Source organism: Chiroxiphia lanceolata, chromosome 17 (assembly GCF_009829145.1).
Source record: "Chiroxiphia lanceolata isolate bChiLan1 chromosome 17, bChiLan1.pri, whole genome shotgun sequence".
Lineage (NCBI taxonomy): Eukaryota > Metazoa > Chordata > Aves > Passeriformes > Pipridae > Chiroxiphia > Chiroxiphia lanceolata.
The window spans coordinates 12,225,503-12,293,566 of NC_045653.1; the positions used below are offsets into that span (position 1 = coordinate 12,225,503).

The 68,064-nt window shown below is 53.3% G+C and overlaps 3 protein-coding genes and 1 long non-coding RNA gene across 6 annotated transcripts; 2 read left to right on the forward strand and 2 right to left on the reverse strand.

Moving 5' to 3' along the window:
• Positions 1–10,043: 10,043 nt before the first annotated feature.
• COMMD7 (COMM domain containing 7) lies at positions 10,044–15,841 on the reverse strand. The gene is made up of 9 exons (XM_032705275.1): positions 15,711–15,841; positions 14,278–14,331; positions 14,095–14,197; positions 12,477–12,533; positions 12,360–12,397; positions 11,710–11,800; positions 11,537–11,586; positions 11,005–11,053; positions 10,044–10,435 (listed from the first exon to the last, which is right to left on the reverse strand). Exons 1-9 carry the CDS (start codon positions 15,792–15,794, stop codon positions 10,359–10,361), a joined length of 603 nt encoding a protein of 200 aa, XP_032561166.1. The 5' UTR covers positions 15,795–15,841; the 3' UTR covers positions 10,044–10,358.
• Positions 15,842–23,906: 8,065 nt separating this feature from the next.
• Positions 23,907–42,361, forward strand: DNMT3B (DNA methyltransferase 3 beta). 2 transcript variants are annotated; one of them, XM_032704847.1, is made up of 19 exons: positions 23,907–24,011; positions 27,556–27,694; positions 28,389–28,495; positions 29,631–29,711; positions 30,170–30,358; positions 31,562–31,720; positions 32,511–32,618; positions 33,317–33,458; positions 33,850–33,978; positions 34,429–34,473; positions 34,828–34,907; positions 35,168–35,280; positions 35,652–35,835; positions 36,088–36,172; positions 36,582–36,823; positions 36,982–37,072; positions 37,307–37,455; positions 38,101–38,186; positions 39,362–42,361. In XM_032704847.1, exons 1-19 carry the CDS (start codon positions 23,907–23,909, stop codon positions 39,501–39,503), a joined length of 2,376 nt encoding a protein of 791 aa, XP_032560738.1. In that variant the 3' UTR covers positions 39,504–42,361. The 2 variants fall into 2 exon arrangements, with proteins under 2 accessions (XP_032560738.1, XP_032560739.1); XM_032704848.1 differs by lacking the exon at positions 29,631–29,711.
• Positions 42,362–43,618: 1,257 nt separating this feature from the next.
• MAPRE1 (microtubule associated protein RP/EB family member 1) lies at positions 43,619–54,038 on the forward strand. 2 transcript variants are annotated; one of them, XM_032704849.1, is made up of 7 exons: positions 43,619–43,737; positions 44,424–44,547; positions 47,149–47,294; positions 48,867–49,071; positions 49,438–49,547; positions 50,235–50,387; positions 50,765–54,038. In XM_032704849.1, the coding sequence occupies exons 2-7, from the start codon at positions 44,427–44,429 to the stop codon at positions 50,819–50,821; spliced, it is 792 nt and encodes a 263-aa protein (XP_032560740.1). In that variant the 5' UTR covers positions 43,619–43,737; positions 44,424–44,426; the 3' UTR covers positions 50,822–54,038. The 2 variants fall into 2 exon arrangements, with proteins under 2 accessions (XP_032560740.1, XP_032560742.1); XM_032704851.1 differs by lacking the exon at positions 43,619–43,737 and adding an exon at positions 44,190–44,211.
• Positions 54,039–63,832: 9,794 nt separating this feature from the next.
• LOC116795563 lies at positions 63,833–64,285 on the reverse strand. Its single transcript, XR_004360080.1, has 2 exons — positions 64,131–64,285; positions 63,833–64,017 (listed from the first exon to the last, which is right to left on the reverse strand). It is a non-coding gene; the product is annotated as an uncharacterized LOC116795563 (long non-coding RNA).
• Positions 64,286–68,064: the final 3,779 nt, after the last annotated feature.

Below are 68,064 nucleotides of genomic sequence, written 5' to 3' on the forward strand. Positions count from 1 at the left end.
TGTGCTGGGACAGCAGCCGCTGTGTGCGGAGGGGCCGCGGTCCCAACACACATCGCGGTCCTGCTCCACACGCTGGCAGTCCTCTGCTGCCGCAGGAAAAGCCTTTTCCTTGGTGGTTTCGGAATTCACGGGCTTTAATGGTGCTGCCCTGGGACCAGGTCCGGTCCCTCTCGGCTCGCAGGAGTCCCGGAGGCGGCCGGGCTGCAGCCGCCTGCGCAAACCTGCTCATTTCTATTTTGTCACTAGAATTTCCAGCATGTCCCTCCTCTCGTGTATAATTTAGTCGCATGAAAAGGAGCCGCGCGAGGAGGGGAAGAGGATGGGGAAACTTGCAAAGTCAGCCATGGAGAGGGAATCTGTGTCAGGAAGCATCACAAAGGGAGCCGGGGGATTGGCTCCAGTCGCTTCCAGCGGCTGTGTGTGTGCCAGCCCCTCAGGAATCGCCCGGCGGCTCCTTCCCTCCCTGCGTCCCTCTCGCCTTCACTGCGCTGCGGCCGGGCTGGGACAGCCCATCGCCGTTGCCATGGCTGCGGTGTGCGGAGCGGGGGGGCTCGGCCGGGTCCCCCCGCCGGAGCATCCCGCGCCTTCCTCCCGCGTCCTCCCCTCCGGCCCCATCGGATCCGCTCCGGCCCCTCCACGGCCAAAGCCGCAGCGTGGATTTGACACCCGTGGGATTAGACAGGGCTGTGCCCGCGGGAGGAGGAGGAGGAGGAGGAGGAGGAGTAGAGGAGGAGAGAGCAGGGCAGCTCCGAGCTGGGCGGCCTCCAGCCGCCCCGGGGAGGGCCGGGAGGGCGGCGGGCAGGTAGGGCGGGCAGGGCGGGCGGTGCGGGGGGGCCGGGGCCGCTCCCCAGGGAGCGGGGGGGCCCCGGCGGGGCGGCGCGGGGCACAGCTGATCCCCGGCCGCAGCTGATCCCCGCCGCCCCCCGCCAGCTGCCGCAGCGTGGGCGCAGCCCCGGTCCCGCGTGTCCCCCCCCCGCCAGCACGTGCACCCCGGCCCGGCCGAGCGGGGAGCGGCCGGTCCCGGTGCCCCCGCGCTGTGCGGGACCGGCGGGGCGGCCCCGGGAGCAGCCGCTCGGTCCTGCCCGCGGCCGGGGCAGGGGACGGGAGCGGGGGCTGCCCCCTCCCCGCAGCCCGGACCGCTCAGTGGGGAGCGGCGGCAGCGGCTCCTGCCCGGCGGGGGAGCCCGCGGGCAGCGGTGAGGGGGGGCCCCGCGCTGCGGGCAGCTGCCTCCAGCCCCGCCAGCTGCGGCCCTGGGACCGGCCCTGCCCGGCTGTGCCCTCCCCGAGCTCTCCTTGGGGCGGGACCTGCGGCCCGCAAACCGGCCTTGCTCCGGGGGGGCTCGAAGAGCGGCCGTGGACCGAATATCTCCCGACCCGGGACGCAGCGAGCGAGGACAGCAGCAGCAGCAGCACAGCGAGCCCGCGACTACGGGGGTTGGTCCACCCAGCCCTGGGTGGGAGATATCGCCGCCGCACACCCACGGCTGCGGGAGACGGGCTGCGGTGTGCCCCAGTGGGGCTGCACCGAGCCACGGTGCCCTCCCTGCTACGGGGACGCTGTGCCCCCCCCCCCCCCGGTTCCTCCGCTGCGCCTGCACCCGGGGATAAGCAAACAGCGATCCCGGCCGGGGGCAGGAGGCGGGAGCTCCCGCTCGCCTGGGGCGAGCTGGATCGCTGCGCTGGTGGGGTCAGGGCGCAGTGGGACCATCTCTCCTGCAGTGCGGGAGAGGGTGTCATGGCCTCTGCGGTGCCACCAGGCCCCCGGTGCGCCCTGCTGTGCAGGCAGGATGCAGGCAGGGTGCCTCTGTGCTCCCGATTACCATCTTGTTTGGAGCCGAGGCAGCGGCTGTAATTTGATGCTCTCAAAGTTGGTGTTTACAAGGGACATGGCAGCCATCAGAGGCTCTTCTTGTTCTCCTGGTGAAAGCATATTCCTGTCTCCACGGTGTGTGGCTGCTCCGTGTGCCAAGCACTACCCGGGTCACTCTGAGCATCCCGCAGAAACACCTTAGAGGGTCAGAGCCTCCAGAGCTGTTGTGCTGGCCAGGTGGTGGGGTCAGAGCCCCCACACTGGGTATTTGATGGGAGAGTGGGTGCAGTCCCTCTGGTGCAGTTGGCACTCGGGGACAGCGTGCTTTTGATGACTGTGTGGTGTCAGGAGCCCACCTGCAGGGCAGGGGGTGCTGGGAAGAGGGTGAGTTGGCTGCCTGCGGGACTCATCAGCTCCCTGTTGACAAATCCTTTCACTCCTGAGCAAGCGGAGCGGGACAGAGCCCGGCACGAGGCTTCCCAGTGCCACTCCAGCCCTGCAACTACTGTGTCCTTGCTGGGACTCCACAGGGCACACCCATCTCCCCCACTGGTGGGTGGTCTGGTGAGCTGCCCCCCACCTGAGCCCTGGCACCCCCCCTGCCAGGCTGCCCCACAGCCCCACCCGACAGGGCTCATCTCCAGAGCTGGGGAACGCCTCTGGCATCCGTGCCCTCATCTTTTCACCGGGGCTGCAAATCGCATCGGTCGCGGCACTCAGAGCCCGGTTCCAGTGCGGGTGCTCCAGCAGGGTCCGGGAGCTTTGGCATGGCTCCCGCAGCACAGCGTGACACGGGGCTGTGCCTGACGAACAGATGGCACCAGTGCAGCCTCAGCCAGGTTTGGTGGCAGAGGAGAGCCTGCTGCCCTGCGGCCGGGCTGCTGCGGCTGGGACTGGGGAGCTGTGCCTTGACCCTTCCAAGGGCCTTGGGGAGTCTGCAGAGCACCAGCTCCAAGGGCAACCTCTGCTCCAGGCGGGTCTGAGGGAGCCGCACAGGATCAGCAGCAATAACAGCTCCGTGAGCCCTTTGTGCTGCACTGTGTTTGGGCAGCGCTGTCTGTCACAGGGCAGCAGAGCCCCCATTTGGGGGGATTTGTGTCCTCAGCCCATGGGAATCCTGCTGGGAAGAGAACACAGGTCAAAGCCAAACCAGATGCAATGGGGGAAGCATTGATGGGAGCCTGTGGGTGGGTGGTGAATGGGAGGGAGGGAGGGAGGGAGTGGGGACTGCGGGCACCTGGGCTGAGGCAGGAGGTTATAAGGCAGGTTGGAAACCAGGGCACGTCATGGCAGGGAACAGCCTTGAGAGAGGATGAGGCTGGAGCTGGAGCACACAGCAGGCTCGGAGGCCGTGGTGAGTGAGCTGCAGTTATTCACAGCACCATGATTACAGCCACCCATTTCCAACACCCTCGGCAAGGCGTGAGTGCAATGTGCTCCGAGGAAATGTGATTGTGGGTCCTGCCCCTTGGCCCGGTGCTCGCCGCACTGTGCAGATGGAGCTGGCAGCGTCTCGGCTCCACTGCCTGGAGGGAGAGCGAGATGGCGGAGGGGAGGCAGGACTCGTCCTCGCGGGCACAGGCAGAGCTCTGTGGGAGGGGAACAGAGCTGATGCCATGGGGGATGGAGATGGTGACAGGGAGAGGCGAGGCAGCCCCTGGACTGGCTGCAGTGGCCATTGTCCCTGATGATCCCTGTCCTAGCCAGGAGAGCTTCTTCCTCCTTGCTTCCACACTTGAAGGAGTGATGGCCATGTCACCTGCGTGGGATGGATGTGCCACCTGCGAGCTGCTCTGGTTGGTGGTGCCGCGCTTGCATCCCTGTGTCCCACAACCCTCCAGCCCAGTGCGGGGTCCAGGGCTGGCCTGGCTTTTCCCTCCGGTCTCTCTGCTCCTGGCTCAGAGGTTGGTTTCTAGGCAGAGCCTTAAAACCCACATGCATACAAGTACTAAAAAAAGAATAATTTTATTCGATAACTGCATTGTGTGCTCAGAATTCGGTATATGTGAGATGGAGCAAGCAGAAAAGCTGATGGAAAGGCGGGTGCTCCCCCTCTCCTTCACCTGCTCCAGCAGTGCTCTGCCAAACTGCTCTGTACCTGCAGCCTGCCATGGGGGGGATCCAGCTCCGTCCCCACCCCCCGGGCCTCGTGTCCCACCCCACGCAGCCAGGCCAGCCCGTGGGGTTCTGCCTGAGCTTGGGGTTCCCCCTCTCTGCATTGAGGGGGCTCCGGAGTGTCCTGTGTCCTGTGGGCATCTGTCCACCCTCAACCCACACTCCTGATGCCTCCTCCCCCAGGACCTGGCCCTGCAGAGGCCACCCACAGCTGAGAACAGGCATCCACCAGTGCCCCACATAGAGAGAGGTGGGGGGGTAATGTATATGCACATATATATACATAAATGTAAGTAATTCCTCAGTAGCGGAAGCTGAATGTCGCAGCCTGCCTGGCTGGGGGGTGGCCCCCAGAGAGGCAAGGGGTCTTCTCATTATTATTATGATTATTTTTAGTCTGCTCTTATCAAAGCCAGCCCGACTGACAAACTGCCTCACCTGGCACATTGCAGGTGTGTGGAGTGGGAGGGGGGCTCACTCTGGCACTGGCCCCATGGAACAACAGGGAACCGGGACACTTGGGTTTCAGTTTTATTGCATTTTGAATAAATTCGGAACTTCTGCCCCCAGCTGGGAGCTGAACTGGTGCGGGGGGCTCTGCTGGGGGCAGTAGGGGCTGGTGCTCGGAGCTGGGGCTGCTGCAGGGGCAGTCCGGGGGGGCCGGGGTGGGATGGCTCAGCTGGGCGTCGTCTGGGGTCGACACTCGGTTTTGGGGTGGGGAGGGAAAAGTGTGGCTCCGGGGTTCCCGGCTGGGAAAGCGCTTGTGGGAATTGCGGGGGAGATGGTGCTGCTGGAGGCAGGAGGCGTGGGGGTCGAGGTGGGGGGGGCCGCCTGCTGGGAGCGGGGAGGGAGGGTCGGTGGGGCCAGGAGGCGGATTGGGGCTGAGGAGGGCCGGAGGGGGAGGGATGCTCGGAGGGCAGAGGAGGTGGGAGGGAGGGATGCCCGGGGATGGAGGATGCAGGGAGATATCCTGGGGGAGGGATGCTCGGAGGGCAGAGGAGGTGGGAGGGAGGAATGCCCGGGGATGGAGGATGCAGGGAGATATCCTGGGGGAGGGAGGGAAAGAGGGGGTCGGGAGCGGTGGATGCGGGAGCGATGCCCGGAGGATGGAGGGCGCGGGGAGGAGTGTCCGGAGGGTGGAAGATGGGTGGATGCGGGGAGAAGGGATGCGGGGTGCAGGGGATGGGAGCTGGGTGGGTGCGGGGAGGGATGGGGGGTGTCCGCAGGGTGGGAACTGGGTGGGTGCGGAGAGGAGGGACGGGGGACGCGGGGGGGTTGCGGGGCCGCTGCGCGGTGCTCTGGCTCCCTCTGCTGCCCCGCACCGCGCACCGCAGCGGGGGCGGGGCAGGGCGGGGGGGCAGAGCCCTGCGGTGCCGTGAGTTTGTCGGGACTCAGCAGCAGTGGCGGTGCCAAGCAGGGGGGCACTGCCTGGGGACCGCCACCCCAGGCCCCGCCCCACGGGCGAACAGGGCTGCCCGGGTTGCAGCGTGGCACCGTTATGCCTTGGGCACCGGCTGCCAGGGCTAATGTGGCCTCGGGGCTTGGTGCTGATCTCAGGGGTGTGGGGCTGCTCCGAGGGGAGGGATGCTGCGGTGCAGGGGCCGGCATGCGAATGGCAAGAGGGTCCTTGCTGTTGTTTCACAGCCATCCATTGCCACTGGGACTTAAGAGCTCGCTTCCAGGCAAAGCTGTTCCCCAGTGCTGTGGGATGTGTCAGCAGCACAAGGGTTAACCCCGCTTTCCCTCTCTGTCGGTGCCTGGTCTGGGATAACCTCGTTAGCGGTGGCAGTGATGCCCCTGGGACAGAGCAGCCCTATAAACTGGAGCTGAGCGCTGGGAAATGGGCTGAGCTGCCTCAGTGGGCTGCCCCCACCGTGCACCAGCCCACGGCCACTCAGGGTGTCACACAGGGGAGAAGCTGGAGCAGGCACTTGAGGACAGGACACGTTTGTCACCACAAGGCCTGACACTGTTTGTGAAGCTGTGCAAGGGGACAAAATCCCTAGATAGGACTCCCTGAGGGCACTGGGTGCTGAGAGGGGCCAGCCCAGCCTCCATCCCGCAGCTTGGGGGTCTCCCCTCTGTCCCCCAGGACTCAGCTCTTCTTCCTGGGCTGCCTGCAGTGTGGGTGAATGCAGGGACCTTGGAACCCCTGCTGTGCCAACCATGCCAGTCCCAGCCCTGTGTGGGGACTGGGGATACCCAGTCACCCCCTCCCGCTTGGCTTTTCCTCGGATGGGCTGGCATGGGTGCCCGGGCATTGTTTCTGCCTGTGCTGTTGTGCCACAGGCCAGTTACTGGTGGCCACCTCCCCGTGCTGTGGGAGAAGATGGGTTCCGTATGGTGGAGCATTCATTCCCTCTGCTGATCGACAGCCTGCGGTCTGGCTGAGCAACCCCAATTGTTCCCAGTGTGCCTGGACAAAGAACTGCCTAGAGAGATGGCAAGGCTTAGGAGCAGAGGACATGCTAGGAATATTTCCACTGCCTTGGACACCACCAGTTTTTTCCCCCACCTACTGCAAGAATGGGAGGCAGCAGCTTGGTTTTGCATGAAGGGTGGGATGCTTTCTCCCTGTCCCGAGCAGGGTGGATGCAGAATCTTGTCCCAAGGCAGTCTGAGAGCTCATTCCTGGGAGCATATCCTCAGCTGTGGCACGGTACTGTGCTGAGTGCTGCACTCACCTGAGTGGTCTGGTAAGGGAATCTGGAGCCTCTTCCCAGGGCAAGGGCCGTGGGAGCCATAGGGAGTCCCACACAGCCCCTGTAGGTCCCTGTCCCCAGGGACTCACGTGGCACAGCAGGGTGGTGGTGTAGCCCTGGGGCCTCTGATGTGCTCAGGGCTGCCGTTCCCAGGCAGACAAAGCAGTCTGGGGAGCTGCAGTTCACACCTGATGTTTTTGCTGGGTGCAAAAACCAAAAAATCCCAAAACCTGGAGGAACTGAGGAGGAGGACAGCATGGGGTGAAGAGGGGCAGGACTGGCTTCATTAGCCACGCTGTGCTCTGTGGGATTAACACCACCATGGAGACAGTGCCTTTCCTGAGCTGGTGTTCAGCCAGGCCAGGCACGGCAAGCTGCAGTCTCTGCCTGGCACTGGGCTGAGTTCCAGCTGCTTTGGGGCCATCACCTGCCATTTTTGCTCCCTGGCTCATCTCACCTGCCATGGCTCCCTCCCAGCTGTTGGCCAACTCTGAGATTAGCCACCCTATTTTGCAAAGGGGAAAGCTGGGACAGGGATACGGACCAAGTGGAAAGCCCTCAGCACGGAGTGGCTCCTGGCGAGGTCTGTGGAATCCAGGAGGTCCCATGGGAGCTCTGCAGTTCCCACACGACCTGCTCAAGATCAGGCAGAGCCCTGGTTCCTTCCTGCCCTGCCAGCCCATGGGCTCACAGGCAGGAGTGGAGTCCATGTCTGCTCTGCTCCCTCCGAGCAGGGGGAGGGTGGTGGGCGCTGCTGAGGCTTTTGTTCTTGGGGTTTGCAGGACTCCTTCTCATGTGAAGGGAGCAGCGGCATTGGGCGTTTCCAGTGGGGAGAAAATATTGCATCTGAAAATATCCCAGTTTCCCTGGTCATTAGCATCTGACATGGCTGAGAATCACAACAGCCTTGAATCCTGGAATTCCCTGTGCTGGGAAGCAACAGACCCTGTCTCTGCTGCTCTGCTGTGGCTGGTGGGGGGCTGGCAGGGATGAGCGGGGGGATGCCTGGGAGCACAGGACCCCCACTGCAGCCTGGCTGCTGGGGTCACTCTCCCCTCTCCCACGGGCTCAGGAGAGACCGCCTGGCAGCTTGAGGTGACCTCTGAGGTGTCAGAGAGTCTCCAGTGCAGCGAGTGGGGCTGCAGAAGGGGGGTGACTGTGTGGGCTTCAGCATGGCCGAGCTGCCCCTGCCCTGCTGCAGCCCCACGCTCGGGGCCGTGCTGCAGCCGGGAGGGCCCACGTGTCCTCACACAGCAGGAGCTGGGCCAGGGATGGGGGTGCTGAGGAAATGGGCCGAGAGAGCCCTTGGGGAGGCAAACGGCTGCAGGAGTACGGTTAGCTGCACCCCAGGCTGGTGAGGGGCCCCTGTTTCCCCTGCGCCCGCTGTCCCGCCGAGATTAGCTCTCGGCTGGCTGGGCTTGACGGGCAGGCGGAAGGGGCCGCGTGCGCGAGCACCGCGGGGCCGCCCGGAAAACCGGGCAAAGCGGGCACCGAGGAGGCTCCTTCCCTCCCTCCCGCTGTGCCTCGGTCCCTGCTCAGCCCTCCCCGTGGCTGTGCCCGCTGCCTGCCAGGTCCTGGCACGGGGGGGGCATTCACCATCACACCGCTGTGCTGGCGGCGAAGCCGGGAATGTGCTGTGTGGCAGAGGCATGGCTGCCACGCCGTTCCCCAGCGCCCTGCTTGCTCTGGGATGGCCTGATTGGGAGGGCGACGCAGCTCCCTCGTGGTTGGCATCACCCTGTGCCGTGGGAGCCAGCTCCCCCCTACACCCTTTCCCCACGGGGCTGCCAGCTCGGCTCATGCACAGCCAAGTGCGTGGGATGAAAGGGCGCTGCCGGGTCCCCGGGAGCGCTGGTGGCAGCGGGAAGGTCACGCTGCGCCGCACATGCCGCCGATCAGAGGTGCCCGTGGGGACAGCGGGGCAGCTTGGGGGTGACCCCTGCACTCGGGGTCAGCGGGCAGCGCCGTGCGTCAGCCCCGAGCGGCTTAATCCCAACCGGGCAGGGGGAGGAGCGCGGGGGGGGGGACGGCAGATTCCTGACCCACAGCTGAGCCTGGCATCTCCTCCACGCAGCGCCGCGGGCCCACCTCCCGCCGTAACCCGATAGGGTTGAGCGGTGCCGCCCTGGCACCGGGAGGGCGAGGAGAAATAATGGGAACAGGCAAGCAGAGAAACGCAAAGAAAAGAAAAAAATTCCTTTTGTCTTGAGAAAGCAGCAGCCCTTTGGACTGCTTCTTCCTGAAATAGCTTTTCCTGCCCCCCAAAAGGAGATGGAGTATTTTGTAGAATATTATTTCAGAGGGTTGGGTTTTTTTTTTTTAAATTTTTACAGTAATCACGTGACAAAGCTCAAAATGCTTGTGACCGGCCTGATATGCAGGAAAAAGAATAAATCCCATACCCGGGTTTGCCAGCAGGATTCCCCATTTCCCAAACACATGGCTCAGCCTGTGCTCGCTGTCGGTCCCGTCACTCCCACAGCACCGCAGGAAATGTGATGCAGGGACATGCTGGGTTTGCTGCAGCTGAAAACCCACGGGTGAAGCTGCGAGTTGCAGGGAGCTTTGTGAAGCTTTTCTCACAGGAATGGTCTGCTTGGGATGGGTTCAGCTGGAAGCAGCTGCAGGCTCACAGCAGACTCGCAGGACACCACAGGACAGTGAATCCCTTCAGGTGGAGGTTGGAAACAGTGAGTCTCTTACTGGGATCTTCCCTGGTGATGTGGTTTATTCCCTCCACTGCAACTGCCGAGTGTGCCAGGGACACAGAGGTGCCTCGGGACATCCTGGAGGTGGAAGGAGCTGTGAAGAGGAGTTTCGTTCAGCCTTGTGCCATGGGAGGAGGCTTCAGCCAGCTCAGGCTGCTGGACAACTCAGCAGTCTGGAGGTGGGAGGAATCCTGGTGATTTTAACATCACCCACTGCCCCAGGTCGGGTCTGGGCACCCCTCTGCTTCCTGATGAAGAGCTCATCCTCGCCCTCAGACAACTGAAGACTTGAGCTAATGGTACTTCATGGGGTTTGGACATATGTCCACTGGGAAACGGGCTGGATCTGACTGTGCAATGTCACACAAGCTGCAGATTAAAGAGCAGCACATCCAAACGAGATTTATCTAGTCACCCCCCGGGATGTCTTCCCCCTGTGCACAGAGGCAGATGTTTGGTTGTTTAAGATTTAAAATCATCTACCACTGAGATACTTTTCCATAATGAGGCACGATTGGGAAGGAGCTAATCAAGGCATTTCTTAATATGAGAGAAGGGAGAGGCTTGAAGGGAGCACTAAGTGACTCTCCACGTTAGATGCTCTCCTTGCTTCTTCCCCTGTCCTCCCTGCTTAATTCTTCTAAGTTTGAAAATGATTCTAACTTCTGTTTCTCTTTTTCTTACAAAAATCAAATTCTGATACAAACGAAGCAGGATGGGAATGGGTTTATTTCTTTGCTGCTTTAGTACAAGTATGCACATATTTCTGACCACAATTTCTTATAATAGTATATAAAAAAAAGGAGATGTATGGACTTGTAGGTGCTTTGAAAAAGCTGAAACTTTGCCACAGTTTCAAGTTCTGAAGGATTGATGGGTCCTGCTGGGCCATGACATTGCTGCTCACTGCACAGCTTGTCTTCTCTTATCAGGGTGTGAGCGTCAGCTGGGAAAGAGCAGATCTGCAGGCCCACGAGGAGGAATTAAACATCCTGGACAGATGTCGGCTCAGGTCTGTGCAGTTTCAGCTGAAGCTTTCCAGGCTGGTTTTGACCCGTTCCATTTCATGCAGAAAACTGTAGAACTGGGGCAAAGTTAACTCTGCAGAAAAAAAAAAAAAGAGACATCTTAGATTTCAGATTGCACTTCCAACATTGGCAAAGCCATTCCAGTGCTACTACAGAGCAACTCATGTTCACCTAAGCTGGGCAGAATTAGCCACCTTGACTCCCAGCAGCTGGTTCCTTACACTAGCTGGGCTGGGATCTCCTAACAGCACTCCACACTTGGGAATCATTTACTTTCCTCCTCCGCTGTTCTGCTCTGACCGCTCTGCACAGCTCCATGGCAGATCTGTGTTTACTGAGGCACAGATGTGAAGATGCCCAGATGTTCTTAAACACTTCCAGAGTGCCTGCAGCAGGGAGAGGCCAGGGCAGGAATGATGGAGGGGCTGGGGCAGGGAAAAGCCAGGGCAATAGTGGCCATGGTGATGGAGAAACTGGGGCAGCAGTGATGGTGAGGTCAAGGCAGGAGTGGCCACAGTGATGCTCTTGCAGTGATCCCCCCCAGGTTCTGCCTCCAGACTCCCCCACCTCCAGCAGCACCCAGAGCCCTGAACTGCTGTGCAGCTTTCCTGTGCTTCCTTCTTGTCCAGAATGTCAACTCACCAACATACACGTTTTCCAACTGGCTCCCTTTTTTAATCACCAGCTTCAGCTTGGGGGAAGAAAAAACAGAGGTATTTTAGTTCAGAGACCTTTATCTGAGCACCAGGAGCAGGAGTCTGCTGTGAGTTTCAGACTGCACACAGCACACACATCTTTGACGGGTTTTTCAAGAAGTGTCAGTGTAGGAACAGATTCCCTGGGCATTGGGAGGATCTCTGGAAGCCCTTGATCCCATTTTCCCTCCCTCCCCAAGACAGCCTGACCTCTGCTAGACTGAGGTTTTTGAACAGCTTTTCAGAGTGGGCCACACTTCTGTGATACCTCATGTCTTCAGAAGAGAAACAAACAGCAGTGTGCCTGCTCTCTGCCGGCAGAGGCACTTGGAGACTGAAGCAGATACAGTGACAGAGCCTGTTCCTATGAGACCCAGCTTCCCTCTCCTTCCCTTCACAGCCAGCGCTTCCCACATGCCTGGTTGGAGCTTGTTCCTTAACTGCACTACAACCTGAACTCTCTGATGTGGGAGATTTACCTGTAAGAAGATACTTCCCACTTTTTCCAGCTCACTGCTCCCAGCAGTCACTGTGAGTCAGAAAGAAGAGAAGGCAGATAATCTGTTAGTTAAACGGTGAAATAAAAAGTTATTTAGCTGAGAGCTGCTGGTGGGCTTCCCAACCCATTCAGTTTATGCTGTAGATCTATTACCTCCAAACTTCCACTCCATATCTATCAGCTGGTTAATCATCAGCATCTGACCCACAGCCAGGCGTGTCAGGGTGGGGGAATTCACCTTCCACTGCAGGAGCAAAAGACACACCAGCAGTCAATTCACAGAGGCCTCTGTTTGTATCTGAAATTTCAACGAGAGTCAGAACCGAGGCAGAGGACGGCAAAGCCCAGAGTGAAGGGAGAACTAATGCGGCTGGGAGGGCTTTCAGAGGTGTTTGAGCCCTGCTAGGATTTCCATCTGCCTTGGCACTGCTGTAAAGGAAACTCACTGGTTCTGTTTTAATGCTGGTTCAGTGTAACGATATCTGTGCAAAAAGCCATGTGTTCATGTAACTGCATGACCTCGGGGCTCGAAGCATGGGAAGCACAAAAACATCACATGAAAGCCACACAGCAGTGCAGGAACTGTGACACTGATGAGGGAGAGGCCACGGCAAATGAGAGGAATCATCAGACAAACTGCTCCTTATTAGTTTTTTGAGGATCTTCAGTTCAAAATCCTGAGCTGGTTTTGAAGAAAATACCCAAAGTGCCAACATGTCTCAGGAGCACAGTAGGGTTTTATGAGTTCCCACTCAGAGACTGACATTTTGTTAGCTTAGAAACAAGCAAAAATATATGAATACCTGTTCTGCAAAATAACTGGCTTTCTCTTCACTGAGGCCTGTGGGAGAGACCATATGAGATTACTATATGTGATAAATATTAATTATCTTTTATTTTGTGAAAGTCAGGTGACCTACCTAGAGCAATAAAATCTGCTTTGACTTGTTCAGAAGACAAATTCCTCTTCAGGGCACCTGAATAAACAACACAAAGAAGAAAAATCACTTTTATTGAGTCAAACCAATCTTTACCGAGTCAAAGAGAGGCAGGGACGGGGCCTGGCGATGGAAAGCTTCTGTTCCTAGGCTGTGTTTTGAAGCAAACCACAGCTCCTCAGAGATCGGAAACCCAGTCGTGCCTGCCGGTATCTTTGCAGATGCCCAGTGCTTTAAAAGTCCGGGCTCTGGGAGTGCCTGGGAGAGGGCGAGATCCCATTGCAGGTATCCATGGGAACAGCGGCGGCAGTTGTGTTTTGAAGCTGCTGCTTTCTCTCCTGTAGCCGCTTTGCTTGTTAAAGGAGAACTGTTAAGGCTGGCGGGCTACTAATTTGACCTACCTGCTGTGTTTGGGATGATGGGTGTGAACGTGTGCATATAACACTTTCCCCCGCTGCGCCTTTCCCCTTTGTTCTGGGGCACAGGCAGCTCAGGGACCTTTACAAGGATTCTGCTCTCTGAAGCCAAGAGCAGGAATCTCATAAATTCAAGGAGACTGCCAGCCCCACGTGGCTTTCCGGCTGTGTAGCACAGAGGCAAAGTTATCTGCTGTGATCCGTTCTGATACTGTCCCTGGCATCCCAGAGGTAAGGAAAAGTCACAAACGGGATTGAAGCCAGAGCATGTGAACAGGAATGATGAGATGAGGGCACCAAGGCCAGAATTGGGATGGGAGAAAATGCCGATTCCACATTAAATCCCCCCGGGACGGTTGTAGGAAAGGGAATTATTTATTACTACGCCTGGATAGGAAAAATGGCTTGAAATAGCAGAACAAGTTTAAAACAAATTCAGAAAACAGTTGTGCTCAGCATCAGGGCTGTGAAGGAAGCTACAGGGAACTCAGGGCTGAAGAGTAATAGCAAGGGACCATTAATAACAGGAAGGATCAATGGGATGAAAATGCCTTGGAGTGTTTGATGCATTACCATGTCAAACGGTGGCCACAACATCACAATAATCTCATAAAGTGCTGGAGTCTGGGGTATTCCAGGGGAATCCCCCCAAACCTCTTCCCCACTGTTTATGAATGAGAAAGTGCTGGACACATTCAGTCCAGACCACAAGGTCAGATGTCTCCTTCACATGGCCTAGAACTACACCAGTCCCCAGCCCACTCCAAATGAGTGTACACTGTCTTATCTGTCTCCAACAGCACTTGTCCTTGGAGGAATTACAGTACTGGGTCACTTGGGTGGAAGTTCCTGCAGAGACTCAGTGCTAACAGGAGGCTGCCCTGATCTGGCAAAGGGATTTACAGGCACAGGTTAAACCAAGCTCGGTCACAGTGTTGTGCTGCATTTAACGCACAGGTATTTAAGGGAATTTAGTTAAGCCTGTGAAATGTGTGTGCAGGCAGGGTATAAAGAATACAAAGAGTCAACAAACAGGGGAAGTTTTGATTCTTAAGTGCTAAGAGCTGTATTAGGTAGTTATTGTGCAAACCAAGCCCCCACAGTTCTGAGACACACTTTAGCAGCATGCAGGAATGGATGGGACAGTTTGGCCTCAGGGCAGCATATGCAAATGCATCACTTACCGTTGGGTACCAGAAGAATACTTTTGACAATGTTTTTCAGGGGGCCCAAGCTGATTTTATTCATGGTGGCAAAGTCTGAGAGCTGAGCCAGAAACCTTTCTACCTGTTCAAGAAAAAGAGCAGTGACACAATCTTTTTTCTGGCCAGCTCTGCACTCACACACCTCTGGAGCTCTTGCCTTACCTCCTTGGGCTCCGTCAGAAAGCGGAAAAGCACTTCAGTCAGCTCTGAGAATTGCTGGAAGGAACAGGGCAGTGTTAGAGCCGGGCATCAGCCACCCACTACCTCACCACCCCATCACCACCACGATTAGGTGGTGATGTATCACCCTGATCCAGCTCCACCTGCCTCCAGCACACTGGTCCCAGAGCTGGACCTCCCGTGCTGATGGGGTGACCCAGTCTCTGGCATTCTGTGGTGCCTGTGGATGGGATTTGCTCATGGATGCTTCTCAGAGCCTCTCAAAGGGTCTGTGCAGCTGGTAGCTGGCACTGCACAGGGCTTTTGTGACTTGTGGCTAATCGGAAGCTGCTGTTCTTGTGCAATCCAAAAACTGTGAGTGGGAAAAGCTGTGAACATCTACTCTCATGTTTCACAAACCCCATGGGGTAACCAGACTAACTCGGGAAAGGAAGAGAACTGGTTAAGGGTCTAGTTGCTGCCTTCAGCTTTCTGAGGATGCAGCTGGCAGGGCTGGAGAGGCTGCCTGTGTGGTAGAGCACCACCAGCACCCTCCTCTGCTGGCACCAGCACCAACAGTGACCTTTTGGGTATGGCTGGCTGCTGCTGCAGTGGCTCCTCCTGCCCTGCCCTCATCCTCAGACATGTAATGGAGATGATACTGGGCTGGTATCCTCAGTTCTGGGCAAGCTGGGCTGGAAAAGCTTCCGTGCTTCCCCAACTTCAGCCCACACTGAACCAGTAGCTCAGCCCCAAAAGCACACCCGGTGTGTTGGTGATCTGGGAGCAGATGGTACCAACGACTGGGAGCATCAGCTTGGGGCAGGAGGTGTGGGGTGGGGATCACAACCCAAAGGCTGTGTGGCCCCCACCAGAAACCCCAGTGCTTGACAGGGCCCCCCTGCCCACCGGGCACGATCTGAGCCCCCACCAGGAGCTCCGCCAGTGTCCCTGCCCACGGCAGGAACTAGATGGTCTTTAAGGTCCCTTCCGGGGATTAGAAGGGACCTTCCAGAATGTCCCAACCACTCTGGGATCCCATGATTCCATTCACACCCCGCAAACAGCTCTGGCGTGCGCGGGGCTCGCCCGGCTGGGTCGGGGCTGTCCCGCCGGGAGCGGGGCCACGGTCCCCGCCCTGCCTCGAGCACCGGGACACGCCCGACGGGGCCACCTCTGGGAGGGGCCCGCGGGGACCTCCAGGCCCGGTACCGGCGGCGCTCCGGGGATGCAGTGCCGGTCCGGTCCAGCCCCCCGGTGCCGGTCCGGTCCAGCTCCCCGGTGCCGGTCCGGTCCAGCCCCCCGGTGCCGGTCCGGTCCAGCTCCCCGGTGCCGGCCCGCCCTGCCCGGCTGAGGCCGCCCCGGAGCCACCGCCCCGCGCGTTGCGGGGCCGGCCCCGCCGCCCGCCCATCCCCGAAGCGCCCGGCCCGGCGCACCTGGGCGCTGAGCTGGTTGAGGTTGTGCATGTCGCCGCTCACCGCCTCCGGCACCGGGTCGCGGGTGAAGTTGAGCAGCCCCATGGCGGCGGCGGCGGGGCCGGGCCGGGCCGGGCGGGCGGAGCCGCCGCCGCCTCAGCCTGAGCATTGGCGGCCGCACTTTCCGCACCGCCGCGGACCCGGACCCGCGCTCAGGGCACCCGGTGGCCACGGGGCACCCCGGGATGGCCCCTTTGGCCGCTGCAGCCGCAGCCCGAGAGCCCGCGGCGGGGCCGGGGGTCGGTGGCCAGCGGGGCCGGGGGTCTGGCTGGCAGCTGAGTAGCGTTAAGATTTTTTTGCTGTACAAAAACCCCCATTAAAAAAAAAATAAATGTTTAAAACCCATAGCTAATAAGGTGAGTGGTTTTCTTTTTCTCCCCAGAAAATTCCACTTGGGAACGGAAAGTTGGGTGTGCTCTTCCCTCTCCAGCTCCTGCTCCCGAGCGCTGCCCGCTGCCCAGCCTGGCACGGGCTGGGAGGTGATGGGTGGCCCGGGGTCAGACATCCCACGTCTCATGGCAGGGATCTGTGCGATACGTGGAATGGACAGGGGTTGGGTAAGGAAGCAGGAGCTCTGGGATGAGCCAGCCTATGGGCAGAAAGTGCCCAGATGTCCATGGGGTCAGGGTTCCATCGGGAGATTTTAACCTGATTCTCACCATAACCCATATGCAGGAGATCTCCTTGACTCAGAGACGTGTAGGAAGGCAGGGTAGTTGGAAAATCACCTTCTCGAACAATGAAGCTGATCCCATCCTGAGAGACTCCCTTACCTTAAGCTGCTGTTTTACAGCTTTCCTTGGGCAGGAGCATGAGCCTCCCAGGATTCCACTCTCAGTGTGAAAGCGTCTGATCCATTTTATCAGGGAAGGTGTTCCCTGGCTGTCGGGGCAGAGGACAGAGTGTAAAAGCTTTTGTGGAGGTAAAACTGCGGCAGCACACGAGGCTTCGTGTTTATTACTGGCACTTGCAACTGCAAATGAGAGTATAGGAAATTTTATAGCCCTTTCATTGTAAGACTATCCCAGAAGCAGTTTATAAACAAGGAGATAAGCAGCTAAGTACCACTAATGATGAGGAGTTAAGAGATATTTACTGGTGGTCTGGCTGGAAATAGCATCCAGTTTCCTTTTCTTCCCCTTCTACCTCGCAGCCTAGCTGGGAGAGTTTCTGTTTCATAGACCCAGGTGCGCCTCGATTTTTGAGGTGAAAAAATTGGCTATGGATGTGCTTGGAGGATTTGACCCTAAATATTTAGGACACCTTAAAACGTGGTGCAGGTTTTTCATGTTGGAATAATTTATCCGTTTCTGTGGTGAACAGGAACAGTCCAAGTCAGCTTAAACCATTCTTGTCTCTAAAAACGTGTTAATTTGAGCTAAAACTCCTTCAGGGAGATGGATGGAGGAGGTACCACAAGATGCCAGTGTGTGTGAGCACGAAATTCCTCTCTGGCTTTAAAATTTTCCTAAGTGCAAATTAGCAATTGCAGTTAATTATCGCACATTTTCATAGCCACCAGAATTTTTTTTCCCCGGTATCGTGCGGCCGAAAATATGAAACCAGGCAAGAGACAGTTTTGTGCCCGGTTTGCACCTGGAGTCAGCCGTGCAGGAGCAGCCTGTGATGGATCTCTACTTCCCTGTCTTCCCAGGGTGATGCTTTAGGAGCTAATTAAGGACGGTCTGGGTGCTCGCGTGTGTGCGTGTGCGAGCACGCCGGAGGTTCGGCAGGACGGTGACGCCAACGCTGTTGAACAATTTTTCAGGCAGCGAACCAAATTCTTGAGGGAAGTTGAGTGACAGGATCCAAGAAGAAGAGGAGTCTCAGTTGAATTGCACGATCATAACATCCTGCTCGAACAATCACCAGGAAATTCGGTGGTCCCTCCTCCTGGAATATGAGCTGACTGCACTGTGGCATGTGAGTGCCACGAGCCCCGGTACGGCACGGGCAGCTCTGTGATGCCAGAATTTACTTAATTCTTAAATCAAGGAAGATTTACTCGATTAAAAGAGAAGGTTGCAGAGTGATGGCCAAAGTTATGGGTGCGCTTGATGGGGGATGGTGACCAGCGTCCAAGGCAGAGCCCCAGGGCTGCTCTGGGGGTGCAGACAGCCATCAGCCCATGGGTGCTCCTGCCAGGCCATTCTCATGCAGAACGTGTCGCTGATGGACTCATCAGAGCTGAGGACGGGCCAAGGACAGTTTGGAGTTGCAGGTATGTGCCCTTGTTCACCATAAATACCAGCATAAAAGCAGCAACATAAAGCAATGGGAACACACACACATACACAGACACACATGCAGGGAAATAGGGTCTGAAAATGGTGCTGTCCTATCTGAGGAGAGGATCCATGTACCTTTTTAGCTTCATATCACATGTCAGAAAAGCTTCCTCAGTACTTGGAGAGTGTTAGCTGGGTAAGGGTCCTTATTATGTGTTCCCAAGAGATCAAATCCTCGGGCGTCCCCATCCTGTTCTCTGATGCCCCTCTCTATGCCAAGCTCTCCCAGCCCTTTGCGGTTGCTCCCAGGTCAGCCTTGCAGTTGATGTGGGGAGCATTGCCTGCACTTGCCAGCCTGAGAAAGGCCTGGAAAAGGTAAGAGTGTGTGAAGGAGCCAGGGGTAAAACTCAGAAGGCTTTCACCAGGCTGGTCTGAGCCCACCCGCTGTCTGGGTGTTCTGCCCACCCGCAGTGTCTGCTTTGGGCTGGAAGCACTCAGAGAAGGTCTCTGGACATAGTCTGAGGGATGCTGTGACTCCTCCCAGCTGAAACTTTGGAGGAGCTAATTCTGTTCCCATGGGATATATGAGACCTCTGAGACCAGGATTTCAGTTCCTCCTGCACTTTAATGCCCCTTCCTCTCCCACATCACACTTCTCACCCTTTGCTCCCAGGCAGGCACCGCTGCAGGACCAACTGTCTGCCAGCCTTGCATGCGGAGGTGGAGCAGAGCTGGGAGCTCCTCTGCTGGGCTCTGGCGCACTCCTGGCCTTGCAACCACCGGCAAAAACCCTGCCTCCCTCCGCTGGCTCCCCTGCCCCTGAGCAGGGACCATAATCCCTGACCCAGGCAGGCAGGAGCAGCTCTGGAGGTGGCACAGAGGGAGGGAGGCTCTGCTGGCAGCCGCCCCCCAGGAGCAACGTTCCTCTTGATAAAAGTATATGTGCTCAGGAGAGTGGTTTGGGGAGGCCTCGTCACTTCAGATTAGGCTGTAGCAGGCGTATCCTGTTTTCTAGGAAAAAGAGGATTTTGTGGCCAGCTTTGTTAGAGAGGCATTGAAGGTTTTTCTTTGTGTGCCTTCGCGTTTGAAGTTTACAGACGGGTAGCTGCAGACTTTCTAGATGTTCTGGTTACACGGATGACACTTATTTTTATTAGAGGTTTGTATCATGTGGGCCAGGCCAGCCCACAGGAAGGGCTAGAAACTTCTTGTAGGAGGGATAACACTTCCTATCTCTATGTAAACAGCAATTCTCCCCCAGATGGGAAAAGCCAGCCCAGCTGTAAGGGAAGCTGGGGCTGTATTCCCACATATGGCAGCAGGATGAGGCTCTCCCACAGCAGGGAGAGACCTTGCTTCTAACAGCCAGAGCCCTGTTGGGTGGCACAGCTCTCCCCAGGCTCAGGAGAGGTGCTGGGGATGGGAGAGCTGCTCTGGGGAGCCGTGGTGAGGAGCAGATGGTCTCTGGGAGCTGTGATGGAGCAGCACTGGTGGAGAGGTGGGTGGCCAGTGCAGGGCTGGGGCGAGGGCTCAGGCCATGGAGAAGCTCATGGAAGAGGAGGACACATCCTGTGGGACATGATCCTATGGGGTCTTGCAGCGAAGAATACCAGGCAGAGAAAATGATGTTACTTCAGGCTGGGAAAGAGCCGCTGAGCTGTGTGTGCACCGACATGGGGACCCCAAAGCCTGAACCCAGCAGGAGCATCACCACTGACTTCAAAAGGAGAAGTTCCTCCTGCTCCCAGCCCCGGCTCACGACTGTCTGAGGTGATTTAATGGTGCTGGTGCTCGTCCCTACCTGTGAGAAGACTAAACAAGAACTCGGCCGTTACTGAGACCCGGGAATCCGGGACCCACAGATCCGGAGGTGACAAGGTTGCACTGCTGACATCTGTAGGTAATGACACATATTTGCTCAATTGCTTTATTTGTGGAGGGTCTCCAGGCACGCTGGTGTGACACATGGAGCAGGTCCTGACTCAAAGCCTTGGGTGCAAAGCAAGAGATGGGAGGTGGTGGGAGCCAGAGCAGAGCTGCAGTCAGGGAGTGGTGTTGGTTTGCCTGACCAAGAGAATTTTAGGAAGAAATTTGAAGTGGGGGAACTGGGTGGACAGAGAGGAGCTGGGCCTGGTGCCATAACACAGGTGCACTTCAGAAAATGCATTGGCTGAGCAACCTTTGGTGAGGAGGAGGAGGATTGAGGGTGGAAAGTGAGGAGTGATGCATGGAAGGGCTGGCATGGTCGCTGGGAAGCATGTGAAAGATGAGGAGTCATTTCTGATGTGAATGGGTGTTGCCAATCCCAACTGTGTGATAGTGACAGGGAATGGCTTCTTCAGCTGGTCAGTCCAGCTCCATGGATTTGAGATGCCAGCCAGATGGGGGAATGGTTCCTGCTGGAATGATTTCCTGCAGAAGCTGGGCAGCCCAGCCTTGCTGCTGGTGGGAGTTCCTCCATCATGGGGAGGGATGTGATGTGCAGAGGACATGCCACCTAAGCCCAGGGGTAGGGAGGGACTCCCCACCTCTCTCTCCATGTTCACATGAGCCCTGGCCATGCTGCCCAGCTCTTTGCAGCTGCTCCAGCAATGGAGCAGAGGGGCTTTGCCCCCATGGCCATGTCCCATTGCTAGTCCATGCTGGAGAGCCGTAGGGCTGGTGGGGAGTAGCAAGGGAACTGCTTTGGTATTCACCTGGCAGAGGCTGCTGCTGCCAGCCCTGGCTCAGCAGGAGCTGCTGAGAGCCTGGTGCAGGATACTGGGAATGCCTGGTAGGAGCCTGGGTACAAAATCCTCTGTAGAGGTACCTTGTTTCCCAGGAAATGACATACAAATTCTCTAGATTGTTAAGAAATAAACTCACAGCATCTCTCTGTGGTGTGTTTAGCAGAGACAGGGAAAGAATCAGGGTTTGTCTCATCCTCTGCCAGAGCTGCTTTGTCTGGTACCAGGCCTTTCCCACAAGCAGTTTGCGCAGCCATCCTCTCCTGAATTAAATGATAACTGAGGGGCAGAGAGGGAAAGAGGGCGTTTCAGCCGGCAGGAGATTGATGGCAGGTCAGCGAGGCCAACAGCAGCAGGAAGGTTTCCGCAGAAAGGGAGAGGAGCCCATGGATGCTGGAAGGGCTGATTCCAGCCTCACAGTGCCCTGGAAACTCTAATGAGCACAGCACAGCTCGAAAAAGCATTTCCCTTTCCCAAATCTGGAAAAAGAAACAGGAGTAAAATCTGTCTGTTTGTTTTAATCTCCTCCCCTGAGCTGCGAATTGCCTTTAGGTTTATGCAATACATGTTTGTTTGAACGGGTGATGTCCAGTGTTCCCAAGGACTCATCCAGAGTGGGTTTCTCAGCTCCTCCTGTTCATTTGCAGAATTTTTTTTGGCATTTGCTGCCAAATTTTTCATGCTTGTGTTCTGCAGGGATGGAGGGGTGGGTTGGGGGAACCTGCTGCACAGGCCTGGGGCTGGTCCACATGCTTCCTGCAGATTTCACACACTTTGGCTAACTAAGTTTTCCTCCTGACCTTGAAAAGCTCATTTCTGTCACACCAGGATGATCATATTCCTTTCCTTACTGGTATATACTCTTCTGCTGGATCTAGAAGTAATAACAAACGAGCAGAGAAGATTATACCCCACGTGGACTCCGGATGCTTTGTCTGGGGCAGGAGAGGCGCGGGCTGTGTCCCTGGCCCCGGCGCAGCCCTGCAAGTGTCTCGCCTCTGGACGGGAAAGGGGAAGAACAAACAAAAACTGAGTGTAAAACTTGTGAGGCTTTGTCTGCCCACGCTGCGCTGCGCGGGGTTGTGCTGCACGGGGCTGTGCGGGGCATGGCGCTGCTGGAAACTGGTGGGCAGAGGGGTGGCTGGGTGGGTGAGGGCTCTGCCCGGCCCCGGCGTTCCCCTTGTCTCTCCCTGGGGGGGGTTGGTGTTTCCTCTGCCTCGGGGGCTGATCTGCGGGGGGCTCCGAGGACCAAGCCCTGGAGGAATGCTGAGGGTTAGGGGGATGCCGGGCAGTGGGGGCCACACCGGGACGCCGGTGGGTACCAGGTTATGGTGTGAGACATCAGAAGGGTGTGGAGCCCCGGGAGAGGGATGCTGAGGCCCGGGGAGGAGATGCAGGGCACCGGGGAGGGTATGAGGGGAACTGGGAGCATGGGGGGATGTGGGGCACTGGGCGATGAGGAGTCCCGGGTGATGCGGGGCAGTGGAGGGGACACACCGGGACGCTGAGGATGCGGAGTGGCGGGAGGAGGATGTGGCGCCCCGGGGGATGCGGGCCCTGAAGGAATGCGGGACCTCGAGGGCTGCGGGCCCGGGGGGCGCGGGGGGCCGGGCGGGTGCGGTGGCGGTGCGGGCCCCGCGCTCCCCTCCCCCGCCGTGGGGCGGCGAAGGAGGAGGAGGAGGAGGAGGGGCTGCCCAGCACGGGCAGGGTTAAAGCGCCATGTAACCGGAGCGCGGGGCTGTCGGGGGCCGGCCGGGGCGCGGGAGGCGGCGAGCGGCGGCGCGGCCCCGCTGGACGGCGCGTCCCGCCGCGGCGCAGGTGAGCGCTGGACCGGGGGGACCGGGGGGTCGGAGCTGGAGCCGCGGAACATCCTCGTGGGCGGCTTTGTTGTACGCGGCGGCGGCGGGGGACAATGGGGCGGGCAGGGACTCGGCACCGGGCGCACCGGAGCGCGGCGGCGGGAGCGCCCCGGCCGGTCCGGCGGTCCCGGTGCCCGGTAGCCGAGGGCTCGCGGCCCCGCCCCGGGAGCTCGGGCAGCGGGCGGGGGGCGGTGGGTCCTGCCGCCACTTGTTGCCGGCGCTCGGCTCCGGGGCGAGTTGAGGGGAGCGGTGCTCTTACAGCCCCGGGCATGGTCCCCCTGGTCCCGCCCACCCCTCCGGTCCCGTCGCAACTTTCGGAGTTTCCCGCAGCGGCGCCGCGAGCCCCGGGGGCGCGTCCCGGGACTGTCACAGCGGGGCCGGTGCAGGACCCCCCACGACCCGCGGGGCCGGGCCGGGGCTGAGCCAGAGGCTGGGGCGGGAGGGTCCCCTCGCTGACACGGCGAGTGATGGCTGCGGGGCGGGGGGTGGTTCGGGGGGGTCGGGGTCCCCCTCCTCGGCTCAGCGGCCCCGGGCAGCGCCGCCTCCAGGCCGGGGGCTCTGGGGGAGCTGCCGGGGGTACCGAGACGCGGTGGCGCTGCTGGTCGAGCCGAACACCTTTGTTTTCGATTCTCGGTCGGGGATCTGACAGCCCATCTTCCTTCTCTGTTGGCAGGAAAACATCCCGGCGGAGCCTCAGGCGCGAAGCCTCCCCGGGGCCGGGCCGGAGGGACGGGACGGCCGGGGCAGGTACCGATCGGAGGGCTCTGCTGGCATCCGCCTCTTGTAGAGCCCGGGGGGGAGTCTGGGGGGCAGTAGAGCATCGGAGAAGGAGGAATGAACTTCGGAGTGGCCCAAACGTGGGGCACAACTACCGGGAAGTCGGGAGAGGGGAACGGCGGGGGGATTCCGTGGCAAGTGGGGCGAGCAGTGGTCCTACACCGACCTCCTTCGAAACGGGACAGCGAAAACAGCGGGGCGCCTGGAGCGTGCTGCCCTGAGCAGGACTCGCCTTTCCTGCCTAAATTACTAGTTTCCAGAGAATTTTTAATGAACTGTGGGGGACTGAGCCCGGGTATCCCAGTCCCGGCTCTGGGGCTGTGCGGGGCCGGGCGGAGTGGCGATGGGGACAGCGAGGTGTCATTGTCATGGCTTTACGTCCCTTGTGCAGGGGGAAGATGAAGCAGTGACCTCTCCGGACAGAGGACCTGCCACTGCTGAGAGGGACCCACCTGAGCGCCGGAGCCCCCACAACCCCCAAAAGGTGCCAGCCCTGCCCTCAGCTCCCTGCCTGCAACCCCCAGCCCTGCCCGAAGGCAGCCCCTGCCCCACGCCGGGGGGCTCGGGATGAGCATGGTAAAGAGCCGGGAGCGGCTGGAGCAGCGGCTGGTGGGGATGGTGGCTGCCCCGGAGACGTCTCCAGCCTGGTCTGCACTGGGAGAGGAGGGGCTGGTTTGTGTTTTGTTTCTTTTCTTTAGCCCAGCTTTGCTGAAAGGCAGCGGGGAGAGCCGGGGTGGGCGCCGAGGGCTGCGGGGGGAGCGGAACGGGGCAGGAGGAAACCGGGGGAAATGGAGGGAAGTGCCGGAGCGGGAGAGCGGAGGGGCCAGGCACAGGAAGCGGGCAGGGGGAGCCTGCCCTTCGCCCCTTGCCCTTCCCAGCAAGCACATCTGCGAAATGGGCGCCTTTCTTACGGAACTGCCAACCCAGCAACTCCTTTCTTTCCAGGATTAGAGGGAAATGTTCGGTTTGGGGAGACTTAAAGGCCATTAGTGTGCGCCACAGCCCAGAGCCAGCCCGGCCATTAGGGTCCTTTATTTCTTTTTGTTATTCAAACAGGGCTTGGGCGATGGCTCCATCCCAGCCATCGGCAAAGCTTCCCTCCAGCCTTTTGATATGCATGCCCCTGTCTGGAGGCAAAGTCCGCAACCTCCCCACCTCCTGGGGACACGCACCTGATAACAGGGCAGCCTGTTTTCCCAGCAAGGAAAACTGAAACCAGCCCGGGCCAGGCTGGGGGAGCAGCCCCGGGAGCAGGGGCAGGGGTCCAGTCCAGAGCACAGTCCGGCCAGGTGAGCTCTGCCTTCCCTGCCCACCCTGCCCTCTCTGCCAGGTGAGTCCAGCTGTCGTGCCCACTCTGACTGCTCTGCCTGCTCCAGGGTGGCTGGCAAGCATGGCCAGACAGGGACCAGAATTCTCTCTAAGCAGTTAATACTGTGGCATGGTCTTTAACCAGTTTGGCAAATCTTAAAGAAACTGGTATTGCAAAATGAGGGCGGGCTCCAGAGTCAGCGGGTTCATTGTCTCCTCGGTGGGATTTGGCTGCAGGGCACGTCCTGGTCACCAGGCAGTGCCGGGGCTGCCGCTGGCGCCAGGCTCTTGGGGAGCTTTCGGCAACTCTGGAATTCTGCGTTGTTTTCCTCCTCGTGGGTTCCCATCTGGAGCGCATGGCTGTGGAGCACCCGGTGTGTTTGCAGGGCGCCGGGCAATGCAAACACTGCAGGGCTGGTCTCCTCCTCCCGTGAGGCAGCACATGTGAGGGCAGTGCTCTGTTTCTTATTATTTTCGTAATGCCCTGCGTGCACATGTTGGTGTGTTTCTGCAAGGGGAGGTGAGGACAAAGAGCCGAGCCTTCCAAGCAGGAGTGGGTGAGCTTAGGAGGACGTGGCTCCTGTGGGGGGACCTGGGGTGGGCTGTGAGCGGCAGGACGGGCTTGGGTGTGAGGCTTCAGTGCTTGGTGCAAACGGCAGCAGTAGGAGGAGAAAGGATGGGAGTTACAGTCCTGCTGCAGAGGTGTGGGATTTTGGGAAAGCGAGACCTTTAACGAGCAGCTTGGGCTGTGGTGTGCTGTTCCCTTTCCCGTCAGAGGATGGTGATGGGGATGTCCTCGAGTGATCTTGGGCGGTGCAGCTGGAGAGAACACAGCAGCAAACAGTGAGCTGACCTGCCTCTGCTCACGGCAGAGCCTCCAGCCCGGTGCCACGGACCTGCAGAGCTGTGGCCTGTGGGTCTCCGCTCTGCCAGGGGGCAGTTCCTTTCAAAGGGATAACTCCTTTTCCCCCACTTTATAACGGGAACAAAGACAATGTGGGAGCTCCCTGAGCACGTGGCAAAGGCGAGCTTGATGTGTTGGGTGCTCAGTCCTGGTTGTGTCATATTCCAGGGGAAACCTGGCCACTGTGTCACCCTTCCCTGCTGCCTCCCTGGCACGGGGCTGGCAGGACACCCTCGCTTGGTGGCCTGGCGAGCCCTGGCCATGCTGGGCATCAGGCAGCCCCGGAGCTGAGAGAGGAAAAGACATTTTGAGGTGCAGGTTTGAACTTCCTGGGCGGTGGCCTTGCCTGCTCCTGTTCTCCCTGAATCTTACCTGCCTCATGCTGCCTCATCTGCCTGTCCCCTCTGGGTCACCCTCATGCTGGGAGAGCAGCATATCTTCTCACACCTCCCTGTAGGGATTCCCAAGGGTGATTCACTACTGTTTGATGAGATTTGCTGGTTTTGGTGGCAGCATCATCCCTGGCTGTGGCTGCTGCTGCTCTGCAGCGTCTGTGGGCTGGGAAAGGGGAGCAGACCAGGAGGAGCTGACCCGGCTGTGCTGTGCTGGGGTGGATTGCTGCATCCGGGGCCATGTGGGACCGTCCACCTGGACTGGGGGCAGGCAGCGAGTCTGGGCAGCTCCCAGGAATTGTTTGCCGGGTCTGGGAGCAGATGTGCTGCAGCAGTGGGATTTCTGCACACAGAAATCCCCCACGCAGCTGTTAGGGGGTTATGCAGCTTCAGACTCTGTCTGGTGCAATTTCTCTCCTTCTCCCTTGGTTGAGTGGGGAGGCAGGATGCTCACGGGGGACTCTGCCTGGGGAGATGGGCGCCAGACACCTGTTTTCCTTCATGTTTGGGTGTTGCAGGTTTTCTAACTCTGCCCTCGGCATCCAAAACATCAAACCCCAACTGGTCTTTGTTAGCCAGAGGTGCTGACAGATGATTTCAAAGCAGTAATCTCAATTGTTAGGGCAGCCGTTGGAGGCAATGTGGAGTGAGAGTGACGCAAAAGGGGCAGTGGGCTGGAGCTGGGGTCTCTCTGAGGCTGGGGGGAATGTTGCTTTGGCTTCCTTACAGGGCTGTAGGTGGGCAAAGCCCTGTGTGCTCCTCAGCTCTTGCGTTGCATGCTCCTGAAATGACTGTGCTGCCGAAGGGGCAAGTTGCAGCACAGACCCATAGCCCAGCAATGAGGCAGCGTTGTTCACGGCGTCCCGTTGCCTCTAGGAGAGCCAGAGCTTCCACTTCCAAAAACAGGATCCGGGGAGGGCACCCAAGGGAAGGCGGAGGCGTCTGAGCTCAGGCAAGGGGAGCCCCAGCTCTGCAGGGGGACACCAGGGCAGGGGGTGCTGCTGCACAGCCCCCTGCCCTGCCCCCTCGCCCTGGGGCAGGGAAGCTGAGGCCAGGAGTGGGGGGCAGGAGGAGTTTTCTCCCTTTGGGGGAGTTTTAACTGGCTGCAGGCTCCAGGACTTTGCCCCTCATGGCGGGCGGGCTGCCTGCCTGTCCTGCTGCTGCCGGCACAGCCCACCCACGCCTGGGCAGCTGTAATGGTGCCCCAGGGGTGGGCTGTCCCCTGGGGTGGGCTGTTCCCTGGTGGCAGGGAAGTGCAGCTCCCCTCCAGACTGGGTCCAGCAGAGCGAGGAGGGGCTGGGCAGCACCGAGCCCAGGAGTGTTCCACAGCGTACGGATGGTGGGGAAAAGCCTCGTGTTCCCTAAAGATGAGTGAGTTGTGTCTGGAGCCTCTGTTAGCTGGAACTGGTGGATCTTTTAAGGCCACCACATTTGTGGGGAGGTTTTGTCCAAGTGCTGTTTAGCTCCCAGGACCCCTCCAGATGCGTCTCCAGTCAGACCCTGCTGCTAAGGGCGTGAAGTTGTGGCTGGCTCAAGGAGCTCACACTGTCTGCTTTGCCCTCCTTGAGTCTTCCTTCATGGCTGAATTTCCTTTCCACTCTGGCTTCCACAGGCGACCATGAAACAGGACAAGAGCCATGGGCAGGATGAGGCAGACTGCAGGGCAAAGCTGATCCTCCTCAACGGGGACTGCACCAATCCTGCTGCGCCCAGCGTTGTACTGGAGGCGAATGGAAAGCCCAGTACTCCAGGTGAGGGTCACCACGGTGTGCCCAGAATGCACCCTGCCTGGGATGTGCAAGGATAAACGGGGTTTGGGATCTCCCAGCCACTGTATAAGGCATTGTGGCTGGGGGGCTGGCTGCAGTGCTGCAGCCATGGCCAGGGTCCCTTTGTGATGTGACTCCACTGGGTTTCTGCAATCTTGTAGCACATCCAGGCCATGACCTGGTTGTGGAAAGAGGTGCCACAGTGGGAGGCTGGCTCTGCCCCTTGATAGTTGAATACCCTGGAGCAAGGGAAGAGGGGGAGCCCCACCAGCCTGAAGGGTGCCACTGCTCCTGAGATGCTCCAGTCTGGGCTTTCCAAATCCCACCTCTTGGGTAAACAAGGTCCTGTTTTAAATGACCTGGTGACAAGCCCTGAATAGCTGGCTTGTGCCCCTGAGCTTTCAGGAACTAAGAAGTAGATAAGAATGTCACCACACTTGCTTCTGGTCCCTCCCAGTTTTGGGGACAGGTGGGTGATCCAGGGGTGTGGTGCTGCAATGGGGAGCCCTGGGAACACCACTTGTCTCTGCTCCTGGCCACAATTCTCCAAGATGAGATTTCTGTCTCTCCAAATCACGACAATGCTCTTGAGAGCAGTGGGACATGCAGAGGCATGTGGGGACACAGCCAGGAGGGCTTGCAGAGCCTAAAGCTGCTCTGCCTTGTCCCTGCACAGATCCCATGGACCTCGCGCTGTTGCCTCTGCAGAACAAGAAGGACAGCAATGGAGACCTCTCCAAGGAGGACCTGGCCTGGCCACTTGGCCTGGCGGGGGTGCAGAAGGTAAGATATCACCTAGGCTGCTCTTCAGGGACTGTCTGTGGGGGCATCCAGTGCCAGAATCCTCATCTCTTTCCCTCTGAGCTGTTCTTGTGCTGGGGGAACAGTCCAGTGGTGGATGCAACACTCATTTACCAGTGTAAATTGTAATTTTTAAATTCCTGATTTACATGAGACCACAGCAGCAGGAGGGGGTGGTGTGAGTGATGCCCACTATGTGTTGCAGCAACCTAATAATTATCATAATTATTATGCTGATGTTTTCTTTGAAAAGTCTTGTCTGTATTGATGGACTGAACCATCTCATGTCTCCCTCTCTTGGGCTGGGCTGCTTTTAGCTGCCTCGGGGCTGCACCCCAGTTTTACCCACCCTCTTTTGTTGACTAGGTTGACAAACCTCCAGGATCTGGAAGCATTTTTGCCTTCTTGCTTTATTGTTTTGAGTTAGAAACAAACCCCAAGGTTGGAGATCTGCCTGAGATGAGGCAGCTTCCAAAAGAAAGAGCCATAAATCCAGTGGGTGAAAATTCAGCTTTCCCATTATGTTTGGTTCAGGGGCTCTTCGCTGCAAAATCTCGTTTAATTTTGAGCCTCGTTATGCCGGATGCAGGAAACATGCCTGGGCTGGACTGTGTCTGTGACTACTGGGGAAGGGCTGCTGCAGGGTGCTGCAGGGTTCTGCTGCAGGGCCAGCTGTGAGAGGAAGCACTCACGGGTGTGTGAAAGCATCCATGGGTATGTGAGTGGTTCTGTGCCTCTGAGGGGTGCTCTGCTGGGGCCTGTGGCTCTCCTGGCATCCAGTGCTCCTGGCTGTGGCTCCTGCTGCTGTCTGTCATGCCGGATGCAGGGCTGCAGCAATGGGTGCTCCTGAACCCTGCAGAGACTCTGTGGAGTACATGGTTGCCCAGAGGGGCTCAGCACAAGGTGCCTCCAGCAGCTGTCTGCCCTCCTCTTGCCCTCCCCAGGGCTCCAGTGCCGCTGGTGCTCGGCCTCATGAAGCACAGGCTGTCTGTGTCCTGCATGGGGAGGGCACCCCTGCCATGGCACCTCTCTGTTCTGGTGGCAGGTGCAGCCCTGGGGCAGCGCTGGGTGGGAGAGCAGCCTCAGGCAGAAGCCCACAGTCCACCTCATCTTCCAGGCAGGGCAGGCCCGGCACGTGACGAGGATCAAGGATCGAAGCAGTGTGGAGGCTCTCAGGGACCTGCGAACTCCTGCGCGGGTGAGGGTCTGTGGGTCTGCGTGGGGTCACAGCTTCCCTGGGGCTTCCCTGGGACTCCAGAGACCTGTACTCCTGCTGCACCCTGGCCAAGCAGCTTTGGACATGGTGCAGACTCTCAGGGCCTCAGTTTCCCCTGTGTAGATTGGAGTGAGTTTGCTGTTTCTTGCCCTTTCTATGATTTGGGTGTGTTGAACACTGGAGTGGATTTGGGACAGTAAAAGGGGAGAGAGCAGTGGTGTGCCATTTGCTTTGGGTCTGACAAGTAAAAGCTGAGCAGTTCTCCTGTAGAATCTCCTGTTAAGGGCTCTCCTCTCTGCTCATGGCAGCAGCAGTGCCCTCAATCGCTGGCTCCCCTTCTCCAATCCCGACTGTGAGGATGGGGGATGATGTGGAGCAGGTCTCTGTTCCCCACTGCCCCTCTTCTTGCGGCACTGACCTTCTCTCCCTCTGCCATGCAGGGCTCCAGGCGTCGCTCAGCCGTGTCCACACCGCTGACCATCGACCTGACAGAGGATGACTCTCGGGACTCATCCCAGAGCAGCAGCACACTCTCTGGCAGCAGCTCCCAGGAGGGGCAGAATGGCTCTGCCGAGCTGGGGGCTGAGGAGTCAGAGAGCAGAGATGTGGGGATGGCGCTGGAATACCAGGTACGGAGGGGCTGAACTCTGCTCTTGCATCCACAGTGGTGTGGGGAGAGGATGAATCTAACCCTAGGATGAACCCTAACCCTAACCCTAACCCTGGCTTGTCCCAAGCCTGCAGGCATGGGGAACCTCTGGAAACCTCACTGCTGCTTCTCCTGTCTCCTCTTCCCTGCCTGCCCTTCCCTGTGTGCCTGGGGTGTGATGGTCTCAGGCTGTGGGGGCAGCTTACTGCTGAGGGACACTTTAGGGATCAGTCCTGGCAAGCTGCCTCCAGTGCCACACAGGGGCCTCCTGAGACACGCATGCGTGGCATGTGCCCTGCTGTGCTGTGCCCCGCTGAGACAGGCAGTTGCATGTGCAGAAAACATTTCTGTCGGGGATGCTGGAGAAAACTGAAGCTGCTGGGGCTGCAGAGCGGGATTCAGCGCCTGCGGGCCACGGGGCAAGGCCCCAGACTTGCAGGAATTGGGCAATTGCATCTTGCTGCATAATTAGGAGCCTAATTGCAGAACAAAGCTGGAAAGGAGGGCTCTGCAGGCGGAGGTGACTCCACTCTGTGCGAGGTGCCCTCCCCATGTAAAGCACCCAGCATGGCCCTCAATGGGTCACATCAAAATTCTTGGTTCTTTTTCATCTCCCTGTTTTCACTCTGCCCTGTTTCCTGCTCTCCCCAGTGGGAATAAGAGGGATGGGTGGGTGGGAACCCTCTCCCTGGGCTGCAGCCAGATGGGCTGAGCTGTGAGCCCTGTGAACGGGCTGCCCTGTGCCAAGGAGGAACCTCGGGGCACCCAGGGAGCAATCTTGGGGCAAGGCTTCCCAGTGTTTACAGAGACCCTGGGAGGGCAGGCAGGAGTGGACATGCACAGGGCCTGGTGCCAGGAGGGCTGTGCAGGACAGAGCACGCACCATGCCGTGTGCCAGGCATGGGCTCAGCGTGGGACTGGCATACACAGACCTCCCCACTGAGCTCTGGCATGGTGCAGGGCTGGGAGCCAGTGCTGCCAGGAGGTGCTGGGCCATGTGCTTGAAGGAGGGGGTGCAGCCTGTCTGCACAGACATCCAAGTGTGTGACACAAGTGGCGGAGCAGCTCCTCAAGGCGCTCTGGGTCCATCCCCTGTGCTCCAGGGCTCTCCTGCAGAGCTGCCCAGATAAAATAGGGTGTTTGTGCTTTTTGGCAGATCTGTGTTGTCATCTCTTGCTTTCAGGATGGGAAGGACTTTGGAATTGGGGAGCTGGTCTGGGGGAAGATCAAAGGTTTCTCCTGGTGGCCTGCGATTGTTGTCTCCCACAAAGCCACGGCCAAGCGCCAGGCTGTGTCAGGCATGCGGTGGGTGCAGTGGTTTGGAGATGGAAAGTTCTCTGAGGTAAGCCTGTTATCTGCCCCTGCCTGCTGTGCCCAGCCCCAAACCCCCTCCCCTGCACATTTCTGCCCCTCTCCTGGGGCTGCCTGTGGGGGGGTGTGCATGCACCCTGCAGCCTCCCTGGGCAGGCACCCTGGTGTTCAATAGCCAGGCCTTGGCAGGCTCTCATGGCTCTGGTGTCTGTAACTAATAATTGGACACTGTAGGTTGGTGACAGTATCCAGCAGTGGGAACACATGCCTGGCCCCTACGCAGGGTCTTGTCCAGGCCTTGGGCTCCAGGGCTGCCCAGGAGCCCTGCCTGGTTAGGGATGTCCCATCAGAGACCCACCACCCCCCCCACAGATTCAGAATATCCTAAGTTGGAAGGGACCCATGGGGATTGTTGAGTGCAACTCCTGACCCTGCTCAGGACAACCCTGAAATCCCATTATGTGCCCAAGAGTGTTGTCCAACACTGCTTCTCGAGCTCTGGCAGGCTGATGCCGTGACCACTTCCCTGGGGACCCAGTTCCAGTGCCTGACCACCCTCTGAGTGAAAAACCTTTTTCTAATATGCAACCAGGATATCCAACCCCTCCCATGCTGCAGGCGGGAGGGAGGGAAGTGCCGTGCTGGTGTCACAGTGCCAGCAGAGGGTGCAACCCACCCATCCTTGTCATGCTGCTGCTGGGCTTCCTCCCCTGGCTGCAGTGCCGCAGGGTTGGGGCTGGGAATGCGGTGCCGGAGGGGAAATGGCCGGGCAGGACATTCCTGTCCTGTCCCGCTGGTGAGCTCTTGTCACTCTCTCACAGGTTTCTGCGGACAAGCTGGTGGGACTGATGGCCTTTAGGCAGCATTTCAATTCTTCCACGTTCAATAAGCTGGTGTCCTACCGCCGTGCCATATACCATGCCCTGGAGGTAACCACCAGGGGTGGGTGGGTGGGTGAGGTGCCAGCTAAACCAGCTGGACTTGAAAGCAGCAGGACGGGACTCAGGAAAATAGTCCTTTCTCTGCTAGGATGATTTGCAAGTGCAGCTTTGGGGCCAAACTCTACTTATCATTGGGGTTCAGGAGTAACTGCTGCTGCTCCAGGGTTTGCTGCTCCAGGCCAGGCTCCCTGCGCTGTCTCAGACACAGGAGCATCACAGCAGCAGGGCAGTGCCAGGCTGGCCTGAGGTGTCCTGGGCTAGTGCCAGGTGCCCTTTGGAGTCAGGGCTGGTGCTAAGCACCCTGTGTGTCCAGTCCACATCCAGGGGGTGCATCACACACTGGGATAAAGGGCTGCAGATCCACAGGCACCTCTTCTGCCTTCCTGTCGCTTGCCAAGGAGCAAGAGTCTGGGCAAAAGCTGGAGCTGTGCTGTCCATGCTCCTGGCTCCATCAAGGCTGGTGAAGGATGGATGGGCTCATTGCAGGGATGGAGGCACCAGAGCACAGCCAAGGGCACACCCAGAGCGGGAATCCATCAGCTGCTGCTGTCCCAGGGCCGCCAAACCCCACACCCATGTGTGTTGGATGGGGAGGGGGCCTGGGGCTGTGGCTCTGGCAGGGGTGTGGCTGCTTCCCAGACAGAGACCACCCTGTCACCCTATCCCATGCTGTCCATTCTCGGCAGGTTGCCCGGAGCCGGTCTGGGAAGACGTTTACAACTGGCCCCAGGGACTCGCTGGAGGAGCAGCTGAAGCCGATGATTGACTGGGCAATCACTGGCTTCAAACCCCTGGGGCTCAAGGGACTGCAGCCACCCAAAACCTCAGGTGAGGCAGTGGCATCAGCTGGGTGGGGGCTGGCATGGCACTGGCAGGGGGCTGGTGTGGTCAGCAGCCACCAGTATCTGGCCCCAGCTGAGCCTGCTCATCCTGTGCCGTGGCTGTGCCACTCCAGTCCCAAAGTGGTCCTGGAGCTCCTCACTGGGTCCCTGACAGTGACTTTGCAAAAAGCCAAAGCCAAGCACTCTATATGCCCTTGCTCCTGGAAATCTGACTTGGCTGAGCCTTGTGCCATGAGTGGGGAGCCCGGGTGGCCAGGAAGGGTTCTGCTTGTAACTGGGGTGGGACCTGGCAGGGCTTGGCAGGAGATGTCTCCTGTTGCCTTGAGGTGGTCCTGGGGCTGGAGGCTCGTGCCCAGGGAGCTGCTTTTCTCTTGCAGAAAATGGGGTGCTGAGGAATGGGACAGAGGAGGTGCTGTCCCTTGAACAGTATCCCCCCACCAAGAGGCTGAAGAGCTACCCCTGCAACAATGGCAAGGAGCAGCGCATAGAAGAGGACCAGACCCGAGGTAACCAACAGAGAGAGCTGGGGAATGGCTTGGCCTGGGCTGCGCACCCTGAGAGCACTGGAAAACCATTCTGGGAAAGGGGTTGGCTCTTCCCTGGTGGCCATGAGCTTGGTTCCTGAGGGCAGAAGCTTTTGTGATCCCATGGTGCTCAGTTGTGCCTTATTAGACACCAGCAAACCCAGCTGCAAGATAGGGGCTGGGCTCCACTAATAGCTCAGCTTGGACATGATCCATGAGCTGCTGTGCTGAGCTCTAATATCTCCTTCAGTGAAAGGATGTGGGGTTTGCCCCAAAATTTCTAACATGCCCATGGCCAACCTTCTCTGGGTGATGTTCAGCAAAGGTGGAGCAGTTCTAAATGCAAGAAAAAAAGCAACTGTAAGCAGAATTAATTTAGAGTTTCTAATGTAAGGAATGATAAATATTTTTTTTTTTTTAAATTTTATAAAGAACAAATGGTTTCCGAAGTTACGAACAACAGCGGGAAGCTGGAAGGTAATCACTGGTCCTGTCTCCCTTGGGAAGAGGTGTGGGGTGATGGGAGATCCTGGCTGGCAGTGACTCAGCAAGGGTCATGGGTTCCTTTTCAACAGCACCATCCAGGAGGGGGGAAAGTGCTGTGACTGCAGGGTGCTGGGGTCCCCCTGTGCTGAGGGGAACAGGGTGCTGTGCAGATCCTCCATGGGGAGCCACAGCCACATCTGGATGCCATTCCAAGGGCAGGCTGTTCCAGACACTGTTCCAAGGGGAGGCTCCAGCCTCTGCAGCCTGAAGTGGGCTGGGGGTTTGGGGACTCCCTGCCCTGACGTCTACGTGCCTTGGGTGAACGCAGCTCTCTCTGTCCCACAGACAGCTGTTTGTCCTGCGGGAGGAGGAACCCGGCAACCTTCCACCCACTGTTCAAAGGAGGCCTCTGCCAGACGTGCAGGGTAAGTGCTGGGGCTGGAGGATGGGGCTGGGATCCATCCAGTGTTGCTGGGACAGGGGGTGGCTGTGCCAGGTCCTGGCCATGTTGTGTCCTCCACGGGGCTGTCCCTTGGCATGTTCTTGCCACCTGAAACACCAAGGATGTGCATCTCCGAGCTCTGGGCGGGTACCAGGGATGGACCAAAGCTGCATTCTCTCTTCACCCTCTGAGCACAGCTCTTGATTCTCTGTCCTTCTCTCCTTCTGGCTGTCCTTTCACTAGGATAGATTCCTGGAGTTCTTCTACATGTATGATGAAGATGGTTACCAGTCCTACTGTGCTGTCTGCTGTGCGGGCAAGGAGCTGCTGCTCTGCAGCAATTCCAGCTGCTGCAGGTGGGCCCCGTGTCTCTGCTCCTGGGGCTGTGGCCCTGACATCATTCCAGGGAGCTGTGGGGAACAGGGTCCTGCATGAGCCTGGGTGCAGGGGCTGTGCTGCTCCCCAGCTGGCTGCCATGCAGCATGTCCCAGCACAGCCTGCTTCAGGCAGCACCTGAATAAGCCCTGGGGAGGTTGGCAGGAGATTTACCCATGCCTTGGGTCACTGGCTTGTGTTAGCAGCCCTAAAAACCAAGGTACTGCCTGGAAAAATATCCTGTAGAACAGGGCAGGGGCTCTGGTGCATGGCGGGGGAGATTCCAGGAGAGGCTGAGGTGACCCAGAGGGGTCCCTGAGGTGACAAGCACAAGGTGTTGTGGTTTGGGCAGGTGCTTCTGTGTGGAGTGTCTGGACGTGCTGGTGGGGCGAGGGACGTCGGCCAGAGCAAAAGTGCAGGAGCCCTGGAACTGCTACATGTGCTCACCCCAGCAGAACTACGGGCTGCTGCAGCGCCGGCAGGACTGGAACGCCCGTCTGCTGGACTTCTTCACCAGTGACAAGGGACAGGAATATGTAAGGGCTGTGGGCAGGGAGCCTGGCATGCTGGGGTGTGGGGAAGAGGGTCGTGAAGGCCAGGGCAAGTGGCTTGGAATTCCTCTTCCCTCTGCCTCGGTCTTGTTCCTTCACCCTCTCCAAGGGTGCTGGGCTCTTGGCCCTGCAGATGCTCTCCTGAAGGCAGAGGTGATGCCTGTAGAGCTGAAGTTTGGCCTCATAAGGTGATGCAGCACTGCCAGGGCTGGGGCTTCATGGCTGTTTCCATTGCAGGCTGCACCCAAAATCTACCCAACAGTCCCGCCAGCAAAGAGGAGACCAATCCGAGTGCTCTCATTGTTCGATGGGATAGCAACAGGTGAGGCTGTAGGGAAGCACTGCCTGGTGGCTTTTCAGCACTGGGCAGCAGAGATGAATCATTCCATGGACTCAGATCTGTCTCTGAAAGCTTGTTGGGGAGAAGGGGGTAAAGACAGGAGGGATCCCCATCAGCAGGGGTTGAGGGCAAGAGAAAGGGAGGGATGGATGGAAGGAGGGAGGGAGGCATGGGAGTTTTGCTCACAGAAGTTCAGGTGGCTGGTTCCCCTGAGAAGCCAGAGCTGTGGGAAGAACAGCAACCTGGCCTCTGGTGAAATGCCTGAGGGCAACTGGTTTGGCTCAGTTCGCTCAGCTCTGGCATTCTGCTTTCTGGGAGCAAACAGGGCCTGGAGGAATGGGTCAAAAAAAGTTTGCTCATCCTGAAGTCTTGTGTGACTGCCCCCACCTAGGACATCCAGGAGCAGCCACATTGAGCTCTGCTGACGAAGGAGACCGGGAGGCCAAAGAGAGCAGCGCGACCTCAGACCTCTGTCCGTTGGCAGGGTACATGGTGCTGAAGGACTTGGGCATCCAAGTGGAGAAGTACATCGCCTCGGAAATCGGCGACGACCCCATCGCGGCGGGCACCGTGCGGCGGCCCGAGGGCAATATCACCTACGTGCACGATGTCAGGAACATAACCAAGAGAAATGTGAGCTCCACTTCTGTGGGGAGCCAGGGGATGTGGCCCCCTGGGTGTGTGGGTCTCACCCCACCAGCCCTGGGATGGGCTTGTCCCCTACCCCACCAGGGAGGAGAGATGCACTTTTGTGGCATTTCCTAATGGGCTGGTGTGTCTGTTCCCTGTAGATTGAGGAGTGGGGTCCTTTTGACCTGGTGATCGGCGGAACCCCCTGTGACGACCTCTCCCTTGTCAATCCAACCAGGAAGGCGCTGTTTGGTAAGGCTGCTTCACCTCTGCTAAGCTGGGTACCCCGGGGTGTTCCTGGGTCATGGAGCCACCTTACAGCCCAGGGAAGTGTTTCAGCCCCAGGCTGTGTTGGTGGTGGCTCCCTGTGGCACCTGCAGAGCACGGGCTGTTTCCATGCCCACTGTGGGGCAGCCAGGCCCCCCCAGCACCCCATTCCCGGTGCCTCAGCTGGTCCCAACCTGCTGCTCTGCTTTTTCCCTGCAGAAGGAAGCGGGAGGCTGTTCTTCGAGTTCTACCACCTGCTCAACTACGCCCGTCCCAAGGAAGGCGAGGAGCGGCCCTTCTTCTGGATGTTTGAGAATGTGGTGGCCATGAGGGTCAATGACAAGAGGGACATTTCCCGGTTTCTGGAGGTAGGGATTGCTGCTGGCTGCAGGAAAGGCATCAGAGCAGGTGACACTTGCTGGGCTGTGCAGGGTGTGCCAGCTGTGAGGGTCTGGCTATGGTTTCCTGTGGCCTCAATGCTGGAAAACCCCCTGCCTGGTGCACATGCCGAGGAATCAAGTTTAGTCTTGGCTCTGGATCCTCCCCTCTGGCTTTCAGCAGGTCAAACCCAAGCACTAGTCCTCCGGGGGAGGGGTTTTGCCAGCCTTGAAGAAAGCATCTGTTCAGAGCAATGCCTGTTATTTCCAGGGAGAGGGGGGTCAGGGACTGGGAAGGGTTTTTAACTCTGTGGTAGCCAGGACGGGCTGTGAGTCAGCAGGGACCCTGGTGTAAAAGCCCCATTAGAGGCTGACAGTTCTGATCCTGGCCCAGGGGAACCAGCACTGAGCACCCTGTGAGGGTTATTAGCTGCTGGCCATGGCCGTGACCTGGGAGCCCATGTGGCCAACCAAGATGTGCTGTGGTGTGGAACAGGGTTTGTGGGGGCTTCATCCTCAGGAGGATTTGCTGGAGACTTTTAAGTCCCTGCAGTGCAGTGGGAAGGGCTTTTCCTGCAGGAGAGGACTAAACCCACATCTCCTTTAACTTTTATTTCCTCCCTCTCTGGCCCCCAGTGTAACCCAGTTATGATTAATGCAATCAAGATATCGGCTGCCCACCGAGCTCGTTACTTCTGGGGCAACCTCCCGGGGATGGACAGGTAATCAATCAGTCCTTTGCTGTCCTCTTGAATCTCTTGCTGTAGTTTTTGTTGGGTTGTGCTGCTCATGTGGGTTTTTTTGCCTCCCTGGCTCAAAGCCCAGCTCCTGGGAGTGAGGAGCTGCAGCTCCCGCACGGGGCAGCTTCCCTGCAGTGATGTGCACATGATAATTAATGCACTTACTAATGAGCAATGGCTGTGGGAAAAGTGTAATAGTGTCCTGTGCCCTAGACCTGAGGCATGTGGAAGGAAGAATGATGGGGCTTGCACAGGGTGCTGTGTAGTGGGTCTGGCGGGGGGTGTGCATGTGCCCCAGCCTTGGTGTAAGGTCTAGGCTGATGTGGGGGTGCTGTATGGCAGCCCTGTGCCATGGTGGGGGGGTTTGCTGGAGGTGAACCAAGCAGCCACTGGGGCTCAGCTGGGTGTAGTGGCGTGGGGAAGCTCATACTGCAGCAGGCAGCTGCTGAGGCAAAGCATGGCAGCACTGCGCTCCTCCAAACCCTATTCACACCCTGAATTCATGGCAAAAAAACAACAGAAGGACTTTGAGTAGATAAAATCCAATTGGAGTAATCCTGCACACCAAATACTCCTAGTGATAGAACCTGAAGTTTTTGCCTAGCGAATGCTTTGGCCAGTGAACACAGACTGGGGTTAAATATTTTTATTTGTTTATTTAAATTGCCAGTATTTGTTGGAGTTAACACTGAGCTAAAGGCATTTGAAAGTAAAATAACAATTCCTGAGCCTTTGTCATGTGAAATGGCTCTTGGACTTTCATCTGATTGTAAGGGAAGTGCCCAGCCCATGACTCAGAGCTACCCAGAGCTACTCATTCCTATCTCCATGGAGTAGCCTGAGGTGGTGCTTGCAAAGGTACTGCTGAGCAGAGGCAGGCAGGATGCCACTGGCACAGGGCTTCTCCAAAAGCCTTGCCAGGAAAGAACTACAGAGAGGGCACAGGGGAAGGTGAGCTGGCACTGCCCGTCCCCATTCAGAACGGTGACACTGCTCAGGCCATGTGGGACTCTGACCACGCTGGGGAGCAGAGTGCCCTTCCCATAGGAGATTCCAGATGCTCTGTGTCTCTGGTGGCTCAGGAGCAGGGCTGGCCAGCGAAAGGGGCTCCTGCTTCTGCTCTGTCTCACCCACCATCTCCTGCCTCTACTCCTCAGGATCTTCGGCTTCCCCCTCCACTACACGGACGTCTCCAACATCGGCCGCGGGGCTCACCAGAAGCTGCTGGAGAAGTCGTGGAGCGTCCCGGTCATCCGGCACCTCTTCTCCCCGCTCAAGGATTACTTTGCCTGTGAATAGCAAGCCGAGCGTCCCTGTCTCTCTGGTAAAGGTGCACAGCGCCGCTGCTGTGGCGGGAGAGGGACGGGCACGGCTGCCAGACTGCCAGGGCCCCGTCCCTCCCCGGCCACGTGCTGCGGGACGGCAGCCTGGCCCTGCAGGGAGGGCCGTCTGTAACCAAAGAACCTGGCAGGGTCACTTCTTTAAAGGGACTAACGGCAGTGATTCGTAGGAAATGATGGACAAGGAGCTTTAATTACCCAGCAGCAGGAGCTCTATGCATCACTGATGAGACATGAGTCTCCTCCACAGCATTAACTATTCTGGTTTAGCCTGGAGCTGGGAAGTCACCACTTGCTGAGCAGTCACTGTGGGGGCAGCTGCCAGGGAGCTGCAGGCAAACCTGAACTACAGTGAATTAATGCTTTTCCTAAACAAACAAAACCTCTTGAAGCAACTGCCAAAAACCCCCAAACCGTAGCAGCAGGTGTAGGGGACCCTGCTCAGGTTACACACTGAACACAGGATTATACAGAAACCAAATCTTTTTTATTTTTATTTTTTTTATAAACTTTACTTTTGTTGTTATAATGTCTATTGCTGCTTTTAAGGCATTACATAAGAATGTGGAGATTCCTAGACCTGAATGTAGCTGAAACTGAACTGTGAGGTGATAGAATTACTTTTCTAGCTAGAACTGAAGAAATACTGTTTTATGTGTTTGGCTGTAGTTTACAGATATTCACTACTTCCCTTTTTAAAGCATCTAAAACCTTTCCTTACATTTTAAAATCCTGCTGAATGGCTTGAAAGCTTACACAGTAATTGGAGCAGGGAGGATTTGGTCTCCAGTGTCTGTAAAGGAAGATGTTCTTGGAGCATCCATTTCCCAAATGAATGTGGTATGTCAGCAGGAAGGACAGCGTAGTGGTCAATGGCATCCTCAAACCACAGCCCCCCCAAATGTCACGTACCATGTCATGAACCCGAGCAGCAGTGGCAGGGTGTTGGCTGTGGGGCAGGGGGTTCCTTACAGGGAAAATCCCACCCAACCCCTATGGGGGTGCAAGGTCCAGGAGTGCAGCACTGCTCTTGCCCGTGCCCATCCTGTACTGTGGGCAGGGGGAGTGGACCCTGAGGGGCAGCGAAGTGAGAAAGCTGTGGGGGGGCTGTGTGTGTCCCCCCACTGCGGGCACTGCCACTGCTGGGGGTTTTGGGGGGATGCAGGCAGGGGCTGCACCTCTCCTCCTCTGCACACCCGTCTCCCTGTGCATCCCTGGGCAGAGGTGGGATGCTCCTGGTGCTTGTGTGCCCAGCCCCAGCCTGGCAGTGCCCTGGGGGCTCCCGTGGATGTACGCACAAACTGGAATCTCCTGCAGCCACCAGTGTGCTCACTTTTGATTGCCTTCCTCTGCTCCCCAACTTTGCCAGACTGACTCTCCCGCTGTCCATGAAGCCCTGGGCGTGCTGTGCCCATAGCCAGCATCCAGGGAGGTGTGGGTGCCTGCCTCTGTTCCTGCCAGGTTTTCCTTAGCCACTGGGCTGCTGCCTCAGCAGGCATCTCTAAAGACTGAATTCCAATGCACATTTCAATGCACTGAAACAGCTTGTGACATTCCCTTCTCCTCTGTCCTCCCCTACCTCTTCTGTTCGCCTGTCACCTGGCTCTGGCAGAGCCCTTCAGTGCCTTCTCACAATTAATTGGGTCCAAACCATGGGCCAACCCACTCCCCTGATTGGTGCTAGGCTGTCTTGCAAGGTGTTGTACAGCATCAGTGGGAAGTGAGAGCCTCTCTCCCAGCTCCTTCTACCTCTCTGACACGCTGGGACCCCCTGGCACCCCTGTCTCAGCTGGTGGAGGATGGCAGCCTCTCATTTTCCACCCCAGCTCTGAGGATCATTTTCTCTTGGTCTCCACCCCAAGGCTGTACTTGGGAATGGGCAGAAAAGGAAGCCCAGGTAGTTTAAAGGCTTTTTTTCCTGTTTTAACCTGGAGGTTACTCTTAAAGTCTTCACTGAGGGGTTCATTCTCCATGACATATATTCAAGCCCCACACCTTAGTCAAGAAAACGCTGGAGAAAGCCAAGTGAGCTGCTCCATGTCACTTCTTGGGGACATGTAGCACTGTCTTGTCACCAGCCTCCGGGCTGGGAAGATGGCAGGGTGGGTTCTGTGCGTGCTGAAGGTGTTTGGGAAGCCTTGGCATTGCCACTGCTGCACTGACTGGTTTTGAACCCCTTGCCAACCTCTGATCCTTGTGTCCAGCTGGAGCCCAGCCACAACACTAATTCCTCATCCCAGCTCCTTGAAGTCCCTGTTCAGAGCCCAGCACAGGGCCTGTGGGGGACAGGCATGCTCTGCTCTGGACCCCTCTGATGGGTTTGATTTTTCCAAACTGGGCAAACGCGGTGTCCTCCACTCCACAGCATCCCTGATCTTATACTCCAAATCTCACATCCTTTCCTATCTGATCAAAAGGAAAACAAATAGATGAGGGGGAAAAAAAAAAGGACTTGGGGAAAGTAAACAAAGATAAAAGAGGAATGAGAATTGTCTTGGCATTAAGCTCACTTGATGAGAATTGTAGCAGACAAGTCTTCCTTGAAATGTTTTTCCCTGTTAAGAGCCGCCTTTTATTATGTGTTTATAAAATGTTGTTAAGGGAGGAGGATTTCAGAAATGCCTTTTTAATACTTTTTAAAGGTTTCTAACTCCCTGGTGCTATTTTTTTAGGTTAAGGATTTTTAATGTTGAACATGTTGCGGGTTTTTGTACAATCTTCTAAAAATAAAAGAAATGTATCATTTTGAACACATTTTACATGTTTTTTTTGTATCCGGAGTGTGGAAACTCCCAATTCTTCCTCGTCCACATGATTCCACTGGTTTCCACGTGGGAAAGAAAGGGGATCCATGTCGACAGTTTACCATTTATCATATCTGATTAAAAAGGAGTATTTCTGTATGGTTGGACTGTCTTTATTGGGTGAATAAAAGGGGGTTTGCGGCAGGAGGAGGGGCACAGTTGGGAAGCCAGGATGCCCCTTCCCCACTGCTGCTGAGGTGACACCCAGTGACACCAAGGTGGCCGGTCCTGGCTGTGCTGGGTGGTAGAGGTCAGGCTGTAGAGGGGAGTCTGATCCCTGGCTGGGCTAGGAATCAACTGCAGCCACTCAGTGAAGATGTAGTCTATCCCAAATAGGGATATAACCTAATGGGCAGGGACACCTTCCACTATGCCAGGTTGTTCAAAGCCCCATCAGCTCTGACCAACACATAGTTATGGTCAGTCAATTGCTTTTAAGACTAAGGTTATTTTTTAGAAAAAAACAAACAAATTGAAATCTGTCTCATTATCCAAGGATCTGGGGAACCAGTAAGGACTCAATCATGAAATCAGCAAGGCATAATAATTTACCTCTCCTTGACATCTCAGCTTTTACCACATAACTGAAAATAAATGTGTATCTTACAAGTTCAAGCCATCCATCCACTAGACGGACTGCACCGGTGGCAGCAGGACTGCACAATTGTACTAGTTCAGAAAAAATGCCCTTAATTTCAGATTGAAATACAAGAGCCCATCAGTCCGGGCTGGGCTGTGCTGGGGTCTGAGCCTGGCTGTACCGGGTGGTTCGTACCCGGTGGTCGGTGCCAGGTGGTCAGTACTGGGGGGGGTGGTACCCGGTGATCGGTACGTGGTGGTTGGTCCTGGCTGTCCCCAGGGGTCGGTGCTGGGGGGTCGGTACCCGGTGATCGGTACCGGGGCGTCAGGGCTGGCTGTACCGAGGGGTCGGTAACTAGTGCTCGGTGAGGGATGGTTGGTGCAGGGTGGTCGGTCCCGGCTGCACTCGGGGGTCGGTACATGGTGGTCGGTCCCGGCTGTCCTCGGGGGTCGGTCCCGACATTCCCCCGCCGCTCCCTCGTTCCCGATCCCCGCGCGACCCCTCGGGCACGCGGGACCCCTCGGTGTGGGCGGGGCCACCGGCTCCGCCAATGGCAGACGAGCCCGCGGGGCGGGGCAGGGCGGATGGGCGTGGCCTACACACGTAGCAACGCTGCTGTTGGCCCCGCCCCTTAGCAACAGGCCCCGCCCTCCCTCCCCTTCTCGCCGGCCCGTCCCGGCGCGCGGCGCTGCCCGCGCGGGGCCGTGACGCGCGCGTGACGCAGGCGCGCAGCGAGCGCGTGACGCGGTCCCGGTCAGGGCGGGCGGGGCCGGTTTGAACGCGGGGCCGACGGGGCGAGCGCGGCGCAGGTACCGGGGCCGGGCCCGGGGCCGCCGCGCGGGAGGGGGGACGACCCCGCGCTCCGGGGGGCACGGGGGGGGGCGCCCCGGCGGGGCGCTGCCGCTGTGAGGGGACCGGCGCGAGGCCTGCAGGGCCGGGCCGCGCCCCTCCGCGGGCGGGGGTGCGGTGGCGGAGCGGAGCGGAGGGCCCGGCGGGGGGGCGGTGAGGATGGCTCGGGGGGTATGTGTGTGGGGGGGGGTATGAGCGGGCCGTGCCCCGCCTCGCGGCGCGGGCGGCCCTGCCCGGCGGCAGCTGCGGCGGCGGCTCCGCTTTGTGCCGGCGGGGCTGGGCGGGGAGCGGCCGCTCGGGGCTGATCCCGCGGGAGATACCGTGAGCCGGGCAGGAAGTGTTCCGGCCGTTCCCGGGGGCGCGGGGGAAGAGAGGGGATGAGTGACTTGCCGCGGCCGTGATTCCTTTTCTGCGGTTCCCACGTGAGCGCCTCGGTGCGAATTTTTCCTGGGAAATCGCGGAGCCGAGCCCCGGGCGGCCGTGGGGAGGGAGGGTCCGCCCAGCTGTTGGCAGCGGGCAGCTCCGTCGCGATGCTCTCGCTGGCGTGTCGGGAAGGCTCGAAAGGAAGCGGCTCCACCTCCACGCAGCCCCTGAGCGTGGGGGGACCGGCGTCTGCGGCACTCACACCTCTGGCTGTGTCTTTCAGAAAATGGCAGTGAATGTGTATTCTACTTCAGTGACCAGCGATAACTTGAGCCGACATGACATGCTGGCGTGGATCAATGAGTCTCTGCAGCTGACGCTGACCAAGATCGAACAGCTGTGTTCAGGTGAGGAGTCGGTGTCCCAAATAGAGTCCTGAATGGGATGTGCACCCTGGTTCTGCAGAGGTGCAGCTGTGCAGTGTGAGCCCTCTGTGCTACCCTGCTGTAGCCCTGCTCCTGGCTTAGTTCCTGGTGTGAACAGATTCGTGGTCAGCGTTATGAGCCAGTTATGGTTGGAGTGTTATTGAAGTGGTTGTTAATAATGGCAGTGTAATGAAAAGGCACGTTCTCCTGACTCACTACGGCATAGGTGCCATAAGGAATGGACAATAATGTGAAAAAAAGACTGAGGAAGAGGGTGCTTTCCCATGAGGAATTAAGCATTGAGTCTCAATGGGTAGAGTAAGTCTTAACACGTGTAACTAGCAAAGACAATTGTGAATTATAGAAGAGCACTGGAGTGTGAGGAAGGCAAACTGGTGACTTGTAGGGTCACCTGCAGGACTTTTACAACTCCTTCTGGTCCCAGGGCATGTCAGTCTGTGTCAACCCAGCTTAGCTGGGCCTGAGCTGACTTCAGCACAGCTGAATCTCATGTAGAGTTATAGGCAGAAAAAGGGAAGTTGTTGTGGTACAGAAATGGAGTCAAATGTTGTAATAGGGAGGGGAATGTGGAAGGAGGAGGCTTGTAGGAATGAATAAAAGATAATAGTCTGTAGAGCTGAAAAAAACCCAAGGCTAAAAATGCAGCCTGAGTACGAGATAATTTGGGTGACTGCAACAGGCACTCAGTGAAAAGTGGAAGTGTAGCTCATACAGTGTCTTTGACTTAAGGTGTTGCTCATGGGATGAGAGATGTGGAATAAAAGGAGGAACAAATTTAAAATAAGTTTGGGACTGTCAGTACAGCCTGGAAAAAACAATCCCAAAGATCACAGAGTAGCAGGGGACTCAAGATAGACATCTGAACAGGTATTTGTGGTGTCTTTTGTCTAGTTTGATGATGGATAAAAAACTGTGAGGGTGAGGGAACTAAAGATCTACACCCACAGAAGGAAGGGAAGTGATAAGCACTGTCTGCTTTCGGATGGGCAGGTTAAAGGCCTGCTGTGTGCAGGGTTGATTTGCACAGCAGAGAGGTTCTGCATTGGTGTGAGTGTTCAATGCTGGGAGAGCCCTGTGTTGAAGTGAGGGTAATTAGTGCTGGCTCTGCAGAATTTCAGCTCACCTGTTTTGAGGGAAAGACTGAGAGCTGTTGATGTACACGCTGAGTAACGTCCCTTTCCTGTGTCTGCAGAAATGCTTTGTGCCTCGGCAGGTATGAAGTGGCTTTTGCTGTCATAGTCCTGTGGAAGCAGGAGTTCCCAAGCTTGCTTTGCTGCCTTTGGCAAGGGCAGTAGTAACAGCAACAGTTTGAGGTTGCATAAATGCACAAAAGATGACCTTTGACTTACGCTGTGATCCCTCTTTTGATCGTGCTTATCTCTCAGACTGCCAGTAGTGAGCAAACCCCTGGTTTCTGGCAAGTGCTCTGTGTTTGAGTTGGGATTGGAGTTCTGCAGCAAGTGAACTGAGAGACAGTGGAGAGCAAACAGCAAGAGTTGTTTTTTTTTGGTGTGGTTTTTTTTTTTTTTTTTAATTTGCATCAGTGGATGATGTCAGTCTTCGGTAGCAGGTGAAAGTGGGAGCCCTGCAAAATATCTTGATGGAAAGTGAACTATTATAGAATGTGGTTGAGATGAATAGAGTAGTTTGGGGCAATGCTGTTATATATTACTTCTTGGTTTTCAGATAGCTCCCAAAAGCTTGTTGTGTAGCTGTTTGATGGTTTAGGTTAGGGTTCCCATTACTCCTTAATTAATTCATGCTGGTGGGGGAATAATGCTCCACATGTTGTGCTGGTGTTTTCAGTGGCACATGCTTGTGTATCATCACTTCAGAGTGATGATCTAGTTTAAAATTTTTTTTACTGTGTGTGTATATTCTACAAAACCTGATTTTTGGAGGTGATTGTCTGCTCTTTGTGGCTGAACTGAATCCTTCTCTTGCTCTTATTACAACAAGAGCTGAATTAGAGGACATGAAGGATTTAAAATTAGTAGAAACACTATCTTATTTCAGTTCTTTGATTAAGGCCTGTTTTAAATATAATCCAACTTAATTGGCCTTTTATCTTGGAGGGCACCTTGAATTGTGTATAGCTTCTATTTCTAGGAAGTAAATTTGGATAATGGTGAAATGCGATTTTTAGAATAATGCTTTTTCTGATTTAGTGCTATTAGTGTTGTTAAGAGGAGATTACATGCCTGTTGGACACATGTAACATCTCAGATCTGTACTGATATCCACGAAGAAAGGCAAGTCAAATTACTCATTGGATTTTTCTTTTTACCTTTGAACTGTGGAAGCAGGATTGCTCTTTTTCATAAGAGTTCAAGTACTGAGCCCAAAAGTTTGGTTCTGCAGCTCCCATAAGCTTATCTACAGCCGTGCTGCACAAAAAAGGAGACTGAAGGTTCCTGTTTTCTTGCCTTTGTTGCCTTTAAGGGCTTGTGTAGCTGAGGAGTCAGGTCAGTTTGCTGATCTAACTGGAATGTAATTTGTGAAGGTGAGTGAGCTGAGCTGACTTAATTCATCCCAGGATTTGTGTTCTTTTCCTTTTGGCAGGTGCTGCATACTGTCAGTTCATGGACATGCTCTTCCCAGGTTCTGTAGCACTCAAGAAAGTGAAGTTTCAAGCAAAATTGGAACATGAGTACATTCAGAACTTCAAGGTTCTACAAGCAGGTTTTAAACGAATGGGCGTTGACAAAGTAAGCTGGGTGTAACTGATTTCTCTGTGCTCTTAATGTTGGTGTAGATGGGATGTACTTTCAGATTTAGAGTTGACAATCTGGGAACAGAATTTGCTTTTGGTTTGTAAATCTCAAAACTTTTGGTTTTGGTTTGCATTGGGGTCCTCAATTCATTTAGGACATGATCTGCTTTACTGCAGCCAAGGTTAGGTTTCTAGTTCTTAATGCTGAGGTGAATGTTTCCATTTTAATTCTGTGCAACTTATGTTGACTAATATTGAAATTTCTATTGGATAAGGTTTACCTGAACTTCCTTTTTTGGACTATGTTTATATGAGGTGTGCTCCCATAACCCACTGCTGTGATAGTCCTAAGGATTTCAAGTTCTTCTTTACCAGTATATAGAACTATATAATTGTTAAGGTTGGAAAAGCCCTCTAAGACCATTGGTTCTAACTGTGCCCCCTGCACTGCCAAGGCCACCACTAAACCATGTCCCCAAGGGCCACATCTACACAGCTTTTAAATACCTTCAGGTATTAAAACCTGTGATTTTTAGTGAGTGAAAATGAGATCTGTGAAAAAGCTTGTTCAGATTGAATGACAGTTCTGCTTAAGGAAGGGGGATTTATCCAGGTGACAGTGACAGACAGTGTGTTTGGTAGGATGTAGAACATCCTGTGTTAAAGCTTTTTCTTTCTTTAAGAAGACAGCTCGTTGTGTGCTGGCAGCAGCTCCAACACAGAGTCAGTCTCTGCTTGGGGACAGTGACTTGTGCAGTCTGTCCACACCTGGACAACCAGTGTGGCTTCCAAATGCCAAATGGTCATTTGGAAAGTGGTCATTATGAAAAAACTCTTCCCTGTGAGAATACTGAGGCACTGGGACAGGTGTCCCAGAGAAGCTGTGGCTGCCTCATCCCTGGAAGTGTTTAAGGTCAGGTTGGATGGAGCTCTGAGCAACCTGGGCTGCCCATGGCAGGGAGCTGGAATGAGAGGAGCTTTAAGGTCCCTTCCAAACCAAACCATTCTGTGATTCCATGAATCTGTGGTCATGTAACAGTCGTGGCTCCTGGTCCTTGCCAGGTCGTGAACCTCAGCTTGTGACCTACAGACAAGACTTCTCCATTTGCTGCATCTTTTTAATAATCTTCAGTTACACACCCCATCCAGAGAAGCTGGAATCTGCTATAAAGGTGATGTTTTGCTCTTGTAGCAGTTCTGTGTGTTGGCAGGCTGTGGATTTGGTCAGCAGTTCATATTCATCAGACCCAGCACTGCCTGAACCAGCTTCACGTGGACAGGAAGATTTGTGTGTGAGCTTGGTGTAGCAGAAACCTTGCTGCAGAATTATTTAAAATTATTTGGACTCTCACAGTGAGCCTGATTTGTTTTTCATTCCAATTATTAGCAAAAATCCTACTATTTGACATAGTTGTGGTCAAGGAGGATTTTCTCTAGACTGGACAGGAATTAGATTTGTATGTCTTCTGAGTGCATTAATTTTAAAACTTTATATAAAAATACAGGGGTTCTTTACCCTTAATATGAGTCTGACTTTTTTTTTTTTTTTCCTTTTTCCCTGCTTCAGATAATTCCTGTGGACAAACTAGTGAAAGGAAAATTTCAGGACAACTTTGAATTTGTTCAGTGGTTCAAAAAATTTTTTGATGCAAACTATGATGGGAAGGAGTATGATCCTGTTGCTGCTCGACAAGGCCAAGACACAATAGCACCAAATCTTGTTGCTCCAGTCATGAACAAACCCAGAAAATCTCTTGGAACTGGCAGTGCAGGTAGAGAAACTAGTTAAAGGATTATCTAGATCATCAGAAACTCTGGGGAAATGAAGACTGGGTTGCTATTTAAAATTAGTGTATGGGCTTAGAGTATTTTGCATCTTGTTTCAGAGGTGTTAGGCTCAAACACTGAGGCTGCTGTAGTACCCAGGTGTCGAGGCTACAGAAAGAACAGACTTCTCTAAAAGAGAAAATGGCAAGGATTGGTGCCAAGCCATGCCAAAAAAAAAAAGCCCATGTCACATGGAGTCAAGGAAGGAACATATCTTCAAACTCTTGCATGCCTAAGCATGTTTGGAGGGGAGATAGTACCTTTATAGGAGGGAGAATTAATTAGAGTTAATTGGTGAATTAATCTTGCAGCCCCGCAGAGGCCCATTGTTGCACAGAGGACCCCAGCAGCTCCCAAAGCTGGGTCTGGGATGGTCAAAAAGGGTGGAGGAGACGATGAATCGGCCGGACTGATCGAGCAGGTGGGTACAGCACAGCCCTGGGAGTGACCTCTGCTTGGCAGAGTTGTGTGCAGGTTTATTCCTCCAACAGTGTGAAGTGTCTGGGTTGGGCAAATGGAAGAAAACTGTCTGAATCTAGTCAGCTCATTTAAACTCACGTAGTTGGAAGCCTTTGTTAAAATGTCTTGCTCTCCTGATGGGAGTGAAGCCCCTCCTGCACAGGAGTGCCCAGACATTTAACCCCAGTGTGTGCCATGTCACACATAGCATGGTTGGTAAGTATTTCCACAGCTGTGTTGCAGCTCTCCCAGCATTCCAACGGAGCTATGAGCAGCTGCTCCTTCACTGAAACCCTGAGTGTAACACAACTGAAACTGCTGTCAGCGGGAGGGTTGTCGTGAAAGAATGTGTGAGCAAGGAGAACTGCAGGCAGGCAGTGCTTTACCTATCTCATGGAATCAGCCTTTAGAATTTCCAAGTGTTGTTGCATGTGTTGAACTGGATGTTTGTTGTGGCAATATTATAATATTACAATTCGAGAAATAGCCCTTTTCCTCCTCTCACAGTCCCCCTCCCCTCATATCTTGGTTACTGCTGAAGTGCTTTGCACATCAACACCCTTCTGAGAACTTTGGGGACCCGCCTTTTGCATGGATCCTACTGAATTCTGTCTCTGGTGGATAAATTATTATTGATGCCCCTTGGCAGATCAATGTATTGAAACTTACTGTTGAAGATCTGGAGAAGGAGAGAGACTTCTACTTTGGCAAATTGAGGAACATTGAATTGATCTGCCAGGAGAATGAAGGGGAGAATGATCCAGTGTTGCAGAGGATTGTGGAAATTCTTTATGCCACAGATGTAAGTAATCTGTTATAAATTGGGTTGCACAGTTCCTCCCTGCCCTTATAATTGGAAGCTGGTTTGCTTTCCAGGGCTCCTTCTAGTTCTATTTTTTTTTTTTCCCCATGAGGTTTATGGCCTAGCTTTTTCCTGTAATAAAGGAGCAGATAGCATAATTATAGTCAGGCAGCAAACAAGGTTGGCCTTTCATGAGAAGTGTGTAACAAATAGATCAAAGGTGAGGAAAATACTTCTGGTAATGCATCTTGACACTGTAAATAGTGACTTAAGGGTACCTATCTGAAGTAAAAGGGGGGGGAAAAAGGCACACAGAGTAGCTAGGAACTGGTTTGACATCAGATTTTCATTAAAGCACTTGTTTTCTTCCCCTTCAGGAAGGCTTTGTGATACCTGACGAAGGAGCACCGCAGGAGGAACAAGAAGAGTATTAACAGACCACATACTGTACCAGCAGAGCAGCAACATCAGAATTCTTTGCCCCAGATCATGTGCTTAACTGTAAAATACTCCACTTTATTCTTAGAGGACTCACTGGTTTCTTTTCATAAGCAAAAAGTACCTCTTCTTAAAGTGCACTTTGCGGAAGTTTCACTTTTACAGTGGGTTTGAGTTAGGAGCTCTTTCTCACGCTGTAGCAGAGCAGTATTCACATCGAGGTGGTATATTTAGGGAGCAAGAGGCTGAATATTTGGAACTCGTTGCAGAATGGTTTGCTGGTAAAACACTGGTTTGTGGGAAGACTCTTTTTGTATCTAAGGTGGCGTGTAGTAGAGAAATTAAAGACTCTGACTCACAGAAAAGATTGAGTTAATGTGAAATTGCAGCACAGAAATTATAATAAATGCCTTAAGAGTATTTAAAATATGCTTCCATATGCCAAATTGAAGTAATGTGATGGGAGATTTTATGTGCTTCATATTGGGGTAGACGTTTGTTTAACTCCATTCACTGCTGTCCGAGAGGCCTTGCGTGGCAATCTCACTGTGTCAGCAAGTGCTCAAAAGGGGCTATTAAAACAAAACTCCATTCCTATGTAAAGCTGCTTACTAAGTGATTAGTTCTCGATGAAATGGGCCTTAACGTTGCCTGTCACAAGATTAGAGGGAGTATGAACAGCTGAGACACATAAATTACCTTGAAGAGTGCTGAAGCCTTTCTCTGTGGCATTGTGGCTTTGCCAAAACGTACTGTGTTTTCTGTAAGAAAAACAAAAGCAAAGGGCATCCAGTCTCACTGCCTAAAATGTCCTTCAGAAATAATTTTTCTTCCTGGCTCTTGTTTCTATTTGTTCTGTTTATTTTCATTTCTTTTGGAGTCCTTTCTGGTCTCTCATTTTTCCCTTTCCCATCCCAAGGAATGCTGATCACACCCAACAGTTGTAACAGGACTTGCACTGTGCAACTGGCTTTGAATGAAAGTGAATTGAGCATATGAGGATGATATTTTTCTGTTTTCTTTCTTTTTCCCTTCAAACCAGGGCATATTAATAATACTTGCCAGTTCAGTAGTCTTCTGGGGTAAAAACTAAAAGATGCTGGCTAACAGAGAGCTAATGTTATTGCAGAAAATACAGTACTGAGACTAACTTAAATATTAATATTTAAAGTACTTTCCTTAACTGTCCTTTTTTGCTATCATGCCCCTCATTACTGTTGTGTTTGGCAAGATCCTGCAAGACTTCTGACCCCCCTTCACTACTGAGATTGATCAGTCCTGTTGTGCTTGTATTCATTTGTTTCTGGTGGTAGCTTGTCCTAAAATGTGTGTAGGAGAGCATTTTATGGTAATTGTGTAGTGCATGAATCTTTGTGAAGTTCAGAGAAAAACCCAAATTCAGTGAATGCCAAAAATGCAAGTATCTAGCCATTGTTTAAAATTGCAGTGGTGCTATTTCTCTTGTGGCCTTTTAGACTTTTGTTGCCCTAAAACTCCATTTTACTGAGAAACCATATTTGACTTGGATTTTTCTTGACAGGGTTTTTCTATTTTAAGCAGTTTCTAAATAAAGTTCTGTATTTCAAGAGTGTCATGTCTGCTGGAGTCTCTCGTGCTTTCAGATACCATTAGGCAGAGCTGAAGCTCGTGGTAGTTTTGTGGTGAAGCTTGCAGGACCTGGAATTTCAGCTTCCATTCTCCAGCCCCAGGCATTGCTAACCTCAGTAACAATAATCTTGGAACTTTCTTTGGAGTGTGCTGGGGGGAAATGGTTACTTGAGTTCTTTTTTTTTTTTCTCCCCCCCCCTCTTTATTTTTCCCTCCCACAAGTGGATGGGATGTGAGTGTGGTGTTGACTTCCTCCTCCTCATGGTTTGGAATGGGGCTGTGTAACAGGAATGCTGCCACATACGTGTGTTTAACGTGTTTTAAAACTGCTAAAACACTGGTTTATTAGTTATAAACAAATGAGATGTTAATTGTTTCTATCAACAGGCTCTGTGAGCAGACTGACTGTAAACTGAGTTGATTTGTTTGATTTGAAGTGCGTTTCATAGATGAGCTTCAATTCTCCTGTCACAGCTGTGTGCACAGACCAGCATCTGCAGAGAAGTGCTCATGGGGTTTATCTGACCTTGGAATGGGAAGTGATCCCTGCAGGGCTGCTCCTGTCCTGGGGAGCACCCTCCCTGCCCCTGAGGGCTCTGTGGGTGCCTTACTCTGGAGAACAGGCACTGCTGGCACTGCCTGCTGGTGTGGCACAGCTGGGGCTGGACTGCACAAGCACAGACATAGAACTGGGGTTTGATGCACATAAAATCTTCTTTACCATTACTTCCTTGCTTTGAAGTCGGAAGCATATTTTTTTTCGACTCTAAATACTCCATTATTCCAGCAACTCAAAGCAAAAGATGGCAGCAGGATGTGGCTGAAGGTGAAGATGACTTTTGAGAGGCCAGAAGTTGTGCACTGGGACCTGGTTGCTTCAAATCTCTTTCTAACAGGATTGTGTGCGTGGAATTGGGAAGCACCCAGGTCATCAAATGTGTTGATTTTGGACAAAGCAAGTAAACAGCCTTTTCTGCTAGGAGAATGCAGAGTCAGAATTCCTGCTGGTGTGCCTTGGGAGGCTGATGGATGTGTGGACATATTGGACGTGCATTATAAAACTGAATTGCAGTGGCAGTCTGGTCAGTCACACACTGCTCAGATTTCCAGTTGCTTACATCACTTCTTTGCTACCAAGATGAGTTATAAATAGAATGGGGACAAACTCATAGAGTCAACTTATGGCTCTGTTATAGATATTGTGGCATAATCTGGTTTTTTAATGTCCTTTTCTGGGAAGCAAATTACAATAAGCCCAACTCAAACCCATAGACTTAACGTAGCTACTCTGTTACCCTGGTACAGTATATGCTGTTAATTTTAAATGCTCACCTGCTGGAATGATTCCAGTAGCATCCAACCTTTCCTAGTATCTTAGTTTATCAGTTATTTGAAAAACAAACAGGATGGAAGAAGCAAAAGCGCACATCTCCTTTCTGTACCAACATGTCTTACTTGCAGGTGGACTCGTGGATGTTTGTTTGTTTGTTTGGGTTTTTTTTTAACTTTTATTATTCGTTTTTTAAAAAATTCCTGGTTTGCAATGACAATTCTTACTGTAACTGGTAAAAGCCTTCAAATAAAGGCCAGAAACTTCCTTGCTGTTGTATCACATCGCTGTTTAGTGTGGCTGCTTGAGCACTCAGTCATCTCGTAGTCTGGTGGAATGTTCTTCCACAGGAACATGCTCAGAAGTGGGAATCGGGAGCATCCTGCCAAGGATGAGGCTGCTCACAAGGGAAAGGTATTTTTTGCAAGTTGGTGTGTGAACTCAGAGGGCTGTACTGCAGATTCCAGGCCAGTCTGGTGGTGCACAGCCCCTGCCTCTATTCCTGTACTGGGGCAAGGAAAAGAGGATAATAGTGTGGGCTGTTACCCCAGGGCTGGGATCATCCCAGGTTACTGGCAGAGGAGAGGGAATTTGTGTCCAGGCTCCTGTGCTATGTCAGGACAGCTGAGGAATTACTGATCTTTAAATGCAGAGAGCAAGGAGAGACAGAACCATTTCAGATTCATAATAACCACTTCTGGTTAGCTGGAATGTGAGATGGCAGCGGATGGGGGTGGGTGCAGCCCTGGCACTGGTGATGCTCGGAACACAGGGAGCAAAATCTGAGGTGTGACTGCAGGAAGGAGACCTGAATGAACTGGTGAGATCTCCTGGGAAGAGGTGTTGTGTTCCTCACAGAAATCCTGTTTGGAGAGTTACTGGGTGTGGAGTCAGCAGAAGGAGGAGTGTCAAACACGTGTGACCAGAGAACGTGGAAGGTGAGCGTGGGAGTAGAAATTAGAGAAGGTCGCAGTAATAAAGGATAAATGCATGAGAACAAAGTCATGCTGTGGAATTGGATGGGGAAAACTGGGAAGGTGCCTGATGTGGGAGAACACCCCTAAGGAAGGGAAGGAAAAGTGCACTGCTCTGTGGCTAAAGAGGAGTGATGGGTGCACAAGGATTTGGCAGGACTGTGTGACCAGGTAGCTGGGTTTGATACAGGGTAAAGAAAGGGAAAACAAATGGGGTTTCTCTGTTGAGTAACACCTGTTAAGCTGAAGAATCAGGCTCTCTGGAAGAAAATGCTCTTTTTGAGGTTGCTCAGATTTAAACCATCATTTAAGACAGTCTTTATCTTCCAAGAAAGTATTACTTTTCTTTTGATAAGGAACAAAGTTAAACTAAACTTCTGAAACTTTCTAAGACCAAAAAGGCAGTTTCCAGAAGGCAGCCCCAGCTCTGGGCAAAGGCCACTCTCTGTAAAAATTGCCCTTTTCTCTTTTTCAACACAGCTGGCTGGCTTTGTGAACTGTGACCTTTAAATAATATATTTACCATTGATATATATTTTTATATGTATAAATATTTATTTAAGTGATGTAGAAATATTTCTACGATGTGACAACATACAATAATATTAAATATATATAACTAAGTTGTAGACATTTATATTATTTGTATATAAATGTATACATATATGTCTAAAAATGCTTTTGTCTGACCTGTCAGAACTGTAGGACACATGAGCTGGTGTAATTTTTGTTTTAAAGTCCAACGGATGTTTTGCGGACATTTTTCTCTGAAAAATATTTCATAAAATGGTTGCCTGTCAATCTTCTCATAGAGCTCTGGCTCTGATTTTGTCCCCAGGGGATGCATAAGGATGAATGGACATTCAGGAGGCATTAAATCCGAGGGGACAGCATGGATCTAAACTGCAACATGTCCAGAGCTTTGCAGGTTGATATTTATGGAGTGATGAACAGATGAGGTTAAAATGAGGGATGTTGGAAGTGAGTCCATTTTCGAGACCTGAATACAAACCTGTGTTTAGTCTTGGCTTTTCTCTCAAGGAAGGGCTTTCTGGGAGAGTGAGGAGGGAAATGACCACAGAGGTTTGTGATAGTGGCTGTCAGGATGATGGTGAAGCCCCACAGCAGCCCCACACAGGGGGTGGGAGGTGGGGCTGTCACCCCGTGAGCTGCAGACGCACAGGGAGGTGGGAACAGATGGAATGTGCTGCTCCAAGGGTGAGTTGCACCACAGCAAGTGACAACCACCTTACTCTGACGCCGTGCTGAAAGGTGGGACATCAGGAACTGGTGGTAACTGGTTTCGTTCTGTTTCAGGTAAGGCTGATCTCTGTAAAACTGTGCTTGCACTGGCAAGAGCTGGCAAGGGGGTTACCAGAGGTGGTGAAACTTTGCAAACAGAGGCCATTTCTTGCAGAGAGAGTGTCAGAAATAGTGACCTGTAAAATCACAGAATTGTTCAGGTTGGAAACATCTTCTAAGATCGAGTCCAATCCCAGCACTGCCAAGGCCACCACTAAACCATGTCCCCAAGGGCCACGTGTCTTTTTAAATCCCCCCAAGGATAGTGACTCCACCACTGTCCTGGGTAGTCTGTGCCAGGGCTTGACTGCCCTTTCAGGGAAGAAATTTTCCCTGTTGTCCAACCTAAACCTCCCCTGGCACAACTTGAGGCTTTTTCCAGTGCATTGACTGTACTGCAACTGTTCCCCCCTCGTTATGATTCCTGTGCCACAAAAGCTCCACGTGGTCCATTTGGGAATCAGACTGCTTTTCAGCATAGGAAATTGTCAGACAAATGTCAAAGATGGCCTTTCACAGACACCTCCCGTGCCCAACAAGTGGAAGATACTATTTCTGATCACTTAAGGTAAACAAAACAAACTGGCTGGGAAACATCTCTGGAAATACTTGATGAAATGAATTCCATCACCTCCTACTTTATGATGTGCTTCTTATGAAAAATGTTCCTTTGCTTCCTCCTTCAAACATTCGGTATTTAAAGGCAATAACATTCATGCTGGAGGTTTCCAGTAGTAAGGCAAGATAACAGTTGCAACCTGTGATTCCCTTTTGATGAATTTAGGAAAGTTTTGATTAGGGAGTGATAATCACAACGCAATTTAACACTTCAGAGTTAAGTAGTGGTTTGTTCTGTGTGCAAAATCCTTGCAGATATATGTGCAAATTGGAAAGCAGCATGTCCAAATTTAAAAATGACTGTATGCCATACCTGTCCAGGTGTGTAATGGCCATGAACTGCACAATTCAGCCTTCCAATAAATGTGTTTGCTGGTTTGGAAACCCTGGAAGTGTGCTGCAGGGCTCTTTTGGGCTTCACCTTTGATACATCTATTACAACCTGGCATATTTATGATCTCTTTTCTCAGCTATGAATTACCTGGTTGAGTCTAGGCCTGAATTTGCAATGCTTGTTTTCACAGCTTTGAGTGAGTTCTGCAGGCAATGAAAGAAATTATAGGTAATATTAACAATAGAGATATCAATGACACACATTCTGAAGGCTGACATTGACTGTGATGCTTCACAGCCTGGGTAATGACACTGTCCTCTGGGATGAGAGATGAGGGCGAAGGAGTAGCAGTTGCAAAAGTAATTTCCTGATTTATTAAAAAAAAAAAAAAAGGGAAGAAAGAAAGGGAACACCATTTGTTACTGGTGGTAGGCAGTGTTTATTTTCACAACCGTCTTCCATAGTTCCTCTCTGTCAGCTCCACAGAACCTCAGTAATTAATTCTGCTCCCTTTGATACTGTGCACATGACTGTCTGTCCTGCAGGAAGGATCTGGACTATGTGTGACCCAAATTCAGTGATCCCATGCTGGAAAGCTCTCCAGAATGCCCCCCAAAAGTAATCTGACTGTAGGGTATTTCTGAGGCCCAATCCTGTGTTCAGAGCTGCTTCCAATTAACTGTTTCTCCTGTGCTGCCCTGAAAAGTGTCTGCTCCTTAAGCATTCATTTTTTCCATCAAATAGAAAACATGAGCATCCTCCCTGATGGAACTGGCTTAATAAACCAGTCCCTCATTTAAGAATGTCTACTATAAAGTAATAGGTTTGGTGATAAATGGCTCCTTTAAATGTGTTCTCTTATGGGTTTAATCAGTCTGGTTTGGCTATTGTATGTAAAACCATGAAAGTAGTAGATTGTGCCTGTTACAAAGGCGACCAGGATATAAGTTATGACAGCTATTCTCCTCCATGGGTTCTGGATTTACAGAGGTAAAATGGCCTATTCAGGAAGATTAAAAGAACTGAGCTTAAATCCAACCTGGAGAGAGAATGAATTGAGGCTGGAGGAGGGGACTAAAATTGTAAGAGGCTATTGCAAAAAGAAGTCTGACCACACCCATGGTGGTGAAAACTCATGGAATTAAATTTCATATTAGATAACTTTTTTCCTTTCTAATACAGCAGGGCAGGAGTAGAGGAGGAATTTCTGATGGAAGTGCAAAAGTTTGACGGACATTTAGCAGAAGGATAAAGATCTCAACTCCACTGTAGGCTAACATGGTTTATGGAGTTTTTCTGTTTGTCTCTAAAGGTTATTGTGGCTGAAAAACATTTGACTTGCAGCTCTTTTGGGATGGAGCTCATCCAAGGGCAGAGGCCCGAGGAAGCCCGTTTGTCACTTCGGGTGACAGTGAAGTCTAGAGAGGCAGATGGTGGCAGCCTTTGCCTGAATTCTGAAAACAACCTGTTTCTTCTCTGCAGCTTGGAGAGATTAATCAAGGACTGCATTGACAGTCGTGGGCCTGAGCAATGTCAGCTTGCTGGATGGAATTGTTGCCCAGAGAAGCTGTGGATGCCCCATCCCTGGAAGTGTTCGAGGCCAGGTTTGATGGGGTTTGGAGCAACCTGGTCTAGTGGAAGGTGTCCCTGCCCATGGCAGGGGGTTTGGAATGAGATGAGCTTTGAGGTCCTTTCCAGCTGAAACCCTTCTGTGATATTTACAAAATTGCTGCCTGTTCTGGGGCTGTGCACAGCGTCTTTTTCTTGGAAGTCACAGGAATTTTGCCTTTGTTAGTTGTTTTGTGATTTGGAGACGTTACCAGCACCTCTAATACCACGTGTGCCTGTTGAATGCTGTGGGTGCCTGAGGTTAAAGGCGTGTGAAGCCACAGTGCCACCAGTGTGTCATTAGTCCTGTGTCACGGGATCTTTCGGCGCAGACCTGGCACCAAATTCCTTGATATCGGTGACAACAAATGTGTGGGGATCCCTTCCCTCGCTGCAGGGACAGCTGTGCCACGGCCTTGGGTTACGGGCAGGACGCTGCTCCAAAGGGGTAAATGCCTCCTTCACACCAGGACTTTGGGTCAACCTCCCTTCTGTGAGAGGGGTCCCTGAGGGGGGTAAACCAGTGCCCTGAGCTCTGATTGCATTCCCTGGATGCTCACAGCTCCTTGGAACTCTGCTCCCAGCACTCTCTGACAATTCTGCTCCCTGCCGTGGGGGGAACTTTTGCTTCCAGTTCATGGGACTGAGCTTTGCACTGAGTGTGGCTGCTGTGTGCAACGTGGTCACAATGGCAAGTTCCAGGTAATCACTAATTTCTTACTCCTGGATTATTTCAGGTCCCCACTCATTTTTCATTCATGTTTGGCAAGTAGTAAGGCCTCGTCATGCTTTATTTAATTTTTTTACTACTCGCTGCTAAATGGTATGTGGAAACAATTAAACATCACTTCTACCATTTTAGATATATTTTTCAATCATTTGTACCTCTCTTCCAGGTCTCCCAGCAATGCATTTGTCTCCTGCCAGGAGACAATCTCTCCGAGATTCTCTCCAAGAACTCTGGACTTGGAAGACCTCAGATCCTTTCTGTGCAAGACAGTGCAGCAAACTATTGTTGTGGCTGTGTCTCAAGTGGGCAGTGAATCTGGCCTATAAAATTGTCCTTGGATATTTTTATTGCTCATAAGCTACTGGCATAATATAAATACTGATAACAGTGGATCAGTGGCACTTCTACTCCTCTCCTTGCCTTGTACCTTCCCATATCAAAATGGGAATTGTACTTTGCTACTGATGCTCCCATGCCTTCTGAGTCCCTGGGGAATGGTAGCTGCACCCCCAGGCCAGCTCTTTGGAGAGCAGGGACTTGGTTGTGATCCTTCTCTAGCTCTGGGCTCTGCCTAGTCCTGGTATTGCCCTGGGAGGCTCTGCATCCTCACACAGCCTTTGCTCACTGGGTTGTAGTGCAGAATCCTGGGGGGATGTTGCTGTGCTTGTTGCAGTTCAGATGCTCTCGTGGCCTTTCCTCAGTGCCAGTGATGCACCCTCAGTGCTCAGTCTGCCCTGAGCCACAGTTATGCACAGAAATGCTCCATCTCCTCTATCCTCATTTGGCTTTTTATCGTTGTTTTCCTTTCTTCACCGTCTGTGTCCAGTCCCCTCCACTCCCTCCTGTTTTCTGCTTCCCCTCAGACTCACACTGTGCTGTCTGTGTTCCACTGGACTCTCCTGAAGAAGGAGCAGCAGTGGACTAGACTGAATGGACCCTCTTCTCCTCTCCTCTCCCAAAAGCAAGGCATTTGCAGTAACACACGTGGAGCCTCAAACCACAATGCCATTAAGTGAGATCCTTCCTCTTTTGCAGGCACTCCTTGGGAACTGGTGCCACCAGATAAAGTTCATTCCTGAGCTCGAGCTTGTTGCCTCCTGCTCAGCCACTGATAAAAGCCAGGGCACTTCCCTCACTCCCATTAAAATCACACAGGGCAGGCTCTGGTAGGACAGGTCTCTGCTTCAGCTCTGGGATTTCTCCATTGCACAATGGTAACAGGCTGTGCTGCTGGGATTTTAATATTATCTTCCTTCCAAGTAAAACTTACTCGTACCACCCTTCCAGGTGCTGGGAAATTTGAGGGAGGGGGGTGTTATATCTTGTGGTTTGTTTTTTTCACTTGGCTTGGAGGGTGGGTTGGGGCAGAGAGGCTGAGGCTGAGCTGCTGCTGGCCCCAGGCTCGCAGTGGGTTTGAGTGGAGCTGAGGAAGCCTGTCAGTGAGGGTGAGTGTGGGCAGGGGTGGGTGTCTGCAGGGAGATGGGGTGAGGTTGTGGGTCTCCAGTCAGAGAGAAGGGAGGTTGTGGTGAAGAGGTACATATGGACTCTGCCTTCCTAAATGACTGGAGCAGGATGGAGCCCAGGGGAAGGGCTGATTCAGCAGGGATGTATGAGGTCACCTTGCTCACCTGCACACATTGGTCTTCCTGGTCAGTCCCTTTCCTCAGTTTTCCAATTTACCTTCCAGTTATATATATCTGTCTTTTCTTACAAATATTACTCTACTTTCCCACCATTTAAATTTCCCTTTTCCTTTTCATCCCACCTCCTTCTTTTTGGAGTTCACACTCCTTGATTGTGTCTCTATTTGCATCTCATTCCTGTTTCTCACTTTTTGCCTCTCTGGCTCTGCATTCTCCCATCCCCCTTCTCTGCTTTCCTGGTGCCTTTAGCCTGGCAGCCACCCACCAGCTCCCAAATGCTGATGGGGTCCAGCAGAGAGCCCCGTGGTTACTGTTCAGCAGGCTGGAGATTGCCCGAACAGGGTTCTGTATCTGGGCTGCTATAAAGTTGAGGGACGTATGACCTCTATTTTTTTTTTTTTTTTTTTTTTTTTTTTTTGGCTACAGCTGGATTGTTTGTGCTGTTTTTCTCAGCCTCAGCAGTCACTCTTTCCTCCCTGTTTTTCCTCTTTGGGCTGTGCTCTGCTGTTCAGCAATGCAGGCTGAACAATGTCTGTCTGGGAATTGGGGGTCTCTGCAACAGGGGGTTCAAACAATTTGGCAATAACAAAAGATGTGAATATTAAATTACTGCTTCAAAGAGTCCAAAATCCCTGTTGCTGACACCCTGGGCTCCTAAACGGCTGGGTTTGATGTTGGTGTTTAGAGTAACACTGAGTCTTCTGTGGCTGTCACAATTTATCAATCTGTAAATTTTGTCTTATCTTACTAAAAAAAAAAATTCCTTCTTGGGCATCTTCTCTGGCATCTATAGATGAAATCAAGGGAAACAGTGTGGGCATGTGGAGACAGCTCTGCATGTGGGCTCATTGCCTTTCTCCCAGAGAAAGTAATTTTGCTGTGCTGCCAAATTTGTGGGTTTTAAACCCACAGCTGCTGGTGGTCCCTTGGTGTGCAGGACTGAGCTCGAGGCTGGTGTAACACTCTGCCACTGCCTAAAACTGAATCAATTTAGTAGTTTTTCTGCTTGTGGCTGTAGCAGAAGAGGATTTCCACCAGGTGGTAATGTTGGGCTTTGCTTTGTGCTGTGACCAGCCTGGGGTTTGTGTGTGGCTTTCAGGGAAGGATTTATAGGGTGGATTAACCTGGGTCATCTCTGCGGAATTTTGGGGGTTTGTTTGTTATTTGCACAGAAGCTTTGCATATGAGGGAATTTTCAGCCCATGAGAGGCTTGCAAATTCTTGACTACTTACAAATATTTGGAATTGGTTGTTTGAACTGTTTCTTTGGGGGCCTGTTGCTGCCATTAATCCACATGCCTGGATCCTTTCAAACCACGGTTGGCTTGTGTTAATTTTCCCAGGAATGAGCAACCTGGGATGGTGCTGCAGGGTCAGAGCTGCTCCTCAGCCATCCCTCCTGTGTGCTCCATGGCAAGGGAATGGAGGAGATCAGGCCAAAAGAGGTTTCTTTTAGAAATGCTTTTTCTGTTAGCAAAGCAATTTTCTCTAGTACAGGGAGATACTAATTTCCAGGCATTTTGGTACATGGCTAAGGTGTGAGCTTCTTGTCTGGGCCCCTTTTAAAGCCAAATTTTGATCTTGGTGTTTAATCAGTGGCCCTGTGCTTCTTTCTCCTCTTGTGCTCACAGCATTCACCTAATTTTTCACCAATATTCTAGTTTCTAGCAGAAACTGTGTTTCTTCCATTGGAGTACCAGGTGCTGCCTGACCTGGAGAGCACTGCTGGATGTCTGAGCTCCCTGCTCAGGGGGATATCCAGGAACAGTCAACCAGTGAAATCCCCCATCCCTCCTGGCAGAACAGCCCATTTTCTTCTGCTGGTCATTCCCCCTCCTTGGCAGGTCGTGTTGAGCAGCTGCTCCAGGAGGCTGGCAGGCCTCTGCAAGCACCATCACTTACACTGACAGGATGTTATTTTTCTATTAGGACTCTGATTTTAGGTTGTAAATCACTGACTTGTCAGATACAAGTCCTGGCTGCTCTGCTGTCTGAGGGATTGTATGAAGAGCAGTTGCACTTGACTTGTGCTTCCCAGTTCTTCCTGCTCGCGGGAAGAGCAACACTGTGTCCCTCTCCTGAGCTGCCCTTTCCACATCTTTTTCACTGCTGCGTTTTCTGTATGGATCATGAGATCATGGATCTTTGTCTTTCCTTCTTGCAGTCTTTAACAGCTTCTGAAATCCTACTGCCTCCCACTGCAAAAGGAGGTTTCCTCTTCCTCCCTCATTCCTCCTGAAGGAGGGAAGGGACCAGCTCTGTGCCAGGTTTTTCTGGTTTTCCTTCTGGGATCAGAGCGAAGGGTTTGCATAGCACCTGCATGTAGCACTGACTTTGCATGGAATGAAGGCCAGCAATGGCCTTTGCTCTTCTGAAATCTTGTTTTACCTGGATATGGATCTAATCGATAATGTCTAAATCTGTTTAGGTCAGGAATTCTGACTGTGACCTTTGCAGAGGTTCAAAGTTTGATACTTTTATAAAGTCTCTCTTCTCCTCCCTTCTTTGTCCTGCTGCTTTTAAATCCAGTCTCTCCTCTTTAATGTTCTCTGATTTTTCTATACCTTTCTCTTTTGTGCCTTCTTTGGTTGCCCTGGAATTTGTCTCCTCCTTGCAGCCTCTCAGACACACAGACCTGTCCCACACAGCCTCGGTTGAGGATCTGCTGCCTGGCTCACGCACCACTGTCATTGTCATGCAGAGCTGGATATCTTCTGTGCTGGTAGGCCATCAGTGATTGCTTTAGAGAAAGGCATCCTCTGTTTTGATAGTTCCCCGGAGATGAATTTATTGGCAAGACATCATAAAAGTTCTTTTTTCTCCATTCTGCAGCTGAAACTGTACATGCTCATAGTGGCTATTATTTCTGACGCTTGCTGTTTTATTAGTAATATTGAGATTTGTGTCTTAATCAGCTGGTTGATGCTGGTCAGCATTCATGGCTGTACTGCTCCAGTAGGAGGGCGGAATTGTGATAGGATTGATAGAAATTCCTGCAAAGTCTGCTGTATTGAGCCTGTATTCTGTCAGGGCTTCTCTCGTAACCTTAAAAATAATTAAGCAGCCTTCATGCAATTAGAGTTTTTCTGCCTCTTGATTCTATGTCTTTTGGCCTTGCAATGTTTGTTGCATGTTAATGCGATTTTTCTGGGCTGCACCTGATGGATCATTTTTGTCTGCAAATAATTCCTGGCAGGAATATGTTGGTGTATCATTGTCCTGTTGTTGATGATGGTTCCACTACAGTAGGCAACTTCATGTGCCCCACCTTCCTGGTGGGAGAGGGACATGGATGAGAGGAAAAATCCTTCTCAGTGCGTGCCTGCAAGGAGATAATGATTTAGACTCTGCATGACCAGTATTTCGGAATGTGCTCGGCTTTAACAGCTTCTCCCTCCTCTCACGGCACTGCAGATGCCCTTAAGGCATTGTTTCCTTTCTCCTTTAAAATTGTAACAGCCTTCAATCCCAACAAGCCGTATTTACGGATCTCCTAATCCAGTTATCCTGCTACTGCACCTGTCTGATGGTTATCACAGCCTGTCTCCAGCCAGAGCCAGTGATGGGCTTGCTCTTTGTCCACATTTGTGAATTTGTATAATGAATAGTTCTGAAGTTATATGTTATAAAGAGCTGGTGTGTAGCTGATGGGGTCTGCATGGCCCCTCTCCTCCTGGGAACAGCTCACCTGAGCCCCAGTCTCATGATCTGTCAGGGCTGCCAAGGCATCCTCTGTTAGCACAGGGTGAGCTGATCTCCTGTTGGAACCAGGTCTGTGGTGACACCACCCCAGTTCTGATGGCAGACACTCGTCCCAGACCTGGGTGTGCACAGGTCCCTGCTCCCTCCCTCACTGGGCTGGGATGTTACCAGTTCTGGTGAAGGCTTTGGTTGATTCAGACACTCCAATTACACGTTGTCCAGCTCATCAAATTACACTTATGCTTGCTTAGGAGATTTGAAAAAAGTTAAATTTGTTTCTCATCAGTGCTAATTAACACATGGAGATGGGCTTTGCTACATTATGCTTGCTTTATCACAGTTTTGCAGTCCAGGCACTCTCTGGCCTTCTCTGGTCTGGGACAACAGTGAATATTTGTAGAGGTATTACAGTTTTGGAGAAGTGCCCACTACAAAGCAGTTGGAGAGTTATGGGAAAGCTATCCAAATAAAGGCAGTATGCATATTAATAGTGTTCCAGCAGTAAAAAACAAGCGGAATTAAATGGACCACGTTTCTAAGAAACACTCTGACTTCTAGCTGACTGAAACACAAGCTAAATCTACTCACTTGCACATCATAACATAAACAGCTTGATGTGGAACAAATCTCCTGCAACATCAACGGAACAAATTTAGATTAAAGCTCTGATCATGACTCAGTGCTCTGATTTACATGTTGATGCTCAGAATCTCTTCCAGCTTCCAGAGGCACTGCCAGCATCTGAGTGGGGTGGTTGTTTGCAAATGCATCATGCTCTTTGCCCTAAGTTTCTCAATGCAGTTGATTTTGAGGGAAGTAGGTGGGGGATTTAATCTTCTTGGTATTCTAATGAATTGTTTGGATGTGGAGCTTATTCTGTGCTGAGCTGATGGCTCTGTCCAGTTCCCAGTGGAGCCATTAGAAGTTGACTCCGATGGAAATGTGGCACCCATCCTGCCAGGAGTGTCCCTAAACAAGTGATTTGACTTTTCCAAGTGCTTCTGGTGGTGGATGCTGTTCCTCTCAGTGCTCTTGGAGCCAATGAATGGTATTTCATGCAGTATGCTGAAAGACAGAAGGAAAAAACAATAGAGGCTTTCATGGCGAAACATGACTTATTTCCAGTGGTCAGACAGTTACTGAGAATCCAGAGGAATCCATGAGAAATATGCAAAAGAAACAGAAAGTTTTTGTGCGAGCTGCGAGCGCAGCTGATGGGAGGAACATGTGCTGGGTGGGCTCACACAGCCAGGCTTCAGCGGCGCCTCAAGGTGCTGGAGGGAATCCCATTTCCTGTTTTCCTTCTGCAGACTTGGCATCTGCTTTCCTTGTCATAGAACAGCCCAGAGGAGAAGACACTGCCCAAGCCAAAGGACATCAGGCCAGCATTGTTCTGGGCTTTGGGTAAGAGCTGGAGTGAAATCAGGCTCGATCCAAACTCTGCTCACTGTCTAAGCACCGTTGCTGCTTCTCCATGAATCCTGCTCCCAAGGAACAGATTCTTTTAGAAATGAGGAAGCATCACCTCCTGGTGCCCTTGCTTCTCTCTCTGCCTTGTCTTGGACAGCAGTGTAACTTTCTAATTCTGATTATTTTATATCTTGGTAAAGTTGCCACAGAATCTGCCTTTGCATGACATTCTCTTGTGCTTAATCTTGAAAAGAAGTAATGCCCTCAAGAAGTGCTGTCAGACTTCAAACGTGTTGAATGTACTTCAGATAAAGCAGGACTGTAATGGTCCATGGGGTGTGATTTGAAGAGTAGGAGCTTTAGGAATGTGATGATGCTTCTGACATTTGCAGAAAACCTCACCAGCAGAAGGTGAAAATGTCAAGATAAGAGCTGATTCTCTCAAGACCCAGAGAGCTGCTGCTAAAATTTTAAGTTTTAGCAAAACAAAACGAGCAAAACTGGCAGAAGATCTGAGGACTGATAAAGCAGCAGTACAAAAGGTGGGAAGTGTTGGTCCTGTGCTTGCCGCCCACATGCTGGGCACAGAGGAAGGAGAGCAGACAGTATATGAGTCACTGTGCCCTCCCTTCTAGGTGATTTTGCAACAGAAATGTGAGCAAAATCCTGATATGACCATCCTCATCCTCAGTGCTGAGGAAGGCTGCAGTTGTGCTCATCAGTGTTTGAGGAAGGAGGGCTCCTGGGCAGGCTCTGAGCAGAGTGTGGCTCAGGGGAGTGCAGGTGCCCGGACCATGGCTATGGGTGCATCTTCCTGCCTGGACATTAAGGAGAATTAGAGTATCTTCAGGAGAAAACTAAACTCCAGTACTCACCTGCACTGAAATCAGAAATATGGTTCAGGAGGTTCCTGACTTTATATCAGATAAATCTCTAACAAGACTATGCTCAGCTGATCCACGCTGTGCCTGAGAGTCATAAATTTGATCTAATATTTGCCTGTGAACTGCTTGAACCTACAGTGGTTGTTATTGCTGTCCAATCCCTGAAGCAATGAAAGTCCCCCTTTTTCTTTTTTTTTTCCTTTTTCTTCCTCCCCCCCCCCAGTAACTTCCTTTTGATTTCTAGAGTCACAAAGGGTTAAACCGACAAGAATCGTCAAATTATTGAGCTTGTCCTTAGTGAAAATCTTCGTGAATTCATTTTATTTTATCCAGATTGCCTATGGTTGGATTTCATTCCCTGGTCCCTTCAAAGCTCCTGAACTCTTGGAGGGTCATTTGAAGAACGTATCTCACATTTTGTATATAAAAGTCTCAGGCTTATCATTACTTCAGCAGCAGCTTGCAGTGTCAGGCAGCGGAAGCTCTCGAGGAGATAGGCAGGTACACCCCATGGAATACTCCCCCGTTAATGTGAGCTGGCCTTTTGTGGAGTAGGACCTTGGTTCTGTGGCAGAATAATCTCACCTGAGCAGATATTTACCTTCCAGTGTTTTCTTGGCTGCTATGACCAGGTTTATAATTAACCCGTGGTTTGTTTGTACTCCGTATATTCTTATTTGAAAGTGTGTGAGGAAGCCTGGCTCCTACCAAAAGGGTTTAATTCTTAAACACTTGTAGTCTTTTGGTCAGTTGTGGGAGCTCAGGAGCAGGACTGGAGCCCAGGTGAGGTGCCAACAGATCCAGGGCTTGTGCAGGAACTGGAAGCACTGAAATGAGGCAGGAGCAGCCCCTTTTCTCTGAAGGGTCCCTGACAGATCTTACAATAGGTTTTAAAAGAAAAGAAACACATAAATATTTATCTCTGTTTATTTTAATGCCATGTCTCCAAAGAGTTAGTTGTTTTGGCCTCTATCTTTTGATCTCCTAAGATGTTGTGAAATCTGTGCCCTTGAGCAAACAAATCTTGTGTTCAGCATAATTTTAGGGGCAGACAATTAAATTCTGGAGTTATAGCAAGTAAAAATCAACTTCGGCC

Coding starts and splice junctions, on each gene's coding strand:
- COMMD7 (XM_032705275.1), bottom strand. CDS start 15,794: ATGGGGCTGCTCAACTTCACCCGCGACCCGGTGCCGGAGGCGGTGAGC. Junction 14,332..15,710: donor TCAACCAGCTCAGCGCCCAG/GTGCGCCGGGCC, acceptor TGTTCCTTCCAG/CAATTCTCAGAGCTGACTGA. Junction 10,436..11,004: donor GTTGGAAAACGTGTATGTTG/GTGAGTTGACAT, acceptor TTTTTTCTGCAG/AGTTAACTTTGCCCCAGTTC.
- DNMT3B (XM_032704847.1), top strand. CDS start 23,907: ATGAGCATGGTAAAGAGCCGGGAGCGGCTGGAGCAGCGGCTGGTGGGG. Junction 33,979..34,428: donor AGAAGAGGACCAGACCCGAG/GTAACCAACAGA, acceptor AATTTTATAAAG/AACAAATGGTTTCCGAAGTT. Junction 36,824..36,981: donor GGAACATAACCAAGAGAAAT/GTGAGCTCCACT, acceptor TGTTCCCTGTAG/ATTGAGGAGTGGGGTCCTTT.
- MAPRE1 (XM_032704849.1), top strand. CDS start 44,427: ATGGCAGTGAATGTGTATTCTACTTCAGTGACCAGCGATAACTTGAGC. Junction 44,548..47,148: donor GATCGAACAGCTGTGTTCAG/GTGAGGAGTCGG, acceptor TCCTTTTGGCAG/GTGCTGCATACTGTCAGTTC. Junction 47,295..48,866: donor AACGAATGGGCGTTGACAAA/GTAAGCTGGGTG, acceptor TCCCTGCTTCAG/ATAATTCCTGTGGACAAACT.